General features: G+C 39.5%; 2 protein-coding genes across 2 annotated transcripts; one reads left to right on the top strand and one right to left on the bottom strand.

The window, feature by feature from the left end:
* Positions 1-12,306: 12,306 nt before the first annotated feature.
* Positions 12,307-33,883, top strand: LOC110882304 (ATP-dependent DNA helicase SRS2-like protein At4g25120). Its single transcript, XM_035978245.1, has 9 exons — positions 12,307-12,387; positions 28,927-28,942; positions 31,180-31,289; positions 31,380-31,490; positions 31,597-31,794; positions 31,908-32,008; positions 32,246-32,312; positions 32,926-32,978; positions 33,580-33,883. Exons 1-9 carry the CDS (start codon positions 12,307-12,309, stop codon positions 33,881-33,883), a joined length of 1,041 nt encoding a protein of 346 aa, XP_035834138.1.
* A 19,652-nt stretch (positions 33,884-53,535) lies between these two features.
* LOC110882259 lies at positions 53,536-53,949 on the bottom strand. Its single transcript, XM_022130328.2, has 2 exons — positions 53,816-53,949; positions 53,536-53,761 (listed from the first exon to the last, which is right to left on the bottom strand). Exons 1-2 carry the CDS (start codon positions 53,947-53,949, stop codon positions 53,536-53,538), a joined length of 360 nt encoding a protein of 119 aa, XP_021986020.2.
* Positions 53,950-72,089: the final 18,140 nt, after the last annotated feature.

Consider the following 72,089-nt stretch of genomic DNA (forward strand, 5'->3'; position numbering starts at 1 on the left):
TTGTCTGTGAATTGTCTGTACCAGGAAGTAGGAGATCAAAACTGTCTACGAAATTTTGTCTACCAAATGAGGCAATTTCCAGAAAATTAAATTTTCCGATACAGTTTTATTAAAGCAATTTAATCAAAAACAAATAAGGCAACTCGACCCCAGCCAGGGTCTCTGCCCCTTAGACCCCGCCAGGGGCTGCCGCCCCTTAGACCCTACTCCCAGGGGCGCTGCCCCCGGACCCTGCTAAAATCGTAAAACGCAATGACTCAATTCAAAAACCCAGATCGTAAAAATACAGTTCATATATTTCTTACATAGATCGAAGCCGATTTCTTTACCGATTGACTAAATTTGAATGTTAGAAACACTTATCAGCGAGCGAATCGAACGAATCGAGTGATCCGCTTCAAAATCACAGGAAAAAAATGAGATATTGTATGAAATTAAACTGAGTTTCTTCAGAAAAAGTTAAAGAACACGTGATTGGGTGTTTTAATCATTGATTGGTGAGGAAAATCGCACTATAATGCCGTGATTATTGAGATAGAAAGTGAAGAAAAGGTTGAAGATGAAGGGTTTTAAAATGGTGGGTTTTGAAGTTACAGAGAGAAGAATAGGTAAAATTTACTAAAATACCCTTACTCTTTATTTTAAATTTTGTCACATGTCACAATATTATTGCTTTCTATCATTCCTAAACAAAATAAACTTTCTATTTAATCCTCACCTATCTATTATATATAATAAATGAAAGTTATTTGGGCCACGTGTCAGTAGAGTATGGCATCACTTTTTGCCTTTTCCCGCCCAACAGTACCACTCCCCTAAAAAACCTTAAAATCTTCTCCTTCACTTCACTTCTCCTATACTCCTGTACTCCTGTTCTCTTCTCTCTTCATCGAAACCCCAGCTGTATGAAATCCCTTCTTAGTTTTATTAAAATAAGAATCACCAGATCATCCATCTTGAAACAAAACCCTATTCTCCTATGAGATTTGCGATTCAACTATCAGATCTTCAATCGACGAGTAAGAATAGTGTTTTTGTTTTTGTTTTTGTTTTTCTTTCTGAAGAACAATCATTCTTCTCTTGATCTGGTAGGTTTTCTACTTGATCTTGTAAGTGTTCGATTCACCTGAGATATGGTGTTTGTTATCGTAGTTCTGTAGGAATAAATAACTTATTTTTTGTTTTGTTGGGGATTATTCGACGATTTAGTGATATCTGTTTTTATTTGTTCATCTTTTGTTATGTCTTAATTATGATCAGCCATTTATTGTGTTTTATTTGAAGTGACAGATTTATTCCTCTTTTTGTATCTTGATGTAGAGGCGTTTGTGAGCTTTCGGGTGTGGATGTTGCTGATGTGGATATCATGATGGGAATATTCAGAAAACCATCTGGATCATCTGGTGGTTTTATAGTAGGATCTAAGGTCTGTTTCACCTGTCTCCTCTTTATCTTTTTATTGTTTATATTTTGTGATTCATTGGGATGATTGAACATGAAGGGACCTGATGAGATAAGGAATAGGTCTTCGTGTAAAAGAATTATTTCCCCGGCACAACTATACTTTGGAAATAATATATACAATCAATTTGCAAACATGTTGGTAGTTGACAGTTGTTTATTAGTATCTATTAGTCATCAAGGACCCATTTTTTGCAATAATATGCTTCAGTGTGTCTTAAACAAGATTATCTTGCTGGAAAAAAAATTAGTTATATAAATATGTTACCATATAATTTTGAGAACTTGTGTCTTGCTTCATTTAAAGAGAAATAAATTGCAAATCATTAAATATACGTACCTGCAGGAAATAAATAAGTTAATTCATTACCAGTTATGCTTATAATCTTGCTCTATTTTGTTGTGAGAAGTATAGCATACACCAGTTATTAAAAAAGTTAAGTAGGGACCCCAATCGTCCTTGCACAACAATTTGTTGAAGATATGGATATTCCATTTTAAACTCATATATAATACATGTTCCTTTTATTTTACATTATTTTTATTAAATTGCCATCTAGGGGAGAGTTGGTTTTCAAGGTAAAGCTTCCGTTAAAGGGCGGAATACAACAACTGTTTTTGAGCACAATGCTGAAAAAAAAACAAGAGCATAGAAGATGATGATGTGTGATGTGGAGAGTGAAGAAGAAGATGACATGGAAGAAGATGATATGGATAGCGAAGAAGATGACGTGTAGAGTAAAAAAGATGACATGGAGAGTTCAAATGATGTGGAGGTTGAATATGGTAATAGCATAGAAGATTTTGATGTAGAAGTTGAAAATAAGCATGATAAGGGTGTGTATGTTGGTGTTGAAGAGGATGAAAGTAATTCACAATCTGACACTAACCTTTTTGGGGAAGCTGATCTATGGAATGAAATGAGTATTGAATTAGAGTTCTTAAAAGTAATTAGTCATGTATTATATGCTTATCATCATCAAGCTTATTCATTATCATTCTCATCATCATCAAGATCTCAAACTTCATTTTTTTGTTTGTCTCCCATTTTTTGTTTGTCTCCGTCAGGAAATGCATCCTTCATCTTATCAAAAGTCAAGAGAAGATGGACCAGAGTGTGATCATTCTTATATCTTGAAAGATGATATTGGTTATGTCTGCTGAGTTTGTGGACTAATCCAAACGCCTATTGATTCCATAATTGAGTTCCACCGTCCCAAGGTTAACTTTTCTCATACCTAGCCTTCTATTTGTTCTAAAAATGTTTTATTTTATAATTGATACCGATAAAGTGATAAACTCGGGTTCTAACAAACGTGGCTAATCTCACCTTGTCTTGGTTTTTGGTTTTTGGTTTTTGGTTTTTGGTTTTTGGTTTGGGGTTCGACTCCTCAACAGTTTCCTCAATGGATCAAGGAGCAGTTATTAATAATGATCATGTTCTTTTCTCACTTTCTTCATTTTCTTTGAGCTTTGTTAAAGCGAAATCTAGACGCCAAGTAGAAAAAGTTCAAATCAAATTAAGTTTTACTTTTTCTTAGTTATAATATCTATCTATTATATATAATAAATGAAAGTTAATTGGGCCACGTGTCAATAGATGAGGGCTACCTTTTTTCCATTTTCCCGCCCAACAGTATCCTCCGCCTTTTAATGACCTGGAAAACCCTAAATCTTCAGTGTAAATTGTTCAGCCTCACAATCTCTTTAGATAACATATAATATATTATATAGATTCTGAACTACAAGTCTACTTTTATATCTGGAATCAGGCTGCAATTATCAAGAAGGTTAGGCATCTGTGTATTTTATTCATTTATTTCTTCTGATTTTGACGTCATTTAGTTGTGTCATGTATGTCACTTGAAGTTTTCAAGGAGTGTCAAGAGTCATGGCAGGCAATTGTAATAGACGAGTTTCGGGACACAAGTACTAGGCAGTATAATTTATTACGAGTTCTCGCATCACATAAACGCATAGCTGTTAGTGCAGTAATGTCTATCGCCTCCGTCAATTCAGATTGTAGCAGAAACCGAAGAAATCTAGTGCTTATATTGTAATACTTAGGGAAAAGGCAAGGTGGCATTTATGTAATTAATGAGAAATCTCATTAAGCCCCTTGGCCTATAAATAGAACCCTTAGGGTCAGCTTTAGGAACTTTTGACTTTAGCCACATTTGAGACTTGGAAAGCTAGAGGCTAGAGAGAGAAAGTGTAGAGAGAGAAATTGGCAAGGTGGTTCAATGTTCATTTGTACTTTTCATATCATCAATCGAATCACCGATTATATTACGTCTTATGTGTTTGGTCACGTTCGTGTATGGATTCCGCACTTTACACGAGTCGGTTCGCAATCGTTACGGAGTCAAAACCGGTCCTACAAGTGGTATCAGAGCAGGAGCTCGATTGCACGGATCAGTCACACAAAATCGTACAAGAATTCATCAAATTCAGATAAAAAATCGCATCAGATTTGCTCAATTTCTTCATCTTTTCATCTCTTTCACGTTCTTGACTGAAAATTGCAAAATTAAACGGGTTTTTACAGATAAAATCGCTAATTTTTTGATATGCTGTGCGAAATCAGTTGAACCTACAAATTTTCAGATCTTAATTCGAAGTAGTTTTTGGGAGAAATCTAGAATTTTTGGTTCGAGAAAAAAATTGAAATATGTTTACTGTTATTGTTGTTCTATCTGATGTTCACCGATCGGATGGCCACCTGATCGGGTGACCATCCGATCCAAACCCCACTCGATTCATTTCATTAAAGTCAACTGTTTAGTCAATCTTTCAAGTCCGTTTATTACATCACGTGAACATATGTGTTAAGTGTCAGCACATGCATGTGACATTTAATTGAAATTTCAGTTTGCATGAAAAGAAAGTGATACATTGTCAGCCATTAACCTTGAAATTGCATATAATATGTCAGATTACATTTGAAGTTTTAGTTGATATATTTCATTTTGACACAATCATCGGACGGTGACTCGATCGGATCACCATCCAATCGGCCAACATAAATTTTTGCCTTGTAATGTCAAAGTCTTGGATTATCACCCGATCGGGTGACCATCCGATCCACACCAGATCTCACCCGATCCTCTACAACTTGTGACAATCATCAGATCACCACCTGATCGAGCGGTGATCCGATCAACGAACATCATATATCAGCGGCCATTGCATGTGTAGTATTGTGTTATATGTCAGATTGATTAAAGTCTTCGGCCCATGTGATTAAAATTGAATGGTCCAATCATTCTATAGCATTCAATTTAGTTGTCGACTATTATTTTTAATCATAACATCACATGAATAAAGGACTTCATGATTTGAATTGATTTTATACTAGAAGTGGTCCAATAAAATTCTCACACTAGTCTGATATTGCATGTGAAGATTAGTCTGATTATCATTTTGCATGTGAATATACTGACAGTACATGTGAAAGTTTAAGAACTTGAAAGTCAATTTCATATTAGCGTAAATTGTCGAGTGACCACTCGATCGGGCCACAAAGCTACTCGATCGGATCACCGTCCGATCCGTTAAACATTGATTTGTTTAACTCATAAGTGTCAAGTCTCGGATTGTGACCCGATCGGATCACCACCCGATTCATTGCATTTCATTAAAAGTTTGACTTTGTTGACCTACCTGATCGGATCATCATCCGATTCATAGCATGTTTATTGTTCAAGTGGCAAACTGAACGGATTGCCATCCGAACCTAATCACTCTATTGTTGTTTTTGTGTTCTAGGTTCAAGTGTCGGATCCTCACCCGATCAGACAGCCCCTCACCCGATCGGACAACATCTCACCTGATCGGACAACATCTCACCCGATCAGACATCATCTCACCCGATCGGACAGCCTCTCACCCGATCGGATAACAACCCGATCCAAAGCACATTGTCAATCATCGGATCGTCACTCGATCGGATCACCATCCGATCCGTTGTCATACGATCATCATTATTCTGTTGACTTTTGTTGACTCACTCGATCAGATACCCGTCCGATCAAGTTGTTTGATAGTGTTTGAACTGATCTTGTGTGTTTGTGATTCAGGTGATTCGAGGAGATAACATCATGGCTGAAGAGTTCTACAATACGTTCTACGAAGCGTTCACATCAGAATCGTCGGAAACTTCAACAGTCACACCAAAATCAATAACTAAAACAATCAATGATAACATTAAACATGATAATTTCTATGGGACATATTCGAAACCACCAAAGCTTGAAAATATTGAGGATTACACATGGTGGAAAGAGAGATTCCTGAACTGGACCAAGGCATATGCTCACGAGAGCTGGTTCTGCTTAGAGTTTGGATACATTCGACCGATCAATGACAAGCATGAAGAAATACATCTCAATGATCTTTCAGATGAAGACAAACGGAAATTCTCATATGAGCAGAAGATGATAGCATTGATTCAACAATCTATCCGAGATGATATATTTACATTGTTAAATCATGATGGGTCATCAAAATCGGTTTGGGAAGCGTTAAGGGTTAAAGCTGAGGGTGGCAAACAAATTAAAAAGAATAAAATTGCTTTACTAAAAAAGGAGTTTGATTTGTTTGATTGTTTAAAGGGAGAGACAGTGAGTCAAATGATTGAACGTTTTTGCCATTTAAAAATTGAGTTAGACAGGTTTGGGATTGTGAAAACACGTGAGGAAGTAATTGACAAAATAATTGAATCGTTATCATGAGCTGATCAGTGGCAAACGTTTGTTTTTATTTTGAAAAAGGATGTTTTATATGATACGATTACTCTCGATGTGTTAATTGAAAAGATTGAAACTCATGAGCTTGAATTGCAGAAACAGAGCAAGATGAGCAGTTCTTCACATCAACAGAATGTTAGTCTTTATTACAAAGGTAGCACACCTTCGGTGAAAGTTGGTGAATCACCAAAGACAGCATTTAGTGTTGAAAAATCAAAAGAACCACAGAAAAGCTCATCAAGCTACAATCCAGGATATCATTCATCTTCCTCAAAAGCAAACCCAGAAGAATCAGAAGAAATTCTTTGCAACATTGCTTTGAAACTGAAGAATTCTCCGGCTATGAGCATCAATGCAGCAAAACAACAAATGAGTTTTCTGGCATCTGTGTTAGAGTCAAACGAAGGTCTAGTATCTGGTAAAATTGGAAACTCAGAGCTGACAAAGGAAGACTACGACCAGATTGACCCAGCAGAAATGGAACTCATTGACATACGCTGGTGTTTAGCAAGTTGCATCCGAAGAGCTTAGAGGTATATGGAGATTACTGGAAAGCAGTCAATTGGTGGTCCGTCAACAATGCTGGGATTCGATAAATCCAAAGTGACCTGCTTCAAATGTAAGCAAAAAGGTTAATTCAAAAGAGAATGCAAAAATTCTGAAGTTGACGAAACTGAGAGACCTTTCAATGATGATTATTATCGAAGAGCAATATACCACCGTAGCAAAGAAGAACTGCCAAACTTGAAACAGATTGAAAACAATACTAAAGAGAAGTCAAGAACAAGTGCGGTGATCCATGATGACGAATGGTTTGACTGGAGTGAATTTCTTCCAGTAGATGATGTTGTTAATGAACGGTTCAAAGCAAAAGACAAATGGGAAGCATTGAACAAACATAATGCTTTTGTTGCTGAAATCAAGGAGAAAACACGAGAAGAAATACTGAAAGAGAAAACCGAAAGAGAAAGATTCTTTGCTGGTTGCAGGATTGAGAAAATGCACGAAGAATATGAAGATGCAAAATACTATGGGAGATACGACAAGAAAAGAGATTTCTACATCAACCAAAATGGTGATCCTGTCATTCATCGAAAAGAAGTTGTTTTTGATGATGTTCTTGTAGTAATCCATTTGTCTGGCGAATACTGCTCAAACGTAGCAAAAGATAAAACTTTTCTGAAAAGGATGGACAAGATAATTCGTGACATGATGACCGCGAGTTTGAAAAAGAGGGATGAAGAAAGAATGAAGAAGAATGTTGAGAATTTGGTTGATGATTTGAAGAAGGTTACTGAGGAAGTCAAAGTTGAAGTTGTTAAAGAGGAAGATGTAAAGATAGCTGAGGAAGAGAAAGAAAAGAAAGACGAAGCAGTTGGTGAAGAAGCTGTTACTAAAGAACAACAGGTGAGTGAAAAAGTTCTGAAGAAGAAAGGAGAAGATGATGTAAAGATTGAAAGCTCGGTTGAAATGTATGATGATGCTGGTGGTGGTGAGGAACAAAAGAATAGTGAAGCTGATCAGATACAGACAGAAGCGAAAGCCGAAGTGCCAATCACTGAGGTAAAAATTGTTACTAAAGTCTTAAATGAAACAATTGAACAGTTTAAGAAATGCAAGGAAATGTGCAGTGCTTGTACTTAAAAAGATAAAAAGTTCAGAACAAGAAATCTAGAATTTAATAAAATCGAAGAAGTTTTCAAAAATAAATGTAAAGAAATGTTAGAAAATGAAAAAGTGCAAGAGTTTAGAAAAAGAAAATGAAATTTTAAAAGATAAGGTTTCGAAGATGACAGAAGAATGTGTTCAAAAAGAAAATGCATGTCAGGAAATGAAAAAGGAGTATGATTCAATAAAATTGGCTTATCACATTACAAAACAATCATATGAAGATGTGAAGAGTCAAATGAAACTTGTTCAATCTAGATTGAGATACTGTTCTGAAACAACTGATACGCTAAAGAGACAGTATTCAATAAAGCAACAAGTTGTTAATTCTTATATTGAGGATGTTGCTAATTTGAAGCGTCAAATAGCTGATTTAGAACAGGATAACAACAAGTTAAAAAGTTATCATGCGTCATCATATGTGCTTGAAAGAATCTTCAACATAAAACCGGGTGATGATGATTCTGAAAAAAAAAAAACAAAAAGGGTATTGGTTCTGAGTATCATCAAGTTCCTCCACCGGAAAAGTTTGCATTTTATGATGATGAGAAAGTCGAAAAAGCTTTCAACATGGTCGATCAATTGCCAGATAACATTGACGTAACCTATTCCAAATCTGATGATTCAAGTGATTCAGAGGTGGTAGGTAAGGTCGTTGAAAGTGTGTTGAAAGAAGAGTCGGTTGAAACAGGTAAATCTGAATCACAGGATGAAAATGAAGGTAGTTTTCATGAAGAATATCTGAAAAACTCAAAATCTAAGAAAAAATGAATGATGATTCAAAAGGATTGGTTTATACCATGATTGGATAGGACAAATTATTCTTAGATATTGTATTCCCGATTCAGAATGTGATTTCAGAAAAGATTGATAAAGTTTTCAAAATGGTTGAAATTGAAAAATCTGAAATTCCAAAGTATGCTGGAAAAGGTCACAAAACTTTTTATAACAAACCTGGTTTCAAGAAGAAAAACATGAAGGCTGGGTTGGGTTATAAGAAGAAACAAAGTTGGAATAAAAATGAAAAATCAAATTATCAGAAAAAGACGAATTTTGTTCACGGAACAAGTTTCGAAGGAGAAAGAACTCCAATTTAGACGACAGTCTAATGAAGAGTTCTATGCTCAGAAAAAACAACAACAGGTCAAAGATGTATAAAAAAGAACATGTTTTAAATGCGATCAAACAGGACATCTTGCTCGCAACTGTCCAAATCTAAAACCTGTTTATGTTGAAACAAAAAAGAAGTCTGATGTTATGAATCAGAAATCAACCAAGTTTGATTCAAAGCAAATTTGGAAGCCGAAAATGTCAAAGGCTGACTCACAACAAACATTAAAACAAGTGACACCCAGATTTAGAACAACACAAAATTGGAAAACAATTGTTGATGCAACAAAACCAAACTAGTTTTGGAAACCAAAAGTTGTTGTTCAAAATCAAAATGTTCAAAAAGATTCACATTTTTACAAAAGAAGTGCTTCAAAAGGTCAAAGCTGGGTAGTTAAAACACAATCTGCTTCTGAACAGAAAACTGATTCAATCAAAAAGGATGAAGTAAAGGATGAAAAGCTGTTTGTTCAAAATGATGATTTTCCGAAGTTGAATGTAGCTTGTGTTGAAATGCCTAAGGTCAAACAGACTTGGGCTAAATTGTTCAAGTAATTGAATAGTTGAATGTGCAGGTGCTCAAGAAAATTGAAGACTGTGAGAATGGAAATCAGAGTAGCCTAGCACAAGGAGAGGTTGAGGCTGCTGGTCCCTACGAATGTTGAACAGGGAGTTTGTTTGATTTCTGTATATAAATAAACCATATTTCAAAAACTCTAAAAACTAAAAAATTTAAACTCCAAAAATATGGTTTTCTTTTGTCAAAAATTTGAAAAAAAAAATATGTTTGTTTTTAAATTTGTCAAAAATTCAAAAAATTAAAAAATATGTTGAGTGAATACGCCGAAACCCTCACGGCTGAACAAACATGATTAATTTCACAAGATTGAAAAACGGTTTTAAAACTGCCAAATATCAATGTGTTGTAAATCATGGGGGTACATTATATATTTTTTTTTGCAAATCAGTGCATGAGAAGCAGAAAATGGATGGCGAGACAAAGCTATCTGTGTAAGGTTGTCAAATTTTCTTTAAATGGTTTTGAATTTTAGGGGGAGTAAGAAATTTTCAGAAAATCCAAAAACATTAGAAAATTTGAAAAAGCCAAAAACATGATAAAATTCAAAATGAGTTTTTATGTAAAGAGGAAATGATAGTACATCAGCTAGACAATCACAGTAAAGAATTAGAATGTTTTAATGTGATAAACGGTATCACTGATGATATGCCAGTAGGTTTGTACATGCTAAGTAGATTGTTTTCGAGATATAAACCTAAATATCAATACTTACTTATCTCATGGGGAACATCTCTCGGATATATGGGAAACCCCCGAAATCTTGTTTGAGAGATTGCCTGATTCTGAGATACTAGGTCTTTATACTGTTTGATATCTGGGGTGTTATACCTGGTCTTCTGATATTGCGGAAGCAATGGCCTAGACCTCGTATAATACTTTACGCGCTTTTAAAACTTACCCTCTGCACAAAAATTGAAAAATATCGAAAGATATGAATCAATTGCAGTTGAAGAAAAGATTCCATAAAGGGAACACACCTAAAGTCGAGCCTTCATCTCTTTGACTGAACGGAAGTTCATACCCAAGCTCTCAAGGTCTCGCACTAACCCAGATTACAGATATCAGATTGGTATACTCACATGTAAGACTAAATCTAGGGAATTTTGATACAGGAGTATATTCTGAGGTGGGACACGCGAATAAGTTAAGTCCTTAAAATACTAATCTCGTGTCTCGAATCAATTGAACTTTGTGTGAAAATTTAAGTGGATCAGTATACTGACAATCTAAGTGAATCGTATAGAACTTAAAGTGTTTAAAAGCTCAACGGTACTAGTGATTTGTCATAAACTGATATGATCCTCTGACGCGAACTCAAACAAAAATATTGTCTGTAAATATGTTTGTAAATATATCTTTACTGCTTTATCTTTCAGAAAAATACAAAAAGATTTTGATTCCACTTTAGTTTTGACAACCGCTGTCTGAATGTTGAGTTTCAAAATCTAAGTATGCTGAACATGTTTCTGTAAATAAAACAAGTTCATTAAGTTGAAACTTGAAATTTTTAAAATCAAAAATCAAAAAACAGTTTGTAATATCTCCAAGGTCATTAATTTGGACTTGGATGATTAACTGTGAGGGATTTAGATGCTCAAATTGTTAAAATCTGATTATAAAGAGATAGGTTTTGTTGATGGATACTTAATACTGCCAAATCTATTAAAGCATGTTGATAGGGGGAGAGAATCAAGAAATCCTAGATATACTGATATTATTATATTTTAGGGCCAGGATCTTGATTAAAAAGTTTTTTAGAGCCATGTCACGATTCCTGGACAACCGAAAATGCTTTCATAATTGAAATGTTTTAACTTATGCTGAGAAAGCCATGTTTTCAATCCTGGTTGTTCAAAACGTTTTTACTTATAAATGTTTGAGAATTGGAGATGTTGTACCAGATTACGATCCCGATAGCCGAGTCTAAGGGGGAGTCTGAAGACGAGCTCAACGCAAGGGGGAGCATACATTCAAGGAGCCAGGTAACTATCCTGGAGGAGCTTGTATCTGGAAAGCCAGGTGTCGATCCCAAAGCACGGAAGCTTGACGAAAGTGGAAGCCTGAAGAGTCTATTGAAAGGGGGAGCTGAAGCTGAAGACAGATCCACGGGGATTCTGTTCGAGCAAGAGTGAGTCTATGTTGTTGTAGATGATAAAGCTTCAAGAAGACTCAAGAGAGAGAGAGAGAGAGAAAGACAAGAAGCTACGAGATTGGCTGCGGCAATATCCAAGGGGGAGTCTGTTAGTGTAGTAATGTCTATCGCCTCCGTCAATTTAGATCGTAGCAGAAACCGAAGAAATCTAGTGCTTATACTGTAATACTTAGGGAAAAGGCAAGGTGGCATTTATGTAATTAATGAGAAATCTCATTAAGCCCCTTGGCCTATAAATAGAACCCTTAGGGTTAGCTTTAGGAACTTTTGACTTTTGCCACATTTGAGACTTGGAAAGCTAGAGGCTAGAGAGAGAAAGTCTAGAGAGAGAAATTGGCAAGTTGATTCAAGGTTCATTTGTACTTTTCATATCATCAATCGAATCACCGATTATATTACGTCTTGTGTGTTCGGTCACGTTCGTGTACGGATTCCGCACGTTACACGAGTCAGTTCGCAATCGTTACGGAGTCAAAACCGGTCCTACAATAACAATCGTTGGAGACGAGGATCAGGTATATATTTGGAATTTCCACCTTTTATTTTTTTACTTATATGAATTTGATCATTTATTTCTATAAATCATAATGCAATCTATCTTCAGTTTCAATGGTGCTGATGTAAGTGGATTCAAGTCATTCCGCAGAGATTTTCAACCTCATAAGGAGGTCTGACTTAACACTCACATAATCCTCAATACATCTTGTTAATTGTAACTATATGATGCTATATAGTTGATATCGGTGATATATCGGTTATCGGTCCCCATGTAAAATATTGGTGTCAAATATCGGTACCGATATTATCGGCAATATTGACCAATATATCATAGATTTTCCCGATATCAATATCATTCTTCTTAGTTCTACCATTCGTTTTTCTTCTTATTGCTGCTATTAGTGTTTTAAGCTTAGTTGTTAGTGTTAAATGTTGGTGTTTTAAGTCTTTACAGTTCCTACATACTACAATTGTTAATGTATTGCATGTTTTGAAAGGTTAACTTGTTAATGATAGGAGAGTATACTGAATTGTTAGTGACTTAGTGTTAAATTGCTATATATTTAAAATCAGCATGATATTAATATTACCGATATCCCACCGCGATAATCGATGTGACAACTCGAGTTTCCAAGATTCCATCTTCACAATAATTGCACGTTAATTGTTAGTTGTTTACCTACACGACTTGTTTGCCTTGTAATTGTACACGTTGGATTATATGTTGAGATGTTTATTTGATATGTTACCTATTTAATGTGATTAAAGTGTTTGGTTACATGAACTTGTAAACTATTTGAGATTCGGAACTATACCCGACGAAACAATTACGTTTCGCCATAAACCACTTCGACGAAATAGGGAGTGTTTTGCCGTCTTCATCTCGACGAAACACAGCGTTTCGCCGGCCCACTATTACGCCGAGGCCCAGTAAAGGCCCAACTCGATTATATAACAATATAGGGTAGCTCTAGAACACGTATTCGGCTGATTTGCAAACCCTAGCTTTCTTTTCCTCTCTGTTAACCGACGGCAACCATCATTGTCATCTTTGGAGACTTTCAAGCCTTTCGTTCTAATCCCTATACCTTTCGGTTAGTTATTTGCTAATATCTAATTGCTTATGAAATTAGTATGTATATCGTGATGATCCAGGAATGCATGACTCGTATGCTTGCTTATTAACAGTTCGATATAGAATAGGGTTTAATGATGATGAACAGTGATGAATGTTTGTAATCACGACGATTTGATTAGTGATTGATTAGGGTTCTTGTTGCTATTGGTCCGTGTACGATGTTGATCGATGAGATAGGTTGTTGATATGGTTGAATCCGTGAACTTGTTCTCATGTAATGGTCGTATATGCTAGATTGTTTAAGGTTATAACACATGATTCTCTTATGATTGGTATGATAAATGGTATCGATGATTGCTGTATGATTGTGTGATTGTTGTGTGATGATGATCGGCGGTTAGGGTTTCTGGGTAATCATCAGTTACACGATGTAACTGACTTAATGGACGAAATGCCGATGATGACGAAACGGGTGCGTTTCGCCGGAGGATAATCACGATGAAACAGGCACAACGAAACAGGGGAGTTTCGCCGAGGGTAATCACGACGAAACAGGGGATGTTTCGTCGAAGGGGATTCACGACGAAACAAGTGTGTTTCGTCGAGTTATTAAACTGCACAGTAAACTCAGTTAAGTCTGTTAAGGATTAACTAGGTTAGTCATGTACTGTTAAATGTAAAGTATGGTTGTATGAGCCTGTATAACCGATAAATGCTATGTGTTAGTTGTTACCTACATGTACGTGATGATCTTGACTGTTAGTCAAACTTTGTGAATGTCAACTGATTTGTACGTGCCAAATATAGGCCTTGATTGATTGATTGTGAGCACATAGTTAGCATACCGAGCAAACCAAGGTGAGTCCACACTTCTAAGGCATGGGATTCCCGATGGGTTGGGAATGGGATTGTATAACTACAACAGAACTTGTACATATACCACTACTAGACTACTTACCACCGTCCTCGGATTGGGAAGGACGCCAGCGCTAACCTACGTACTCGATACGTACCACTGTCCTCGGATTGGGATGGGCACTTACGTAAAACCTACGTAATCTCATACATACCACTGTCCTCGGATTGGGAAGGGCACTTACCTAAAACCTACGTAATCTCATACTTACCACTGTCCTCGGATTGGGAAGGACACCAATATATACAACTAGTCTAGTAATGTACAACATGGGAAGCCCCCACCTACTATGGATATGTTTGGGAAACAGGGTAAACTGGTAATTCACATGGGAAGCCCCCACTAAATATCGTAAAGGATTGGTTAACACATGATTATGAAACAAACTTACGATTTTTAGAAGCGAACTCAATAACTGAATAATCAACTGTGAACTCGCTCAACTTTGTTGTTGACTCGTTGTTACATGCCTTGCAGGTCGATAGGTACTCATGGAGCTTGTATAGGGAGGCGCGGTCGTTGTAGGACATGGATAGTGGATGCCATGTTAAAAACATTATGACATTTCAAACTTAATACTTATGTTGGGTTTTCACATTTATGCTTCCGCTAAACACTTAACTATGATTTGTTTTGAACACCTTTTGTATTGATGCGTTAAACTTTATTTGTTACTTACAATGTTCAATATGATTGGTGGCTTGATCCTGGTCAGTCACGCCTCCAAGCGGTGTTACTCCGCGTGTGGATTTTTGGGGGTGTGACAGATTGGTATCACAGCCATTGGTTATAGTGAACTTGATTTTAAAAAGGGGAAAACTTTTGGATAAAACCAGACTATAATCAGAACAGTGCTCAACGATTCACAACGACGCTTCGCTCCACGTGCAAGACTGGACACTATAGGTGATGTGACTCATGTTTATATTACCTACTTGTTAGTTACATAGAACATTGCGCATGGTATGCTTAGATAAACGTAGCAACTATTGTTTGAAACACATGTGTGCTTACTCTCTTCTGTCATCGCACTTTCGCGAACCTATCTCACTCATGTTTCCTTTGGTATGAAGATCATGAGTGGACGCATTAACCTAACTCAAGGCCAGCTGACGGCTCTAATCAATGAACAAGTTGCTGCAGCACTAGCAGCCGCTCAGGCAGGAGGTCAGAACGCTCAACCACCTGTATGCACTTTCAAGACATTCATGGACTGTCGTCCTAGTACATTCAGTGGCACTGAAGGAGCCGTAGGACTCCTCCACTGGTTCGAGAAGCTCGAATCGTCTTCGAAATGTGTGAATGCCCTAAGGCTCGTAGGGTGAAGTATGCCACTGGTACTCTCGAAGGCGTTGCGTTGACTTGGTGGAACGCGCAAGTTCAAATGTTAGGGCTGGCAGCTGCTAATGCCACCCCATGGAACGACTTCAAGGAACTGATCAAGCGAGAATACTGTACTCATGATGACATCCACAAGCTGGAAGTGGAGTTCTTTAACCTGAAGATGACAGGGTCAGAAATAGAGGCGTATACGAAGCGATCCAACGAACTGGCAGTGTTATGCCCAACTATGGTGGATCCTCCCATCAAGCGTATCGAGTTGTATCTTAAAGGTTTAGTACCAGAGATTCAAAGCCATGTGACCTCTGCCAACCTTGCTACCGTCCAGGATGTTACTCGTCTTGCTCATCGTCTCACAGACCAGGCAGTGGAACAGAACAAGCTGCCCAAGCATATAGGTGCTACTACTACTACTTCTGCTACTCCCAGTGACAACAAGCGAAAATGGTGGAGACTCCAGCAAGGATTCGACTACGGTTCAGTCCCAGGCACAACAGCGAAAGATCGATGACTACCAGAGTCCTGGTCAGCAATCTTCTGGTAGTCAAGGGCAGGGTGGGTATCGAGGAAACCACCCAAAGTGCAACAAATGCAACACACACCACAGTGGTCAGTGCAACAAGGGACGTTGTCAGAGGTGTCTCAAGATGGGTCATGAAGCCAAGGATTGCAGGAGCTCACGACCTGCAAATCAGAATCGTCAGCAGCAACAACAAGCACCGCAGAATCAGCAACAGCAACAGGGCAACAAGGGAAGCTTTCAGTGTGGCGCTGAAGGTCACTTCAAGAGACACTGCCCACAGTTAAATCAGAATCAGAATCAGAACCACAATCAGGGAAACGGAAACAACAATGGGGGTAACAATGGGGGAAACAATGGAAACAATGGCGCCCGGGGCCGTGCGTTCGTACTGGGTCAGGGTGATGCAAGGAATGATCCTAACGTAGTGATGGGTAAGTTCCTTCTCGACGACTTTTATGTTACTGTTTTATTTGATTCGGGTGCTGATACGAGTTATGTGTCTCTAAAAGTTAGTCAAATGCTCAAGCGCACACCAACACTTTTAAACACCAAGCACATGGTAGAACTAGCAAACGGTAAAAATCTTGAAGCCACGCACATAGTTAAGGGTTGTAATCTCATCTTAGCTGGTCAGACCTTCTCTATCGACCTCATTCCTATCGTTCTGGGTAGTTTCGACATTGTTATTGGTATGGATTGGTTATCCTAACAGCAAGCAGAGATCCTATGCAAGGAGAAGATTGTTCGTATTCCCCGTGCTGGTAAAGAACCTCTCGAAATTCAAGGCGACAAGAGTGGTGCTGTAGTAGGCATCATCTCCTTTCTTAAGGCCCAGAAGTGTTTGCGAAAGGGCCACACCGCTGTTTTAGCACTTGTTGCTGACGCATCATCGAAAGAGAAGAAAATCGAGGATATTCCAGTAGTACGCGACTTTCCTCAAGTGTTTCCTAAAGATTTACCTGGGCTAGCGCCTCATCGCCAGGTCGAATTCCAAATCGAGCTAGCTCCTGGAGCAGCGCCCATAGCTCGAGCACCTTATCGCTTAGCTCCATCCGAACTGGAAGAACTGTCCAAACAATTACAAGAACTTCTAGATAAGGGTTTCGTTCGTCTTAGCTCTTCGCCCTGGGGAGCTCCAGTGTTGTTTGTGAAGAAGAAAGACGGTACCTTCCGAATGTGCATAGATTATCGCGAACTCAACAAGGTGACCGTGAAGAATCGCTATCCTCTTCCACGCATTGATGACTTATTCGATCAGTTGCAAGGGTCGAGCTTCTATTCAAAGATTGATCTGAGGCCAGGCTACCATCAACTGAGAGTCTGGGACGAGGACGTCTCCAAAACAGCATTCAGAACTCGCTACGGCCACTACGAGTTTCTGGTCATGCCATTCGGGTTAACAAACGCACCTGCGGTTTTCATGGATCTTATGAACCGAGTGTGTAAACCATATCTGGATAAGTTCGTTATCGTATTTATTGATGACATTCTGATCTACTCTAAGAGTCAGGAGTGTCACACCCCCAAAATCCACATGCGGAGTACCACCGCTTGGAGGCGTGACTGACCAGGATCTTAACCATCAATCACATTGAACTCATAAGAATAGGTGAATAATACTTTCATTTATAAACAACAAGTGTTACAATATTACAATGTTTCATAGTTTACAGCGGAAGCATATTTAAATCAATGAGTGTTTATACAACCACATGTAAGTTCTTAGTTCTTGTGTTGCGTTTCCATGTGTCTCGACCCATGACCACTCCAGCTTCCTAGCTCTAAATCGTGCGTCGTATAGTTCCGTTCATGAACTTTGAGTTGCCGCGAAGCGTAGGCAATAACTTTATCCCGCTGCATCAATACACAACCAAGCCCCTGTATCGACGCGTCACAATAGACCACAAAATCATCCGTGCCCTCTGGCAATGAGAGAATAGGTGCGCTGCATAATCTATCCTTCAGGTACTGAAAAGCGGTTTCCTGGGAGTCTCCCCAGTGGTAGGTGACACCCTTCTGTGTCAGCATTGTAAGCGGCTGTGCGATCTTGGAGAAGTCTTTAATGAATCGTCTGTAATACCCCGCCAAACCCAAGAATTGGCGTATTTCCGTTGGTGTACGCGGTGCATGCCAGTTCCGTATCGAATCTACCTTGGATGGATCGACATGAATCCCATACCTGTTCACCACATGGCCTAAGAAGTGGACTTCACGAAGCCAGAAGTCACATTTAGAAAACTTGGCGTACAATTGTTCCTTTCGAAGAAGTTCCAAGATAAGACGTAAGTGCTGCTCGTGTTCCTCCTGACTCTTGGAGTAGATCAGGATGTCGTCAATGAAAACGATTACGAACTTGTCTAGATAGGGTTTGCACACCCTGTTCATAAGATCTATGAAAACTGCAGGCGCGTTCGTAAGCCCAAAAGGCATGACTAGAAAATCGTAGTGACCGTAGCGAGTTCTGAATGCTGTCTTGGAGACGTCCTCATCCCGGACTCTCAGCTGATGATAACCTGACCTTAGGTCAATCTTGGAGTAGTAACTCGACCCTTCAACTGTTCGAATAGGTCGTCAATACGAGGAAGAGGATAGCGGTTCTTCACTGTGACCTTGTTCAGTTCGCGATAGTCTATGCACATCCTGAAAATGCCATCCTTCTTTTTCACGAATAGTACTGGAGCTCCCCAAGGCGAAGAGCTTGGACGAACAAAGCCCTTATCCAAGAGTTCTTGTAGTTGCTTAGACAGTTCTTCCAGTTCGGTTGGAGCTAATCGATATGGTGAGCGAGGTGTAGGTGCTGTCCAGAACTATAGGAATGAAGTCGATAGGGAACGTCTACCCAGCGAGGATAAGATTACAACCGTGAACTATGGGTGGCCTCTAGACTTGTACCATAAACTAACACTACGACAGGTTAGGTGTTCAAGGGAGTTGGTGTACGTTGTAACATTTGACTATCTTTCAAGAACATATAGCTGGTATCCACACCCAAAACAAACAAGACAGTAACATAAAAGTCGTCGAGAAGAAACTTACCCATTATTACGTTTGGATCGTTCCTTGCGTCACCCTGATTAATCACGTACATGCGGCCTCGGCGTCATTGTTTCCATTGTTCCCCCAAAGCTATCCCCATTGTCATCCCTGTTTCCATGGTCGTGGTTCTGAGTCTGGTCCTGGGTTATATGCGGACAATGTCTCTTGTAGTGATCTTTAGCATCACACTGAAAACATCCTTTAAAACTTTGTTGTTGTTGCTGATTCTGTGAAGATTGAGGCGGCCGTTGCTGTTCTTGAGTTACCGGACGTGAGCTTCGACAATCCTTAGCTTCATGGCCAATCTTGAGACACCTCTGGCAACGACCCTTGTTGCACTGACCGCTGTGGTGTCTATTGCATCTGTTACACTTTGGATGATTTCCTCGATATCCACTCTGCCCACGACTACTAGAAAACTGCTGTCTGGGGCTCTGGTAGTCATCTATCTTTTGTTGCTGCGCCAGAGGCTGGACCAAAATTAATTCCTTGCTCAGGCTTTCATCCCACTTGCGCTTGTTATCACTAGAAGCACATGTAGTATCAGTCTTAGCACGTTTCGGTAACTTGTTTTGTTCTACAGCCTGGTCTGTGTGACGATGAGCAAGTCGAGTGACTTGCTGGATAGTGCCAAGGTTAGCTGCAGTCACATGACTCTGAATTTCTGGCACCAGACCCTTGAGATACAGCTCGATACGTTTGGTGGGAGGGTCTACCATAGTAGGACAAAATGTGGCTAATTCATTCGATCTCTTCGTATAAACTTCAATTTCAGACCCCACCATCTGTAGGTTGAGGAACTCTACCTCTAGTTTGTGGATGTCTTCACAACTGCAAAACTCTTCTTTAATTAGGTCCTTGAACTCGTTCCAGGGGGTGGCATTAGCAGCTGCCAGCCCTAACATCTGAACCTGTGCTTCCCACCAGGTTAATGCAGCACCCTCAAGTGTTCCAGTAGCAAGTGCTTAAGATATGGCGACACTACTTATACGGTACCAAGTGCACTATTTACACCGATCACAGGAGTCTCGAGCATATCTTCAAGCAGAAGGAATTGAATATGCGTCAAGGACGATGGGTCGAGCTACTTAATGATTATGAATGCGCTATCAAAGATCATCCAGGCAAAGCCAATGTTGTGGCTGACGCGCTCAGTCGAAAAGACACTCTACCTAGGCATGTACGAGCTTTGCCGCTCACTATTCAGTCTGATCTTCCTGCACAGATACGAAATGCTCAGGTTGAAGCATTGAAACCAGAAAACGTCAAGGCTGAAGCCTTACGCGGATCAAGGCAACGATTAGAACAAAAGGAAGACGGCGCCTACTATGTAACAGGACGTATTTGGGTACCACTATATGGCGGTTTACGAGAACTTGTGATGGATGAAGCACACAAGTCTCGCTACTCGGTCCATCCAGGTTCAGATAAAATGTACCACGATCTTAGAACTACATACTGGTGGCCTAGCATGAAGGCCCACATTGCAACTTATGTCGGCAAATGTTTGACTTGTGTGAGAGTCAAGAAAGAGTACCAGAAACCCTCAGGCCTACTTCAGCAACCCAGGATACCACAGTGGAAATGGGAAGAAATTTCCATGGATTTTGTTACTAGCCTACCTAGATCCCAGTGCGGGAATGACACTATATGGGTGATCGTCGATCGACTCACCAAGTCTGCACAATTCCTGGCTATTAAGGAAACGGATAAGTTCTCCACCCTCGCAGACGTTTATCTTAAAGAAGTTGTTTCGAGGCACGTGGTGCCCACCTCCATTATTTCGGATCGGGATGCACGATTCACTTCAGAACTATGGCAAGCGATGCACAAAGCTTTTGGCTCTCGTTTAGACATGAGCACAGCTTATCACCCTCAGACGGATGGGCAGTCTGAGCGCACGATCCAAACATTAGAAGACATGCTTCGGGCGTGTGTTATCGATTTCGGCAACAGCTGGGAAAAACACCTCCCTTTAGTGGAGTTTTCGTACAATAACAGTTATCACACCAGCATACAAGCCGCTCCATTCGAGGCATTGTACGGACGTAAATGCCGGTCACCTCTCTGTTGGGCAGAGGTGGGGGATAGTCAGATCACGGGTCCAGAGATTGTAGTGGACGCCACGGAAAAGATTGCACAGATACGACAACGCATGGCGGCAGCACGCGACCGTCAGAAAGCCTACGCGGACAAGCGTAGGAAGCCTTTGGAATTTCAGGTCGGGGACCGGGTTTTACTTAAAGTCTCACCCTGGAAGGGTGTGGTTCGTTTTGGCAAACGGGGCAAACTAAATCCGCGGTATGTCGGACCGTTCGAGATCATTGAGAAAATAGGCAAAGTGGCCTATAAGCTAAACCTACCAGCTGAACTCGGTGCAGTTCACAACGTATTCCATGTGTCGAATCGGAAGAAATGTCTGTCAGATGAGACCCTCATAATTCCATTGAAAGAACTCACTATCGACGAGCAGTTGCACTTCGTCGAGGAACCTGTAGAAATCACGGACCGGGATGTTAAGGTCCTCAAACACAAGAGAATCCCTCTTGTTCGAGTTCGCTGGAACTCTAAACGTGGCCCAGAGTACACCTGGGAACGCGAAGACCAGATGACAGAAAAGTACCCCCAGTTATTCGGAACCAATGCAACCACTACTGAGACTGAAGCTACTACTGCGGAATTTCGGGACGAAATTCCAAATCAACGGGGGGATGATGTGACACCCCAGGAAAACCAGTGAACAATACAGCTTACCTAGCTTCCTCAGTGAGTGCGTACCAAATTTCGGGACGAAATTTCTTTTAAGTTGGGGATAATGTGACAACTCGAATTTCCAAGATTCCTATTTCGCATTTATTGCACGTTCATTTATTGTTTAGTTGTTTATTTGCACAATTAGTTGCTATGGAATTGTATACGCTTTGATGCAATGAATTGTATTGTGTGATTGTGCATGATTGTTTGTTAAATATTGAAAGACTTGACAAATATATAAACTTGGTGGTGAAACTGTGAAATTGATGTGAGATGGTGTACTATTGTAAAATATAATACTTGAGGATGTAGAGGGCAATTAGTGAAATCCTAGTAATACTTAACCCTAAATCATTCACTAAACCCCCACACTAAAATCCAAGCACGTACTTTCACTTCTTTGGTTCTCTCTGGCAATCATCACCATCATCATTGGCAAGCTATTCATCACTTTCGATTTCACATTTCTCTAGAATAACACAAGGTAAATGATTATTGTTTATTGATTGCTTGGTTCTTATCAATTCTTGATTCTTGATTATGTGTTCATGAAAACCCTAGTTCCTCATATAATATTCTGTGATTTTGATTTGATTCTGGATAATTGTGATTATGATGATGATTAGTTGCATGCTCGATAGATTATTCTTGTGATGATTGTTGTTGTTAAGCATAGGTTGATTGATTATGATTCTGCCGTCAATATGTATGAAATTAGGGTTAGAAACCAAGAAACGTAACTGCTTTAATCACAAAGAACGTATGATTGAAATGTTTGTCTGACCTTTCTTCTTGTTATGCACTGTCCGAATTTTAAAACTAAAGAAAATAGTCTGAGTTTTGAATGATGCTTGTAGTCCGAACTTTAGATGGTGTGCATAGAATCCGAGTTTTACATGTTGATAGGTCCGAACTCTTTAACACAAGCATGTCCGATCTTTTTGTAACATGATAAGTCCGAGTTTCATATATAACCTCATGTCCAACCTTTTTGAGTAGTGTGTATCCGAGTTTTAATTGATAACATGGTCCGAGTTTCAGGATATATTGTGTCCGAGTTTTTATGATGTGCCTAAGAGTCCGATGTTTGCATATATGAATAACCTGATGTCCGAGTTTTGCTTGTGTGGTCCGACCTTTATGATGTGTTGTGTTGATGTCCGAGTTTTGACACAAGACATGGGGTCCGAGTTTCATCAGAAACCCCCATGTCCGACTTTTGAACCCCAAACCCCCCTCACATGGTCCGACTTTTAATCCCCATGTGCTAGTCCGACTTTTAAACAGGGGAAACCCCCCCCCCCCAACACTTGTCCGAGCTTTTAAGAAGGGCAAGGCCCTGTCTATTTTGTGTAAGATTAATATGAGGCCATGTATTGTATGTTAATTTATGATTGGATCTGTTAGATGTGTATGCTACTGTGTTTAGCCACAAATTCTGATTAAGCTTGATAACGATGTTAATAGGTTAAGTATGTTAACGTTGGCAATTAGGTTAAATGTCCACGATAGATTAAACAGTGAAAATCAAAGACGTGACGCATGAATTATGTGAATACGATTAACTGTATACGTGATGTATGATTCTATATAATCGCATGATACTGAATGCAACTGTATGATCCCGTATGTATGAACATTCGATGTGATATCAGACTGTACACAATAAGCACACAAAACACAGTTGCTTGATTACCAATGACTCGCAAACCCTAATTGGATACAAACACTTATGTCGTATCATGTGCAATATATCCTAGGTCGTGTGTAACGGACTTAGACATTTGATAAACCCTAGAGCATAGCATACCGAGCAAACCAAGGTGAGTTCACACTCTTACTAAGGCATGGGATTCCCGGGGAATAGGGAATGGGTTGAATGATGGAGTTGAACAATTACGCGTACATACATGGTTACTAGACTATCTACCATGGTCCTCGGGTTAAGCAGGACACTTACGTAAAACCTACGTAAACAGGAATATGCTACTGTCTTCCGGAGTCAGGAGGACACTTACGTAAAACCTACGTAAACAATAACATGCTACTGTCTTCCGGAGTCAGGAAGGACACTTACGTAAAACCTACGTAAACAATAACATGCTACTGTCTTCCGGAGTCAGGAAGGACACTTACGTAAAACCTACGTAAACAATAACACTACTGTCTTCCGGAGTCAGGAAGGACACTTACGTAAAACCTACGTAAACCTCACGCGTACCACTGTCCTCGGGTACAGAAGGACACTTACGTAAAACCTACGTAAAGCTTGTACGTACTACTATTCTCGGTTGTGAAGAACACTTATGGTTACGAATAGTCTAGTGGATATACAACATGGGAAGCCCCCACCAATAGAACGTACTATCGGCCCAGTAGAGCCACATGATACAAATGAACTTACTATTACGCATTTACTTCCTGTGAACTCGCTCAACTAGTTGTTGAGCCTCTGTTACATGCCTTGCAGGTCGTTAGGTACATGGAGCTTGCACTGGGAGGAGCTGGTCGTTGTGGGCACGGATCGTGAATGTTTTGTTAAACACTTTATGACATTTCATACTTTATTATGTTGGGTTTTATTTATACGCTTCCGCTAAACAGTGATAAAATACTTATATTTTGAACACCTTTCATATTGGTGGTTGAATGGCATTTACTTTTATATATTAATTACATGTTCAATATGATTGGTGGCTTGATCCTGGTCAGTCACGCTCCCAAGCGGTGGTATCCCGTGGGTGGATTTTGGGGGTGTGACAAGGAGGAGCACGAGCAACATTTGCGACTTATCTTGGAACTTTTTCGAATAGAGCAACTTTATGCTAAGTTTTCCAAATGCGACTTCTGGCTTCGGGAAGTCCATTTCTTAGGCCACGTGGTAAACGGGGATGGGATTCACGTTGATCCATCAAAGGTCGACTCGATCAAGAACTGGCCTGCACCGCGTACTCCAACAGAAATCCGCCAATTCTTGGGTTTGGCGGGCTACTACAGAAGGTTCATCAAAGACTTCTCGAAGATTGCGCAGCCGCTTACTCTACTGACTCAGAAGGGGGTCACCTATCGTTGGGGTGATGCTCAAGAATCAGCGTTCCAACATTTGAAGAGTAGACTTTGTAGCGCACCTATTCTCTTTTTGCCTGAGGGTACAGACGATTTTGTGGTTTATTGCGACGCGTCCATCCAGGGACTTGGTTGTGTGTTGATGCAACGTGACAAGGTCATAGCCTACACATCACGCCAACTTAAAGTTCATGAAAGAAATTACACCACACATGACTTGGAGCTGGGAGCTGTTATTTTCGCACTTAAGATATTGAGACATTACCTGTACGGTACCAAGTGCACCATCTACACCGATCATAGGAGTCTCGAGCATATCTTCAACCAAAAGGAATTGAACATGCGGCAACGTCGATGGGTCGAGCTATTGAATGATTACGAATGTGCCATCAAGTACCATCCTGGCAAAGCCAATGTTGTGGCTGACGCCCTCAGTCGAAAGGATACTACACCTAAGCGTGTGCGAGCTTTACAACTCACCATTCAATCTAGTCTTCCTTCCCAGATACGAGATGCTCGGGTAGAAGCATTGAAACCAGAAAACGTCAGGGCTGAAGCCCTACGCGGCTCAAGGAAGCGGTTAGAACAAAAGGAAGACGGCGCCTACTACGTAACAGGACGCATCTGGGTCCCACTCTATGGCAATTTATGAGAACTTGTAATGGATGAAGCACATAAGTCTCGTTACTCGGTACACCCTGGTTCGGATAAGATGTACCACGATCTCAGAACTACGTATTGGTGGCCTAGCATGAAAGCTCTCATAGCAACTTACTTTGGCAAATGTTTGACTTGTGCGAGAGTCAAGACTGAATATCTGAAACCATCGGGCCTACTCCAATAACCAGAAATTCCACAATGGAAATGGGAGCAAATTTCCATGGATTTCGTTATTGGCCTGCCTAGATCTCAACATGGGAATGATACTATTTGGGTGATCGTGGATCGACTCACAAAGTCTGCACACTTCTTGGCTATCAAGGAAACGGATAAGTTCTCCACCTTAGCAGATGTTTACCTTAAGGAAGTTGTCTCGAGGCATGGGGTGCCAACCTCTATTATTTCCGATCGTGATGCACGTTTCACTTCAGAACTGCGGCAAGCGATGCACAAATCTTTTGGCTCTCGATTAGACATGAGCACAGCTTATCACCCGCAAACGGATGGGCAGTCTGAACGCACCATCCAAACTCTAGAAGACATGCTTCGTGCATGTGTAATCGATTTCGGCAACGGCTAGGAAAAACACCTCCCTTTTGTGGAGTTTTTGTATAACAATAGTTACCACACTAGCATCCAAGCCTCTCCGTTTGAGGCACTGTATGGGCGTAAGTGCCAATCACCTCTTTGTTGGGCAAAAGTTGGCGACAGCCAACTCACTGGCCCAGAACTCGTAGTCGATGCTACAGAAAGGATTGCCCAGATACGACAACGCATGGCGGCAGCTCATTACCGTCAGAAAAGCTACGCAGATAAGCGTAGGAAACCTCTAGAATTTCAGGTCGGGGACCGGGTTCTACTAAAAGTCTCACCCTGGAAGGGTGTGGTTCGCTTTGGAAAAGGGGGCGGGGCAAACTCAATCCGCGTTACGTCGGACTGTTCGAAATCATAGAGAAAATAGGCAAAGTGGCCTACAAAGTAAACCTACCAGCAGAACTCAGTGGAGTTCACAACGTTTTTCACGTGTCAAATCTGAAGAAGTGTTTGTCAGATGAGACACTCATAGTTCCATTGAAGGAGCTCACTATCGATGATCAGTTGCGATTCGTCGAGGAACCAGTCGAAATCACAGATCGAGACGTGAAGGTTCTCAAGCGCACCAGAATACCTCTTGTCCGAGTTCGTTGGAACTCCCGTTGTGGCCCAGAGTTCACCTGGGAACGAGAAGACCAAATGAAACTCAAGTATCCCCAGTTATTCGAAAGCAATGCAACCAGTACTGAGGCTGAATCTATTACAGAATTTCGGGACGAAATTCCAAATCAACGGGGGGATGATGTGACACCCCAGGAAAAACCAGTAAACCACGCAACTTAACTAGCTTCCTCAGTAACCGCATGCTAAATTTCGGGACGAAATTTCTTTCAAGTTGGGGATAATGTGACAACTCGAGTTTCCAAGATTCCATCTTCACAATAATTGCATATTAATTGTTAGTTGTTTACTTACACGACTTATTTGCCTTGTAATTGTACACGTTGGATTATATATTGAGATGTTTATTTGATATGTTACCTATTTAATGTGATTAAAGTGTTTGGTTACATGAACTTGTAAACTGTTTGAGATTCGGAACTATACCCGACGAAACAATTACGTTTCGCCATAAACCACTTCGACGAAACAGGGAGTGTTTCGCCGTCTTCATCTCGACGAAACACAGTGTTTCACCGGCCCACTATTACGTCGAGGCCCGGTATCGATGAGACAGGTTGTTGATATGGTTGAATGCGTGAACTTGTTCTCATGTAATGGTCGTATATGCTAGATTGTTTAAGGTTATAACACACGATTCTGTTATGATTGGTATGATAAATGGTATCGATGATTGTTGTATGATCGTGTAATTGTTGTGTGATGATGATCGGCGGTTAGGGTTTCTGGGTAATAATCAGTTACACGACGTAACTGACTTAATGGACGAAAGGCCGATGATGACGAAACGGGTGCGTTTCGCCGGAGGATAATCACGACGAAACAGGAGAGTTTCGCCGAGGGTAATCACGACGAAACAGGGGATCTTTCATCGAAGGGGATTCACGACGAAACAAGTGTGTTTCGTTGAGTTATTAAACTGCATAGTAAACTCAGTTAAGTCTGTTAAGGATTAACTAGGTTAGTCATTTACAGTTAAATGTAAAGTATGGTTGCATGAGCCTGTATAACTGATAAATGCTATGTGTTAGTTGTTACCTACATGTACGTGATGATCTTGACTGTTAGTCAAACTTTGTGAATGTCAACTGATTGTGTGTACGTGCCAAATATAGGCCTTGATTGATTGATTGTGAGCACATAGTTAGCATACCGAGCAAACCAAGGTGAGTTCACACTTCTAAGGCATGGCATTCTCGATGGGTTGGGAATGGGATTGTATAACTACAACAGAACTTGTACATTTACCACTACTAGACTACTTACCACCGTCCTCGGATTGGGAAGGAAGCCAGCGCTAACCTACGTACTCGATACGTACCACTGTCCTCGGATTGGGAAGGGCACTTACGTAAAACCTACGTAATCTCATACACACCACTGTCCACGGATTGGGAAGGCCACTTACGTAAAACCTACGTAATCTCATACTTACCACTGTCCTCGGATTGGGAAGGACACCTATAGATACAACTAGTCTAGTAATATACAACATGGGAAGCCCCCACCTACTATGGATATGTTTGGGAAACAGGGTAAACTGGTAATTCACATGGGAAGCCCCCACTAAATATCATAAAGGATTTGTTAACACATGATTATGAAACAAAATTATGATTTTTAGAAGCGAACTCAATAACTGAATAATCAACTGTGAACTCGCTCAACTTTGTTGTTGACTAGTTGTTACATGCCTTGCAGGTCGATAGGTACTCATGGAGCTTGCACAGGGAGGCGCGGTCGTTGTGGGATATGGATAGTGGATGCCATGTTAAAAACATTATGACATTTCGAACTTAATACTTATGTTGGGTTTTCACATTTATGCTTCCGCTAAACACTTAACTATGATTTGTTTTGAATACCTTTTGTATTGATGGGTTGAACTTTATTTATTACTTACAATGTTCAATATGATTGGTGGCTTGATCCTGGTCAGTCACGCCTCCAAGCGGTGTTACTCCGCGTGTGGATTTTTGGGGGTTTGACAACCGATATCTCAAATATCGGTCCTTGACCGATATCCGATTTTTTACCGCTTTAACTGCATAGATATGATGTCACAAGATTGAATATTATAATAAGAAAAACCTCTTATTCTTTACATGATTTTGCTTCAGGTCAGACTAAATAAGAATTATATGTGACAACCCGTATTCCAGAACCTTTCTTTGTGTTTTGATGTAACTTATATGAACGTTACTTGATTGATTGATGTGCTTGATTTCAATGTATGTTACGACGTTGTTATATTATGTGCTACGTGATTATACGTGAATGCTATAAGTATAGTTGCATAACACTTGTCCTAATCGCACAAGCCCTTTGGGCCGCACACCTATCTCTCTCGGCTCACTATATTTGGCCGACTCGAGACCTAGGGCGGCCCATTAATGGGTTCGGCCCACTCTTTATGCGCATACATGAAGCTTTAGGGGGTTTTAGTTTTCTCATTACTTGCAAAACAAGAACACACAAACCCTACACCTCTCTCTCTCTTCCTCTCTCTTGTAACCGGCGACCTCACCTCCATCTCTCGAAGATCGTTGCGGCTCGGATTAACCCTTGTTTTATTCTCTAATCCGGTTAGTGTTTATTGTTGTTTGTATTACATGATGTGCGGTTGTTATGACTAAATGCTAGTTGACATGGGGATTGTTACAAACTTGTATAATGGTTAGGGTTCTTGTTAGAAGAAATCACTGTTGAACACATGTTGTATGAAGAACCGAGATGTGATATGATTCGGATGATTTGATGTACACATAAACTAGGGTGCATGTTAGTTTAGAATCTGCTAGTTTAACGATCCAATCGTATGTTTCGCGTGATAATAGATTGATTGTTCTTGCTTGTATCATGACTTAGGATTTCATGTTAGTCTTTCAGTTTGTTAGTCGGATGATCCGGTTGTAGGTTCATATGATGCTGATTAATTGTTCTTGATTAGATGATGATTAGGGTGGAATGAATATGTTTGATTTCTGAATTGAATGTTGATTTGATCCAAATTGAAACTGCCAAAACTGTTAGCAAATGTTACGGGATTAATAAACTGCAATTAAGGAAATTTGTTACATCCTCTGATCTCGACAAAGGTTGCGAGTCGAGACCCCACTGTCTCGACTCGAGATCATGCATCATCAGCACAAAAACAGCATAATTCGAGACCAGAGTTACGGGTCTTGTTGCGACTCGAGACCATCTAGTCTCGACTAGCACATACATGATCCGAGACCCCTTGGTTGCGACTCGAGATCTTTAGGCCAACAACTCGAGACCGCACTGTCTCGACTCAAGATCCTTAGTTTCGACTCGAGACCACATAATCACACTTCCGGTTCGGACTTTCACTGCTTTAGGCTTGTGTAATTGGGCTGCATGTTTGGGCTTTGTTTGTTACGTGATTTCTACTGTTGAACTCGTATGAACTGTTAACTGCCGTGATTATACATGTAAGCCATGATCAATACTTGTACGCAACTTGCTAGTATACGTGTAGAAAACCATACGTGCATTTCTTAAACCTAGACCTGACTGTATGGTAACCATGTTAGGACGTGGTTGACCACATACAACTCAAGTGACTTTTTGTTTATCTGCCGAGCAAACCAAGGTGAGTTCACACTCTTACCAAGGCATGGGATTTCCGGGGTTGGGAATGGGATCGATTGTTTACTTGCACTTTCATCGTTACCGTAATACGTACCACTTACCTCGTTAGGGGAAGGTCACTTATAGATACAGCTAAACTAGTAACACATGGGAAGCCCCCACTAATCTTCGCAAACATGCCTGGAATGGCCGCGATACGAATACTAATCTTTGCACACATGCCTGGAATGGCCGCGATACGAATACTAATTATCGCACACATGCCTGGAAGGGCCGCGATACAAATATAACTAATCTAGAATACATGGGAAACCCCCACTAATCTTCACAAACATGCCTGGAAGGCCGCGATACAAATAAATACGATACATGGTTTACAAAACGAACGTGTGAATTACGAAACAAATACTATAACCAAACAACCGACTGTGAACTCGCTCAACTTTGTTGTTGACTCGTTGTTACATGCCTTGCAGGTCAATAGGTACTCAGGGAGCTTGCACTGGGAGGCGCAGTCATTGTGGACATGGATCGTGGATGCCATGTTAAACATTTATGACATTTCAAACTTATTACTCATGTTGGGTTTTACATTTATGCTTCCGCTAAACATTGAAACTATATTTTTTCTTTGGAACACCTTTCATATTGGTTGGTTGAACTAAATTTACTATTGTTCAATATGATTGGTGGCTTGATCCTGGTCATGTCACGCCTCCAGGCGGTGGTACTCCGCGTGTGGATTTTGGGGGTGTGACATTATCGTTCTACCCGCTGTATTGTTGATGTTGCTTCATTTCTTATACAAAATAATTCGAAACGAAGTCAGTTAAACAAGGTTGTTACTGATAATTCTTCTGGTTCTAAGGTAACTTCCTTTTTTTTATTAAATATTTTTTATTTACAGAATATGTGATTTTCATATGTTTGATTTTCATGATTTGAATTATCTACTCAGATTATTGTTAAAGAATGTTGTAATGAGGATGCGCAATGTTCGTTTGTTGTTGACAAGATATTAGAACTCACTTCGTCGGGTTCATCTGTTAAAGGCGCTTTTGGAGAGATTGTTGTTCTTTACTGACGACAGGTGAAAGTGAAACCATCTGATATTTTCTTGATATTATTAATGAAAATTTGTCAAGCAGTTCTTCGTTTTGCATTATACTTAATAGGTGTCAGGGAAAATGTTCCAAACAGCTTTCCGTGAAAGAAAAATCCCGTTTAACGTTCACGGGGTCGCGTTTTACAGAAAAAAGGTGGTAAGGGCTATTATATCTATGCTTAAAACAACATTGGTGGTGTGTGATGATGGGTCATTTAGGCGAGTGTTCAAGGCCCTGCTAAATCTAGAGAAAGACGAAAAGAAAAGGGTATAAGTTTTATAGCGATTTGTATTTCACGTTTTTTAATTTTCATAATTCATTACTTGCAAATCTGCTAGGAGTTTAACACGAAATGCATGTCTTACTTTTCCTCTTTGCAGATAATTGACCATATTAATAAAGTTTCAAGTGTAAGAAAATGTAGCTTCATATTTGCTGCTTCTGATATCTTCAGTGCAAAGATCTCTGGTACCTTAAAAATGTTTGATGCATTACAAATATATACTTCTAGAATTATTTTTTTAGGATTTATTTTAATATCATCTATAGTTTACATAGAAAAAATTACGTGTCTTGAAGTTTTATTACCTTGAGTGCCACTGCAATGTCACATACTTTTTATGTATTTTTAGCAGCAAAGCTACAATGAATTAATGATCTCTTTATTTAGTTAACTTATTTTAACATTGTAATTATTATATTCCATCTTTCATTGTAGGAGTCAACTCACCCAAGGTCGTAAGGTGGTGAATACTTTAGAAATGATTTCAAAACTTGTCCACAGGGTAAGTACAACTATATACTTTATATAACTGTATGCACTCTGTTCCAAAATGACAGTTAAAACTACTGTTGGGTTAAAACAGTGTTTTGAAACCACTTTTGAAACGACTGTTCGGTTAAACAGTGTTTTGAAACCACTGAGGTTAAATAGTGTTTGAAACCACTGTTGGGTTAAACAATGTTTCGAAACGACTGTTAGGTTAAACAGTGGTTTCAAAACATTGTTGGGTTAAAACAATGTTTTGTGGAGAAAATAGTGGTTCTTTTTTTTCCAAACAGTAGTTTGACGTTGGTCAAACAGACTTTTGAACCACTAAGAATTATATTTTTGCAAACAGTTGTTTGACTTTGGTCAAACAGTGGTTTGACTTTGGTCAAACAGTTGGTTTGACCCATTCCTAAAATAAAAGTAAAAATTCAGAAATTAATCACCTTAAATTTATATTTGTTTTTTGGTTACGACTGAAATCCACCTATGATGATTGTTGCTTTGTCAATTAATCATACAAATAGGAATATTACATGGTTTTTTACTAAAAAAACTAGATTTGTAAATATAAAGTTGTAATTTGTTAAGTTCTTGGTAGATCTGAAGTTGGTTTGGTATTGGTTCAGGCTATAGAACAATTAATTGAAAATTCACCTTTTGAGTTGTTTGTGGCTTTCAGGTATTGGTTCGACCTAAAACAATTGAGAATATGTCCTCTCTTCGGCTGCTATGGTTATTTGACTGCAATCTCCATTTATGCATGTCCATTATCACAAGACCAATGGTTTAAGCATACCATTATACCCGACTTCTCCACTTATGCAGGTTCATTATTACAAGACTGTGGTTCAAGCATACAATTGTTGTCTTCGTTAGCATATAGTTTATTTTTAGTTTTTGTCAAACCTTTATGCATGAACAAAATTAATAATAATATAAGTAACTTTCTTCAGCCAGGGAAGCAATCCCGGGTAATAATCTAGTAGATATATATACACATATATAAGGCGGGTGCATCAGTTAGATATCTTCATCATTTGAGTTGTTCTTTGTATCGTTAAAAAAAATACTAAAACTTCCTCAAGTATCACATTTTTCTATATTTTCTTCAATTTAAAGAAAAAATCGAAGATTTCATCTCGATTTCGTAATGGAAGACTGCTAAAGGGGTTCAATGGTCCCATCTTGGGATATCCCCACATCCACTTGAGGTCCTCGATATTAGTCTTTTGAGTAAAAGAAAGGTAGATTACATTTTTCAAATCACTTATTATTATAAGATTATGGGGTATGGGGCGTGGGTTGGGTACAAACGCCCAAGTCACTACTCTGGATGGGCTTGAGTTTTGGCATGGCCCTTTGGGCGGGGGTTTCGCTAGCTACCGGTACAACGTGGGGAACGACTGGCACAATTTAAACGCGTGCCAACACAAGTGGCGCGAGTTACGACCGAAGCTCGATCGTTTTAAAGCCTACTACAACAGCGTCTCGGGCGGTGATATAAGTCACGAAGAGCGGATGGCGGTGGCCAACATCGAGTTCCGGGACAAGCTCGCCATTTTCGAAATCTACCTAACGCTTTAGGTTTTTTCTTTTTATTTTGTAATCCTTTTTTTTTGTAGAATTTTGTAATTTTTAGGAAATTTTAACAATAATGTTTGGCTTTTTTTTAATTTTGTGTGTATTTTTAATTTTAGGCTTTTTTATTTAAATAAAACTGGCAAACCCACGCGGGATAGCCACGCCCCGCCATACTAGGACTGGCAATTTTACACGATACACGAATACACGACATGAACCTACACGACCTTAACATGTATCGTGTATGAGCTTAACAGGTATCGTGTACTAAACAGGTAGACACGAAACAACCTGTTAATTTTCGTGTCGTGTTCGTGTATAGCGTTTCGTGTTTTCGTGTCTGTTCGTGTATAGCGTTAATACATGTTAACACATAACATCGAGTGGGTAAGATACCTGTTTACCTGTTAGATACCCGTTAAGATACCTGTTTACCTGTTAGATACTTGTTAATACATGTTAATACCTGTTAGATAGTTAGATACCCGTTAATACATGTTAATACCTGCTTACCTGTTAGATACCTGTCAATACATGATTATTCTAGTGTTCGTTAACAGGTATTAACAGGTAATTTTCGTGTTTTCGTGTCGTGTTCGTGTTCGTGTTCATGTTTGAAAAAAAGGACACGATAAGTTAACGTGTCGTGTTCGTGTATGGGATTTCATGTATCGTGTCTTATCGTGTCGTGTCGTGTCGTGTCTTATCGTGTACGGGTATACACGATATGCCAGCCCTACGCCATACCGACCCAATACGTCACTCACCAGCGGGAGGCTCAAAGTCCACGTGTCAACCCATGCCCCAAACCCTCGCCCCACCATATCCCACAGTCAGTCTAAGGATACTGGATAGTGGTTTGAATGAGGCAAGTACTTGAAGGTTGTTACTTTATGTCATTGTCATGTCATCATCCAAGTAGGATGCCACTTCAAAAATGGAACAAAGGAAATGAAAGATGACCCTCCCTCACTTATTTAATTTTTTTTTTTAAATTCAACTAGTATTAAACCCCCTTCCCTCGCGTTGCGATAAGGGTGTAAAACTGTGAAAAATAACATCACTGCCACACCATCGCCACTGCGTGTTAATGCGGAGAAATTAGACCGAAACGTAAAACATAGAAAATAAAAACTAAGTCAATTAAGGACATGCGCGTTACGACAGTCCTGTCAAACGGGGAAAAAATAGATGATACAAATACGTTAAACCACACACGCACGTTACGCCATATTAACTTGCAAAATAGAGAACGGAGCGTAAAACAAAACGTAAAAAACATTGAAACACACACGAACGTTGTGTCATGTTAACTCGCAAGATTTAGAATAAAATATAAATCGAAAATTTTGCGAAATATGAAAAGTACAGGGGATCAAGGTTGAAAAAAAAAATTGTAAGGTTAAATTGGAAAAGTTGAAAACTTTTGAGTTAAAAGTAAAAAAATCAATTAACTTTGGGACTAAAAGTGTAATATCATATTTTTTTAATTTTTTATTTTTAAAAACCACCCTATGCATAAAGTACAATATCTTTGTGCATCAAAATGTTGTAAATGTAAATTTATATTAGGTAAATATGTTTTTGTAACATTTAATGAATTATAAAATAAACTCATTATTAATATTAAAAAACAAACATTTCATAACTTAAAGAAACATAACTTTAAAAAAAAAAATACTAAATTGGTAAAAATTAGAAATCCTAAAGATTCCATTTTTAGCGATCTTTTTATTCATTTTACGTAAAACCGCTCGGTCTTCTTCCGGATACGAGTTGATATCGGTTGTCATTATCTCTCATTCTTTTAGTTCGTTTTTTTCTTGCTTCAACCGAATCCGTTTGTCCACTTCACGTTGCTTCGCTTGTGACTTTTGGGTAGTGACCTCTGTGTATGCTTTGAACTGGGCCATAAAATCGTCGACTTTTGAACCGCTCCCATTGTGGCTTGTTTTTTTTGCAGCCGCTGCCTTTTTGGCTTTTCCCTGCCCGTTGGACGTGCCTCTTCTCGAACTACGTACTCTTCTTCGTCAAATTCCGGCACGTCGTTATATTTATTTGGCATCGTGCGTCCGAGCCCCCTGCACTGTAACTTCCGGTCTCTGAGGTTTTTGTTCGTTTAGCGACTGCGACCTCGTTTGGAATCGGCGCCCACTTCTTATTGGTTCGCAAAACCTCACATGGTCGGACGTGTGGGAAAATGACCCAATGCGATTCTTCGCATTTATGAATCTCCTCTTTAAAAACATCTTCGTCACTTATCCTACTACGAAGATTACTAGTATATAAATTATTATATATCGCGGCAAATCGGTTACGACCGAATGCATCTTTGGCCACTTCGAAGCAATGGAATCGAGATCGCGATAAGGTCCTTGTTCCATAGTCGCAAGGAACTTTAATAATATTTCTTTCCAGAACCCATCGCCGGTATGGTTGTTACCTATATTTTTAGAATGTAACAAAAGTATATATTAAAAAATGTAAAATTTATATATTTTAATATAAAATTTATATACTTTTACATACCGACACTGGGGCTTTTTGATGTGCTAATCCACGTCTTCGCTAACGCCTCCTCCTCGATCTTTGGCGAAGGTTGTGACTTGGCTCTAGAAGGTTGATCTTTGTCACCGGCTTGACGCGCCACTTGCTTCCCTTTTTTCCGTTTCGAGGATTGGGGTTGCGTATCCGGAACACATTCTTCAACTTCATCTTCTACGGGTTGTGGTTGGGGAGACGATTCTACTGGTGCTGGCGAAGGCTGTGGTTGCGATTGAAATTGTGAGTTGAACGGGTTTCACATTAGCATTTAATGCAACGATTGCATTTGTTGCATGGATTGGATTTGGTTCATTTGAGAAAAAGCGTTGGAGGTTTGTTGGAAACCCAAGAAAGCGTTGAGAGAAAATTGCGAGGATGACCAACTCTGATCCATCATAGGATAGTAGTTGGGTACTGAGAAAACGTTTGGTTTGTGTTTGGGTTCGGGTTGTTCGGATTGTATGGATCCATGGCAAAAATTGTAAAAAAAAAAAAGTGAAGAATTTTATAAGGTTGAGAGAGAGTTTGGGTTGAAGTAGTTTAAAAAATGGGGTGAAAGATTTGTATTTAAATGTAAAATAATTATTTTTTTTTTTATAAAAGTAGCCGTTTGAAATAATTAAGGAATTGATTTGTTTTTTAATAAATAGCCGTTGAGGGTGAGGTGGAGGGCCGGTACAAACGTCTCCTCCAAGACGTTGAGGACGAAGACGTGGGTGAGGAAATGGTGTTGGGGATCGGTGCCGAGCCTGGATGGGCCTGGGCCGTCCCCCAGACCAACTAGCCTGAACTATACCTCAGTTTTTTTAATGATCCATTTACCAAGTATCTAAGCCTTTAATGAAATAGCCATATGTAAAAATATGTTTACATCTACAACTAGGTAAGAAATAGTTTCCAAATTTCCACATGTATGACTAGGAGGATCGATGTCTTCATGCACAAGGTGCTACACAGATCTTCTTGGTAAAAGCCACAAAGAGTTTGTTTGACGTAAACTTTAAACACTAATTTGAAACCTAGGAAAACCGGAATCGTCTAAAGATGAACAATTGTGACCAGTCGTGTCATCATCAATACTCTAAGTAGATGCCCTATGTGATCAAGATCGAGATACAACATCAAACTCTAATGGACATATCAAATAGAATATTTATGGGGGAAAATAATGAAGTGGTCCTAACTTAGGACCAGTATAAAATTAGACCCCAATCGATAAAATAATTCGATATGGATGAGGAAACCGTGATAATTCGATATGCGTATGAATTTTATATCTATTCCAATGTAATTGTCAAGTGGGTATAGTAACTTTATAGAATGCTGTATTTAACGAATATTATAGAGTAAAAAACATACATATTTTTTACTTATTGTTGACACTTTCATTGATTTTATCTATCAAATCATCATCATCATACTCAGTAAATCTCACCAATAGTAAAGCTAAAGTAGGGTCTGAGGAGGGTAGATGTAGACAGCCTTACCTCTACCCCGTAGGAATAGAGAGGCTGCTTCCAGTGAGACCCCTGACTCGATTATAGTTTTGTATCAAGCCTTGGACCTAAGACACATAACACTCAAACAATCAGGACAAAGATTGATTGGTGCATGTACCCCCGTATCTTTCAGCTATCAACGTCACCACATGATGCATGATTAACCATCCACCGATTTTAACGTTATTTTCACGAAATTAGTAAAATAACGTAAAATTAGTACCATTTCACTTTTGCCCCCCGAGCGCTCACACATATACATTATATGTGCACACCGTAAGCGGTGCAATTTTATCTATCAAATGAATATATCTAATGGCCATATGTGTCCAAATAAACTACGTTAATCATTTATTTGGTTGATGTGCCTCAAGTTGATTGTCTTTATTAAACTTCATTCGTTGATCTAGTTTTCAATTTTGCAATCTCTTGGTTGACTCCCAACATCCACATCCAATCCCAAAGTATCGAGTTTCTCAAGTAAATTTGTATAGTAATTAATGTAATTTAGTATATGTAAGAAAAGAGAGGAGGTGTAGAGAGCTCTTTATCAAGGTGATGAAATGGATATGAGATGGAGGATACATAACATTACTCGTAAGTAACAAAACATATATAGATCATATATGAACTACAATAAATAATGTACATAAATTATTTACAATAAAACCTCTATAATTTAATACTTGATAAATTAATAACCTCAATATAATTAATAACTTGTTTGGTTCTAATTTGGGACTAGTACAAAATTGGACCCCAATCGATAAAATAATGAGATAATAATTTTTTTGAAATCCCAATGTAAATATATTGGTTCCAGCGAAACTATAAATTAATAATTACTAAAATATTTCAAAATTCTAGAATTATCCAGTAAAAATGAATCCATAGTCACTTGTTTTTTTGTGAACTTCAAATCTATATTGAGTTCATCTTTAAATCTCCCAATTGCACTTAAAAGTTGAGACATTGTATTCTCGTATTGCAACAAAAAGTTATGAAGAGTTGTTGCGCTTGCAATGTTTCTTTCCGAGTTACCGGTTCCAAAGGTACTGAATCATCATCAATCGGATTTTGAATAGTATTCGCCATAATTTCTTCAATGCTTTGAACCTCGTAACATTCATTATTTTCACCTGGATAATCCAAGAACTCATTAACATTTATTTTGTGCCGATAATGCATTCCCGTAATCAAGTTTTCAAGCTCACGAATGTCTTCTTTAGAATTTACATCGTTTAAATCATTTGAGCATGTTGGATTAACCAACTCTTTAAATTAATAATTTATTAATTTATCCATATAATAATATCTCGCTAAATTAATAAAATATCCCAGTGTCAAAATTATTAAGTTATAAAGATTTTACTGTATATGTATATATGTATAAAAGAGGTTAATAAAGGTATTTGGAAAATGTACATAAAATATTAAATATCTTTATCATAAAATTGGGCCTTTTATACATCTTATATAGGCTAGCTAAGTTTTATAACATTTAATGTATGCACTTGTTTTCATCATCCTAAAATACATATCTTATTCTATTTCTATACATTTTAATTTCACCACCAATCCGTGTCACTCAAATTAAACATGTCATTAATTTTAGGTTGGTCCCTTACACGTTCTAGAAACAATATATACATATACACCACAATACGCTATATACAAAAGCTGAGTTTTCACCAACGAACACTTCTATCAGAGAACCGTCATTAAATGCCATCATCAAAGAGTATTGGCGGTGAAATTCTTTTGGAATAAAGGAAGTGGATAATGTTGTTTTCAATGGATTACCGATAGAAGTCTTCGACGGATCACCAACACGTTTACCAACGAATCCATGATGCGTTTTCTCCGGCAAATGTTTTGACTTCTTATCGATAGATTACAGACTAATTAATCTCTGGTCAAATAATTGTTTAGCGACGAAAATATAGGCCATCAATATTGTTTAATAGAAAAAAGTAATATTTCTTTTTTTTTATTATTCTGTCAAATTTATTCTCAATAGAATATAAATGATCAATTCCAAAATGTAAATATAAAAAATAATAACAAAGTTAGATTAAAAATTTGGAAAATGGATTTTAATCATTCAACCTTTGCTGAATTGGCTGGTATTAATTCTAACTAAAGAAATTTTCCACGGCAGTCTCAACTTTCAACATATTTTTCTTCGTCAAGCTTTTGTTAACTAAGGGCTATTTCGTTAGTTTTTTTGATGACGTGCCTATGTGAAAAAAATATTTAAGAAAAAAATTCTGCTTAAGTGGAAAAAAGTATATTGAGGTTAACCTACACACACTTATAAATAAATATATTCATATATATATATATACACACACACGCGCGCGCGCGTGCATTTATACATACATGCACACACATTTATACATATATACTCACCCCCAACCACCACCGACAACTAACCACCACCATTTAAACAGATATACGTCGCTTAATGGTTTATTTCACACCAGTTGTCGTACCGCCACCATCAGAACCCTGATCCGCGGTGCCAGAATCATCAAGAGAAGTTATTATCTTCGGTACCTTTGAATCCGAACAAAAATCATAGTCAAAATTACCAGTTTGCTCCTCACCAGACGGTGAAATCGCATCGGATACCATCATTGGCGCCCACTTAATAATCGAATTTCACTGATTTAAGGGTTTTGACGACACCATTTTCATCGGATTGAAAAGTCATAGCGTCCATTGATGATTTGGGTTTGTTTGTACCAAAAGTTGAAATAGTTGCAAACAAAATAAAAATTTCAAATTTTTCATGGAGTAAATTAGGGTTTCGAGTTTAGAACTAAAGAATGAAAGTTGAGAAAACGGTGATTGATGAGATAAAGAATAGAAGTTGAGAAAATTGATCAACGGACAACGCAATTGTTATGTGGACTTAAGTTGAGAATATTTAGGATTTGATAGATCACCAATGGATCTGATCGCCGGTTTTAGACACACACACAGAGTCACCAGTGGAGGCGGAAGTTGCAGTTTGCACACTTTGTAACATCCGCCAAAACGGATACTAGCAAAATCTACCCGTTTTGAAAATCGAATCTAAATTGTTTAGTAAACCGGATTTTTCCTCATACTAACCAAAGGTGGAATTTATTTATTTATATATTTTTGTTTTATTAAATATTGTATTTAAAAGTTAAAAAATATTTATTATAATGAAACTTAGTTTATTTTGGTTAATTATTGTAAAGTAAATACCTAACTAAGTTAATTAAGTTAATTTGAGTAAGTAATACCTTGAGGGACCTAAAAGCAACTAATGTAAAGTATAAATGAAAATAAAACGAAATCTAGGGTAGAGCCGGATTCGAGCCCGGGTTTCCACCCGGTTCACGAACAAGCACAAGCACAAACACCAACTACCACGCCACCATCGCCTCGTTGGTGTTATATCCCATCCCCGTTTATTTTTAAACATAAACTCCATTGTGGTTTTGAATAAACAGGCTTGCCGCCCAAGGACCTGCCTTTGTCGATCCACCAAATCATCCTCCCGAATCTTGTACAAAGTAACAAGATCGTGTTCCCTTTTGATGTGTTATGTATCTGGGCATAAACGAGAGCAAAACACGCATTAGGAATCAAATTCAAATAATCTAAAAGCTTGCCAAATCATTCTCTTACAAATCGAAAAAATCTTGTTACATAATCTTTGTTATATGTATCAATTTTGGTATAAAAACAAATCCTACACGACTCCCTCCACGTTCCACATCAAACAATCACACGAAATTGCTCCCTAGATGCCGGAACGAACCTACAAGTTCGCTGGAGTTCAATCTCACCAGAGTTCTCCTATCTTCTCTTTTGTGTGCAACTAGAGGACACAATCTATATCAATCTTTTTTTTTCGTAGTAGATTAAAACCCCTAACCCAATTTCTTGTGAGAACACCTGTAACTTTGAAGTTTGAGGATAAAAGAGATTAGGGTTCGGGATTTGGGTATGGTTGGGGAAGGTGACTGTTACTTGGATTAATTTATAGTAATTAAAGTTTTCTATAAAATCAAACAGAACTAAATAGTGTAGTGGTTGTGGGTTATTGAGTTATATTATCAGGAATGCGGTGAGGCGCGGGTTCGACCCCAACTCTCTCCTAAAAGTTCGCTTATATATATATATATGTGTGTGTGTTATAACATGTATCTTACAGGTTATCATGTCTTCCTCCGAGAGCAGCGGATTATTTGACGACCACGATCCTATGGAGGTTGTCTCCGATGATGAGTATGGGCCAGCCAAGGAGATCTTCACATCCGACACCGACTCAGACCCAGAGGAGGATCCCGACTTCATGTCGGACAATGACGACCTTGATGATTTTTAGCCCTTTGCTTTGCCCGACCCTGCCGAGGACGACGTCCCTCTGGTGGACGATGTCCTAGCCTTGCCCCCGCAGCTACATTACCAGCTCATCATTGGACACCCTAATGGTGAGCACATCGTTGAGGTCATACCTTTCCCAGCTTTTCCACATGCTACGATTCCCCATGAGGATTGGCCATTCATCGTCGATTTAGACGACAACGGTGTCCCTGTGTTCCATGTGGACCATCCCGACGAGGACCTCGGCAACAAGGTGGTGTTTGACGTTTCCATCCTAGAGGTAACATCCCCGTTGATATCTGTGATATACATATCTTCCGACTCTGACTCCGATTCTCGAGAGTCAGTGACTTCATCTGCTTTGCATGCGGTTGGCCTGGAGGTATACCCTGCTGATGAGCCTCTTTCGCCGCTCCGGCTATACCTACACATACACCTACTCCTCCACACACCCCTTTTCACACCCTACCACTCACATTGATAACGAGACCTCACATTCCCCTGTCCTTACCAGGCCGACAGGTTGGACACAACTACTACCGGTTGATTACCTCTAATCCCACTTTTGCCATCCAGCCGCGATCGAGTCTTCACGTCGGCCATCAACACCTCACCATGGGACGAGCTCATACTATCAGCCGTCCCAGCCATTTCCACACTCACCACCACACATCATACCTATGTCTGACCCGTACCATCCATCTCCCTACCCTGGATACACCCGAGATGTGACATAAGGTCGAAGTCTCACTCAAATTTAATCCAATTACAACTAAATAGATAGCGGTTAGTGGGTATCGAACACAGGGATTTTGGGGAAAATGTATTATCCAAGTAGCTCTTTCTAAATGACTAGGTTAAACTAAACTGCAAAAAGTAAACTTCAGAATTTTTTGATTGATCGGTTTTAATTATCTAAACTGGACTAAATTAAATTTCAAATCAAAGTTAAGTTTCTGAAAACAGATTAAGAAGGTAGCAATCATCCCAAGTTTTAGGTTTTAAGCGATACTACTGTTCATGCTCACTAGAAAGAACCACATAGACATGGCTCATGTTCAATTAAACGTTTGTGAAGAAAGGGAACTAAGTACTCGGATTCCTAGAACGCGAGGTTGTTACCCGGTGACCAATTAACAAATATACAACCCTAATCCCTCCCACGATATCTCGATTGCCATTGGCACCAAGAGCGTATGGTTTAGAACTACGATCAAATACAACTTAACACTTTACAAAAGAATATCCAAACACCATAACAAACTAAACAAACATGCAAAGTTTAATATTCTAGAATTAAAGCATAAACAGAAGTATCTCAAGCAAACCTTACACTTAGGATGATCACCAATCAAATTAGCCACTCATAGTATGGTGAATCATCATAATATCCAAAATATTGTTCATAGAAATCAAACACATAAACCGAATGTTTAAAATCTTTGATCACACTCAAGAAATGCCAAATTTCGCCCCAAAGCTGCTCCAAAACGTTCACAATGATTGGAATGATGAAAAGGCACCCATAATTGTCCATAAAAGAATGAGTTACAAAAATGGTTGGACGCCGCCATAACTTACGCTAGCAACCGTAAGTTACGGTGGCCTTAAAACTGCTACTCCCTAAATCTACGGCCTTACGGTGGAGTTTTGTGTTCTGGGGCTACCGTAAATTACGGTACCCACCGTAATTTATGGTGAGGGCTGGGACTGCATTCTTTGTTTCTTCAAGCCACTAACTTGAATCGTTTTCAGCCGCACTTACTTTTAATCTTTCATTTCCCACTCTTTTAACTCTTCAATGTAACTGAAACACTAGCTAAAGTAGTTATCTAATTCTAGATAAATACTTGATTAAATGTAGGATTTAGCTATCGTTTATACCACTTAAGGGTCATCCTACGGACCACCCGTCATATCCCCACACTTAGCCGTTGCTTGCTCCCAAGCAACTCATCCAAAACAAACTCGTAACTCCACAAGCGATCAAAACATAAATCAAGCAAACAAATGTCATCTTTTTACTAACTTTTTCCTAAAAACCCGCATAACACACCCCTCACTATAATGCTCCTCTCGGTGACAAATAATGACTAGCAACAATGAGCTAGAACACATTCAAGGCAAATGTGTGGTTGTGCAATAATATGCTTGTCATTAAATCGGCCTTTCGCCTAAAGAATTCGCTAAAACATGCGTGTGAATAAAAGGGACTTAAAGGTTGTAACACGGCTAGGCATATGGGTAGGAAATTAAGGGATATATGTGTAGTAGCGCACGATTCGACCCGCTCTTTTTATTTCATCTAAACAAACATACTAAATATATACAATATATCACATCTCTTTTTTTTCATTTCTTTTTCATTGCTTTTTCCTTCTTTTTTTATTTGATTTTTTTTTATTTTTTTCTTTTTTAGATACATAAACATAATATAACAAACATAATAATAATACATAATACTAACACTACTAGACCGGGTCGAAAACGGGTGAATTTTTTAGAGAGATAGGCATATGTTATCAAATGATCGGCATTAACCTCAAAATTGGCCACTAAAAGACCAAACACTCTCGCTACCATGCTCATATATGTAATTTATGAGGTCCATCCCCCCTAAATCCCACAATCGCACACACCTTGATGAGGCTACCTAAATGCCCTTATCCTTTTCACATTCATGTCAAGCTAAGGCCTCAAACCGCATTTAAGCACAAGTTTTAATACACCCCAACACATTGCCACTCTCATCAAAGAAAATATTTTCTAATAAATCAATCAAGTGGCTCAAACTCTCACCAAGAATAGGTTTACGGGGTTACCAGTGTGTCGTGCGGTTTTAGTACTAAGTATTCAATTTCAGACCTTTTTTTTCACTTGATTTAAATTTTTTCATGGAAAAAATCAAAATTCCCCTCCCCCCCCCCGGGTCCCCACACTTGGGATACATTGACTCCAATGTATGGATTTGAAGGGAAAGATCGCTTATCAACCACACCAATATAAAATTTTCGCCTGTTCACTCAAACCCCAAATTTCTTTTTTTATATTCAAACTACTAAACACCACCAAAACCTTCACAACTCGTCAACATCATCAACATATCAAAACACCACCCAAGCCGCCTAACCATAAACATAAAACACAAATACATACAAAAATGTACAAGGTGGGACAGAACACGACCTGATCAGTAGTAACGCGGCTGAGGAGGTCCAAAGATAGATGTCATCATGACTAAGAACTCTCCGAATCCAAATGCACCGCTACTACTACTGCCTTCACCTCCTCCTTCTCCGGCTTGTTGGCTCGATGATTGCCTCCCAACCTAAATCTTTGAACCGATCTATGACATTGAACGGCCCAAAGTCAACTTCTCTAACTTCCTTTTCACAGATGAACTGTCACACCCCGACCACGTAGAACATACAAAACGTGGCGGAAATGTCGGGGAGTGTTGTAACAGAATTAATTGTTTCAAATCCATGGCAATTGAAGTTTTGTTTTATTGATCAAACATAAAAGTTTACATTGTTTGAACAAGAACCAAATAGTACATAACATAAATTAACTAGTTTTTGTCTCGTTTTAAGTCACTAAGGCACAGGTCCGCCTAAGTATATCTTGATAAGTCCTATGCATCATCTCCTGAAAACACATGTGAAAATAGGTACGTCAGCATAAAAATGCTTGTGAGATACATTGGTTTTGTGAAAACGGAATTAATGACTTATGTTTGAGAAAATGTTTAGTCATGAACCTTGTAATTTGCTTTGTCTTGTGAATCATTTGAAGAACGATAAGATCAGATGATATGTATAAATAAGAGAACACTGTATGGTTAAATGAATAACCAAGTAAAATGAGTTTGTATAAGATAAGTCATTTGTAAAACAATGTCTTGTGAAGAATATGTTATTTGTATAAAATGCAATGTGTTTATACTGAAATGATTTAGATAATGCTACGATATGTAATTTAATGCAAGCATTTATATATAGGAAGTACCAGCGGCGTATCCACCATGTTTGTATCATATTACATACGCCACGTTACTCCAACCATTTACCCCAAACCAACCACCATGTAAATTGTTCATGTATAAATCAATTGTCAATTGTTATTGTGTAAACCATATCGAAATGTCTATGTTCAATGTAAACCACCAAATATGTATATCAATGTCCAAATGTTTATGTTTAATGTAGATCATGTAATGTGTACCCAAAATATATTTTGTATGGTAAGTGAGATGTATCAACTAAACCATATGTAAAATGCACAAAACAAGGTGTTGAAGTAAAACATGGTTTAAATCAACGTTATGTTTTGTGGAACAATGCATGCTCTACTGATATTAACATTTATGCGGTATTGTGAAAATGCATACATCCAAGCCTTGAGACTGTGGCGATAAACCCTTAAATAAATTAAAGGTTTATCTAAGTTATGTATATCGAATTCGGTCATTCATTCCAATCCAATCAAACCCAGGATTTCAGGAACGGGAGTTGTCAATTCCTATGGTACCACTACCTACTAACGAACGGCGTAGCTAATGTTAATGAATGTATTGTTCCATGTTAAACAAACCAAATGTTATACCAAAATGAAGGCATGTGATGTAAACAATTTGTACTAAGTATGCACACAATAGGCATAAATAGCATGAAAATGAAATGAAATCATGTACTATAAATGTACTAATGAACATAGCAAGTATATGAATGTGAAAACGGGAAAGCATGAAAGTAACAAGTAGGCACATGTGTTTCACCCCAAAACAGTTTGGAAAATAGTAAACGAGGGGTTCAATATACTCACCTGAGATTGCTTAGAAGTCCTTGTGTAATAATCACACAATGCTAGAGATCACGGGATATCAAACGGCACCTAATAGGTAGCATTGTGTGATTATTACATAAAATTCGAAACCGCTTTGAAAACTAATCATCTGTTCGAGGATGATTGATTACTAGGTATTGAACCCTCTATTGTAAGGTTTTGAACTCTCTATTATATGGTTTTAAACCCCTTTGAGTTTTCAAAACCTCGTCAAGGTTTTGGGTTTTAAATAATGTGAACACGTGCAAACTGGAAGGGTGAATGCCTGTATTCCGGGTTTTCTGTCTAGGCAAGCACTTCGTATACATCTCATCAGACGCGAGACCAGTTGTGCTTACCTGGGAATTCTTGGGATGAGTGTTCACTTATAGGCGAGCATATCTTCGCGATACATTATTTTTGACACATTTACTTTGATTTGTCACCATCTCATTTGTTTGCTTTAGGTAACAAACAAATGATCACAATTTTCATTCGTTACCATTCTGTATTGATTATCGAATAACCTTTCACTTGTTTCTTCCTATATCTTTCATTTTCTTCTAGAATGTCTATTCCTCTCAGCACTGGTCAAATGTCCGAGCGAACAGCCAAATTTGCCCGGCAAATAGGCGAAGTGATTCAGAAGATTGTGGATTTAGGCATTGCCATGGCTCGTCTCAACAATGAAGCCTCTCGTCTCAACAATGAAGCCTCTCGTCTTGACAACGAAGCCACTCAAGAGCCACCAAAGGAAGCAGAAGTCAAGCCAGCACCAAAATCAAGGAAGCGTAAGGCTTCAAGGAAACCCGCAGCGGTTACACCTAATCAAGCGGGACCTAGCCATGTGGCAAGGCCACCAGCTAGGAAGCCATACATAGGAACTGCCCCTTTGTGCAAACGATGCAACCGTCATCATTCAAACCTCATACCCTGCTCCAAATGTACCTACTGTGGACGGAGGGGACATTTGGTCAACACATGCCACTTTGCTATCCAAAACAAAGCTGCTATAAACCTTGCTGCTACCCAACTCCAAGTCAACCCTACTCAAGCTCGCTTTCCGCCTGGAACGTGCTACAACTGTGGCGAGACAAGCCATTTCAGGAACAAATGCCCAAAGCTTGCTAATGCAAATCCAACCCTTGGATGAGCATTCGGTTAAACAAAGGATGATGCTGTCTTATGCCCTTGTTTCTTTTGTTTTCGTGTATTGTGAAACAATATGTAACGTTCATAAATAAAAGTTGTTGTTCGCAATCCTGATATACAAGTATAATTACATGTGTTTATGGCATTTCCCTATAATACCTGTATTAAGAAACTATGTTCCTTACAAACTACTCTTGTGATTCTCTCTTTCAAATGATCGCTCATGATTCCCTCGAAAATTTTAAGTACTCGTTTCACTCTAAGAAACAAAGTATAGAAAATAAAGTGACATTATGAGTAATCATGCTTCTGCGTACCTTTGAATCCTTGGTTAGATAACTAAGGGTATTTTCAAATCTCATACCCATTACGTTTTGATTTTTCAACATACACAGTACAAGTATTTCAAAAACAATCTTCATGATCTCAAAACATTTCATATAGTCTGAAAACAATAATTAACACAGTACATTTTCTTATCAAGTGCATGGTTTCGAAAAGCATCATTCATGTCTTTCAAAAAAAAAAAAAAAAAAAAAACCTTATACATAATTTCAAAATTCATCTCGTATGATTTTAAAACATTTTTATAAATATACTTACCTAGTACACCTACTTTATAATTTCAAATGTATTATATAAGGTTTCAAAAACACTGAACACATTTTTTTAGAACCTCATGCATAGTTTTCAAAAATATTTTCCTCATACATTGACTTAGCCTTTAATTTCCGCTTCATATGTCGCCTTGACATAGCTAGCATCTCAACTTCATAAGCATTTTACTTCATGTTTTGAATTAAGCACGTCCAATGCAAGGTTTCAAAACATCTTCAACTTCTAAAATCCATATGGGATCTTTTTATCTTCACATTTAGACCTTATGGATGATTATCTTTCAAACCAGAGTCCTTGATTGGATTCCTTATGTACCTAAATTCAAACATTTCGGTTCCTTATAATCGAAATCGAATTTTTTTCTTTTAAAAATCTTTCTATCTTTATAGTTAGATTCTTGATAATGATTAAAGTACCAAATGAAATCCACGAGATGGATTCCTAGTGTGCTTTAAATACATGCGCTCTGTGGCAAAACAAATTAACAAATTAAAGATCTAGATAAACAATCCTTGTGGTTATATGACTATGTGTTTATGCATCTTCTGTTTTCTTTTATACATTTTGTGTTTTTATACTCTGGGTATTAGTTATCCAAATCCTCGTAGAATCTTTCATATCCTTGTATGAGGGATTCATAGTAGGATATTCAAAAAGGTACTACCTTAAATCCTGAATGGGCTTCTTTGTAATAGTTAAGACCCTTGGATTATATAGTACTATTCCATGATTCATAAGAGACCCTTAAGTGGTCTAGTCAAAAAGATTGATTCACAATTTGGTTAAAGAATGACATCTAGTGATATAGCTGAACAGACTACTTGATAGTCTATTTAGATCATTTATTGATTTAATTAAAAGGACTCTATGGCGGTCTAGTCACACTCATCACAGGATTGTTCATTTGGTTTTCCCCTACACATTATAAAATAGATTGAGTGAACTATGCAAGGAATTGTGTAATTATGGACGCGTACATAATTATGAAATTTGGTGCACAGAAACCCAGTAAGATTTATTATGTGTAAGAGCCGATAGTAACAACAATAACAAAATGAGAACGATGAGATTGAGGTAGGGTGGACGCACCAATGACGCTTCATATACTTGTATATAAGTATCCCTCTTACATTGCAAACATGATGTTATTAAAGTTACTAGAAGCTCAGAACCCTAAACAATGTTGTTCGATCTTTTCAAACTTCCGGTTTTAAACTTTCACAAGTTTCCCTTGAATAAAATTTCGGGACGAAATTTCCTAAAGTAGGGGAGACTGTGACACCTGGGTCACTACGACCATCAAACAAATACCAAACCAATGAGATATTGTATTTCATATTTGGCATTTGTACAAATATGTGTATCATTTGCACATATCAAGTCTTGTTCAATTTCAAACTCTACATCGCTTTCTGGGGAATTATACGCAAACTGGTGCGTAAACGTACTCAGTTTAATGCGACAAATACTCCGGAACATCAACATATACTCAACATACCTTAAATAACCTTTACATAACTTAGAAATAAGTTTTGAAGGCTTTGGTGTGGCAAAAACAAGTTAATTCGCTTACAGGGACTAAACTTGACAAACCACGAAAGTATGCCAATTTGAACTGTAACAAACATTCCGGAACATGTCCATAAGTTAAACATACCATAAATATCCTTTACATAGCTTAGAAATAGGCTTTGAGGGGTTTGGTATGCTAAAACAAACTTTTGGATCATTCAGGGACTAAAAGCGTCAAAAAGTGCATAAGTTTGCACTTTCGCGCATAACTTACGTTCTGAATACATCCGGACGTCCAAAAATTTATGTAAGCATCCTTATATTATGCCTTAGTGTTTGGCATGAGAAAAATCCATTCGTCACGCATTTTGGATCGTTTTTCGCGCTTATGCGCATTCCGTCGTAATTAACCGAACATCGCATTCGTACGGCCAAACGAACCAACATCCGACATATTTTTGAGCATGTTTCATGTCCACATGTTTAGGCATCATTTTAGGGCCTTAAAGTTGGCTTTACGGGCCTTAGAAGTGTCGAAAATGGCTTAAACATGCAACAGGGACCAAAACTGCCAATTCTGAAACTTTGTGCAGATCAGACATAGCCAGGCGGCCCGCCTGAGTTTTGTCTGATCCTGATGCGGGCCGCATGGCTCCTTCAGTAATAAAAGAGCGAAAGAATACTTGTGGGTTTTACTCAAAGGGGGGGGGGTATTTATAGGAAAAGTAGAGCCGTTAGGATCGTTTCTTGAATATCGTGCCACGATCTTAAGCGTACACTTGTCACAAAGTTGTGGTGGCTCAAAATGACCCTTAGCTCCTGAAATGGTGAAAGGGCATTGCCCTTTGGTGAAAGACAAAATTTTTTGTTACTGAAGGGGCCATGCGGCCCGCATCAGGATCAGACAAAACTCAGGCGGGCCGCCTGGCTATGTCTGATCTGCACAAAGTTTCAGAATTGGTAGTTTTGGTCCCTGTTGCATGTTTAAGCCATTTCCGACACTTCTAAGGCCCGTAAAGCCAACTTTAAGGCCCTAAAATGATGCCTAAACATTGTGGACATGAAACATGCTAAAAAATATGTCGGATGTTGGTTCGTTTGGCCGTACGAATGCGATGTTCGGTTAATTACGACAGAATGCGCATAAGCGCGAAAAACGATCCAAAATGCGTGACGAATGGATTTTTCTCATGCCAAACACTAAGGCATAATATAAGGATGCTTACATAAATTTTTGGACGTCCGGATGTATTCATAACGTAAGTTATGCGCGAAAGTGCAAACTTATGCACTTTTTGACACTTTTAGTCCCTGAATGAACCAAAAGTTTGTTTTAGCATACCAAACCCCTCAAAGCCTATTTCTAAGCTATGTAAAGGATATTTATGCTATGTTTAACTTATGGACATGTTCCGGAATGTTTGTTACAGTTCAAATTGGCATACTTTTGCGGTTTGTCAAGTTTAGTCCCTGTAAGCGAATTAACTTGTTTTTGCCATACCAAAGCCTTCAAAACTTATTTCTAAGTTATGTAAAGGTTATTTAAGGTATGTTGAGTATATGTTGATGTTCCGGAGTATTTGTCGCATTAAACTGAGTACGTTTACGCACCAGTTTGCGTATAATTCCCCAGAAAGCGATGTAGAGTTTGAAATTGAACAAGACTTGATATGTGCAAATGATACACATATTTGTACAAATCCTAAATATGAAATACAATATCTCATTGGTTTGGTATTTTTTTGATGGTCGTAGTGACCCAGGTGTCACATGAACGCTGCAGCCCTACTTTTAACTTATTCATTTGCTCGTGGAACAACGTAGGCTACCAATACTCCGGTTATTCATCTAATGGTCCAGAATCCCATTTTGGTTTGGGACCAACCACATTCTCTTCTTGTTGTTGTTCATCTTCTTCATCTATATCAGCTTGTAGGATCAATCTCCTTTTCCGTTTAGTTTGAGGATCCTCTTGTTGACTAGAGGACCCAACCGGTTGCTATCCTGTTCGACCCATATCCTGAAAAGAACATATGAACAAACAACAAACAAGAACTATCAATTTTCTCACCCTCCCAAAGATATCCCTATACTTGCTTGATACTATGGTTGTAGATGTAAATCAACACAATATTCTTCTTTTTCAAAACATTTTGGGCATTATGTCTACTACATTAGTAAGATTCAGCCCAAAAGATCGATTTTTTTATCACATAATCCAACATCTACAACCATAACTCATTATAAATCAACAAGTTCTTATCATCAAACTCATACAAGCAAGTGTGTACAGAAACATGTAACAAAACAACTTACAAATCCACAATACACTATCAAAAAAGATGAGAAAATGAATACATTGATCTTGTAAAAGGTGAGATTACAAAGAACTCCAACTTAAACCCAATAACCCACAAAACCCCCAAAATTTTCTTACTTAAAGGCTTAAAATTGACTGCTAATACGTGGTTTTCTTCCAATTCCAAGCCCAAAATCAGAATGCTTGCGAAATTTTAGTCAAGATGGACCCAAAAATCACAAGATTCGTTGAAGAATTGAAGGTTTAATGGAGGTTTGAAGTTTGGGAAGCTTAGGGTTCTTTGAGAGAATGAGATGTAAGAGACGTGTGTGGTTGGGGATAAATGATGGATATGTATGGCCGGGGTTTATTGCGAATTTATTAATTTTTTTAATAAAAATTTGCCTGCTGCGTCTTTTCATGTAGCGAGAGGCTACCGTAAGCTACGCCGCCCAGCGTAAGCTACGATGGCTTCTGGCAATTTCTTTCCACTGTAAGGCAGTAACGAGCGTAAGACTTTAATCCCCCAGACTCCACCGTAAATTACGGTCTACACCGTAAAATACGGTGGCCTCTGGGCATGTGTGCCTAGCCGACTTTTCAAGTTTTGTTGTTTTTTTAGATTTTGTAAGTTTTATGTTTTTACATTTTTTCGAAAACATGAAAATTACCCTACCCCCCATGAAAAACCCGTATTGTCCTCAACACCGTGTTAAAGAAAATTCGCAAGAATTTCCCCACACTTGTTTCAAACACATTTCATGACGAGGACGGTAATTTAAAAACAACTAACTAAACTAAACTAAATTAACTATATACAACTACCAAAACTGGGCCTCTCAAGTTTCTACTTCATCCAACGGGCATAGAATGTAGCCCACTTTGTCAAGCTCGGGATTGTTAATGTCGTTTCCCTCCAAGTATGGCTTGATCCAGTGCCCATTCACCACTTGTTTCGTTTGAGTGTGAACATCTTCAATCTCTATATCACCAAATCGACCTACTCTTGTAATCACATTGGGCCCCATCCATTTACTTCTCAACTTGCCCGCAAAAAGCTTCAACCTTGAGTTGTACAACCACACATTTTGACCCACTACAAAAGTTCATTTTGGTAACTTTGCATCGTGAACCTTTTTAAGTTTGTCTTTATATGTGGATGCACATTTGTAGGCTTCATCTCTAATCTCTTCAATCTTGCTTAATTGTGGCTTCCGTATCTTGCTCGCTTCATTATAATCTGCGTTTACCATTTTGATTGCCCATAATGCTCGGTGAGCTAGCTCCATCAGTAGGTGGCCCCACTTCCCATATACCAACCGATACGGGGTTGTACCAATTGGAGTTTTATAGGCCGTTTGGTATGCCCATAACGAGTCATCTAACTTGCTCTACCAATCTTTTCGATCCACCTGCAGCGTTTTCATCAAAATTTCTTTAATTTGTCGGTTGGACACTTCAACTTGTCCACTAGTTTGCGGGTGATATGGAGTAGCGATTCGGTGTTTCACATTGTAGCGTTTCAACAACTTCCCAAAGTTAAAGCTTTTAAAGTGTGAACCACCATCCCTAAAGATGACCCGTGGAATCCCAAAACGAGCAAAGATGTTAGATTGCACAAATTTACATACCACCGAATGATCGTTAGTTCTTGTACCTATGGCTTCAATCCACTTGGAGAAATAATCCACCGCAACCAATATGTACAAAAACCCATTCGATCTCGGAAAAGGACCTATAAAGTCTATGCCCCATAAATCAAAAACCTCAACTACCAAAATGGGTTGTAAGGGCATTTCATCCCTTTTCGAAATACTACCCACTTTTTGGCAATTTCAGCAATTCCAGGCATACTCACATGCATCTTTAAAAATTGTAGGCCAATAAAACCCACATGTAAGCACTCGATATCCCGTCTTGTGGCCACTAAAATGACCCCCACAAGCGGATGCGTGTGCATGAGTTAACACTTCCAACACTTCGGTCTCGGGAATGCACCTCTGAATCACTTGATCGGTTCCAATCTTAAAAAGATCCGGTTCATCCCAAGTGACTCGGTTTCGCACCCATGGCTAAATAATTGACATAGTGAGCATACCACGGTGCGGTTGACACGGCTAATAGTTATTCATCGGGAAACCGTTCGTTGATTTCACTTGTATCGTCGATGCCTTCCAATGGAATTCGGGATAAATGATCCGCCACTGCATTTTCACATCCCTTTTTATCCCGAATTTCCAAATCAAATTCTTGCAACAATAGCACCCAATGAATCAAACGAGGCTTTGCATCCCTCTTTTCCATCAAGTATCGAACCGCACTATGGTCAAAATAAACAATCACCTTGCTCCCCCAAATATAAGACCAGAACTTATCCAAGGCATACACCACCGCAAGCAATTCCTTTTCAGTTGTGGTGTAATTCAGTTGTGCCTCGGTTGCATAATAGATCACCACCGACTTTTTATCAACCCTTTGACCCAAAACCACTCCAATAGTTGTATCGCTAGCATCACACATGATATCGAACGACTTGGACCAATCTGGTGGTTGCAAGATAGGAGCTTTCACCAACTGTTCCTTCAAAACATTAAAAGCTTGCAAACATTCATTAGTAAAATTAAAAGGAACATCTTTTAGTAATAAATTACATAAAGGCTTGGTAATTACACTAAAACCTTTAATAAACCGTCGGTGAAAACCCACATGTCCCAAAAATGATCTTACCCCTTTAACATTATTCGGTGGAGGGAAAGATGAAATTACCCGTATTTTTGCCTTGTCTACCTCCATCCCCGGTCAGAAATTACATGACCCAACACAATACCTTCTTGTACCATAAAGTGGCTTTTCTCCCAATTTAGCACTAAATTTGTCTCAACACATCTTTTTAAAACTTTTTCTAACTTGTCGAGACAAGACTCAAAATTTGGGCCAAAAATGGAAAAGTCATCCATGAATACTTTAAGTGATTCCCCGACCATGTCTGAAAAAAATACTCATCATACATCGTTGAAAAGTGGCCGGGGCATTACATAATCCGAATGGCATTCGCCGAAATGCAAAAGTGCCATACGAACATGTGAAGGTGGTTTTGTGTTGGTCATCCGGGTGGATTGCAATTTAGTTATATCCCGAATACCCATCTAAAAAGCATTAATATTTTTGACCGGAAAGTTTTTCAATGATTTGGTCAATAAAGGGTAACGGGAAATGGTCTTTGGAGGTAGCGGCATTCAACTTACGGTAATCAATACACACTCGCCACCCGGTGACCGGTCAGGTGGCAATTTGTTCACCTTGTTCATCTTTAATTACCTGAATGTCGGCTTTTTTCGGCACTACCTGTGTAAGACTTACCCAAGCACTATCCGAGACAGGATAGATAATCCCCGCATCCAACCATTTTATTACTTCCGTTTTCACGACTTCTCTCAAGTTGGGATTTAACCTCCTTTGTGTCTCGCGGGTTGGTTTTGCATCCTCGGTAGTGATAATCTTCTGCATGACTATGGATGGACTAATACCTTTCAAAGAGGTTATCATCCATCCTGTAGCTGCCTTGTGAGCCTTCAACACTTTCAACAACCCCTGCTCTTGGCCGAGTTTAAGTTAGAAGCAATGATCACCAGTAAAGTGCCATTGTCCCCCAAAAATGCGTATTTTAAGTGACTCGAGAATTCTTTCAACTTCACTTGTGGTGGACACTCCAATGAGGGCTTTGTATCTGAATTTATCTCCACCGGTAAGCTTTCAATTTGGTGGGTCCATGGTGGTCTCCCCTATTTGACCGCTAGAGCCTCTTGCTTTTATTCCTCCATCCTCAAAGCACATGCGTATACCTGTTCAGAAAAATCACAAACACACGTTTCCAATGTATCTTCCTCACACTCGTGCGGGTCACAACTGTCAACTAAATCTGCCATAAAACACTCATCACTGCCCAAAGAGTTAGAAACATTAGTAAAGCATTCAACCACATTTTTCTATTATCGAATGTCATGTCGACCATACTATATCGACAATCAATTATGGCATGAGCGGTGTTCAAAAATGGCCGACCCTAAATAACATTTTGTTGTTGAATTGGGTTCGCGGATGAGTAATCTAGGACTAGAAAATCAACTGGATAATAAAATTCATCAACTTTCACTATAACATCCGGCACTATCCCTCGGGGAAGCTTATGAGACAAATCGGCTAAAACAATTGTTGTCTCAACTCGCTTCCACAGACCAAAATCATATTGGTCGTATAAGCCCCCCGGTAAAATTTGACGTGGGGTCGAAGTCTCACTCAAATTTAATCCAATTACAACTAAATAGGTAGCGGTAAGTGGGTATCGAACACAGGGAGTTTGTGGAAAATGTATTCTCTAAGTAGCTCTTTCTAAATGACTAGGTTAAACTAAATTGCAAAAAGTAAACTTCAGAATTTTTTGATTGATCGGTTTTAATTATCTAAATTTGACTAAACTAAATTTGAAATCAAAGTTAAGTTTTTGAAAACAGATTAAGAAGGTGGCGATCATCCCAAGTTTTAGGTTTTAAGCGATACTAATGTTCATGCTCACTAGAAAGAACCACATATACATTGCTCATGTTTAATTAAACATCTGTGAAGAAAGGGAACTAAGTATTCGGATTGCTAGAACGCGAGGTTGTTACCTGATGACCAATTAACAAATATCCAACCCTGATCCCTCCCACGATATCTCGATTGCCAATGGCACCAAGAACGTATGGTTTAGAACTACGATCAAATACAAATTAACACTTTACAAAAGAATATCCAAACACCATAACAAACTAAACAAACATGCAAAGTTTATTATTCTAGAAATCAAAGCATAAACAGAAGTATCTCAAGTAAACCTTACACTTAGGATGATAACCAATCAAATTAGCCACTCATAGTATGGTGAATCATCATAACATCCAAAATATTGTTCATAAAAATCAAACACATAAACTGAATGTTTAGAATTGTTGATCACACTTAAGAAATGCCAAATTTCGCCCCAAAGCTGCTCCAAAACGTTCACATTGATTGGAATGATGAAAAGGCACCCATAATTGTCCATAAAAGAAGGAGTTACAAAAATGGCTTAACGCCACCGTAAGTTACGGTTGCCTTAAAACTGCTACGCTTAGAATCTACTGCCTTACGGTGGATTTTTGTTTTCTAGGGCTACCGTAAGTTACGGTACCCACCGTAATTTACGGTGGGGGCTGGGACTGCATTCTTTGTTTCTTCAAGCCACTAACTTGAATCGTTTTCAGCCGCACTTCCTTTTAATCTTTCATTTCCCTCTCTTTTAACTCTTCAATGTACCTGAAACACAAGCTAAAGTAGTAATCTAATTCTAGACGAATACTTTATTAAATGTAGGATTTAGCTATCATTTATACCACTCAAGGGTCATCCTACGGACCACCCGTCAAGATGATCTTCTCCTTTCCCTCCAGCTCCAGGTTGAGATTCTTTGCAAAAGGGTCCATGACCTCGAGAAGGAAGCGGATGCTAGACCTCTGCCCCCACCAGCTTATCCATCACTAGTTACACCACCGCCACCATCTTTACCACCACCAGCATCACAACCACCTCACATGCCGGCCAATGGCCTAGCTGCTCGAGTCCTGACACTTGAGCAGCAAGTGGGCTTCTTACTCCGAAGATTCTAAGAGCTCGAGGATGAGGCAGCCCATCTTCGTAGTTTAGCCTTCCCTACACCACTGTCATACCCTAACCGATAGCGGAATCATCTGGGCGCGGCACTAAGCAAAACAGATTATCCAGGAGAAATCCATAACAAATAAATTACTAGATAACTAACATTATGTCCCATACCATAACTTATTAAATAAAGCAGTTATTACAGACATAGTTATCTCAAAAACAAATCATAGTTCCGATAACTCAAAATAATATTTGTTTGTTTCTAGACTCCTGTAGACTTGATTCCACATAGGAAGCATACCACAACATCCTAAACACCTGTCACATACGTTAAAATAGAGGTCAATACACAAAGTGTAAAGGTGAGCATACAAGTTTAGTATAATAGATAACGAAAGTCAGTTTACGCATAACCAGCATATTACATGTTGAAAAGTGAAGCTAGCAGGTTATCGACAATGAAATATGCATAGACATGACTGCGAGTTGTAGAATGCGCAACACATATCACCACTGTGACACGTGAAGTAAAACCCTTAAAAACCCCTGTCCACGACAGTTGCTGAGTCCAAACTATAGTACTATCTTTGCTAAGGTGTCATGCAACAATCACTGTGTAAACATAACATACAAGCATTCATCGAGTAACACATGTAACATGCAATAACAGTCAGCGTATAAAAGTGTTTGCGTTGTCTGTCGATTGTGATTTGAAATAGGTAACGTATGTAACACCCAAAAGTGTGTAAAGCAAAAAGGGTTCGAGTATACTCACAGGTCATGTTAAGTAAATAACACAGTCTTGGATTGGATTGAAGGGAGCGCTAGAAAGTTAGCCTGATTACAGAACGATAGCATAAGCGATGAACAGTGTGCGAAACAGTGTTGAGTGTACTGGGTGACGAAGGGTCATCCGATCGGATGACAGTCCGGACGGATGGTCATCTGGACAGATGGCCATTCATTCGGATTGTCATTCGTTTAGGATGGATGTGTTTGTGTATGATGTGACTTTGAAGTTTTCGTTGTAGCATTTTAAAAACAAAGAAGTATCTCTAATTTTCAGGTCGTCCGGTCGAACAGTCATCTAGACGGATGGTCGTTCGATCGGATGGTAATACGTTCCAGGTGAGATGTTTCCTTAAAGATTCAAGTCTTCTGATAAAATAGTCATTCGATCGGATGGTCATCCGATTGGATGACTATTCGTTGGAGACTATTATCTTTTGGAGTTTTTGAAATTTGTTTAAGTGTTGAAAACCACAAGTCGCCCGATTGGATTGTCGTTCGATCAGATGGCTATCCGATCGGACGGCAATCCGTTTGGTAACCTGTTCGCTTTGAAATCTGTAAAGTTCACTAAGTTTAGAAAGTTTGCGGTTTGACCGAGACGGTATGACAACGTGTCAAACAACGGGAACCCCACCAAGCCCAAGTCATCCGATCGGATGGGAATCACCCCGTCCGATCAGTTAACTATTCTTCATGGTTGTTCATGTTCAACCCGTTAAGTCGGTCATCTCGTTGATAGAAATCAGTTCTCCAACCGGCACTTCACTAGAGAATGAGTAGAAGGCTTGAATGAGCTCAGATTCTATCGGTTTTGAGTAGAAAAGTTAAGAACATTGAAGAAAAGTGGAAATCGGTTGGAAAATGTTAGATTATGATGAAATCAGTGTTTAAACATGTTGAAATCTCTTAGATCTGAGTTGTTCCTGGGGGATGAGATCATACTTCGAAGTTCATGAGAACCCGAAATGACGTCATCAACGAACAACCCAAATTAGATGGTTTCATGGTGAAAAGTTGAGATTTGATGGTGAAAATGATGGAGAAGTGTGTGTAGATGATAGAAGTACAAGATTTGAGTTGAAAAATTACAAAAATCGCGAGGAATCGAGAGAAATAGGGCCAAAAGCGTGCTGGTCGAACGAAAGAGCTGTCACATCATGAATAGTGATGTGACAGGTGCTATTTATAGGTGAGAGGAGAAAAGAGGCGTTGTAGAGGTGCGATCAGAGGGCAATCCGATCGGATAGCCATCCGATCGAATGGTCATCCGTGTGTTAGTTTTCGACGTTTCATTTCGTGTGTTGAGCGTTGCGATGCGTTTAAGCGAGTGCCGAATAAGCGATGCGATAGATTTAGATAATAGTTACACAAATAACATAACTAACATACTACAACCTAAGTAACTTGCGTTTCCAGTTTGCGATGAGATTGCGTTGCGATTGCTTTTGTGATTAATCACCTCAAACATATAATAAACACGCACAAGTAGCACATAATAGCACACACACGTAAAACAATATCCAGAACATGCGATTCAGGTTGCGATGCGATTACGATGAGATAGCCATAAATAGATTAGCGATTAAACTGCGATTATTAGCATTTACTCCACATAAGACAACTAAAGTAACATAAATTAATGTATCGATTTAACAAGTCAAGGATTACAATCAATATAATTAAGCAAGGAGTGATAGATCGCATTTAGCAATCTTTTCTTCCTTTGACTTTGACTTGTACTTTGACTTTAAAACGCGGGTTGTTACAGCCTCCCCTACTTTAGGGAATTTCGTCCCGAAATTAGGCCGCATGCGTAACAAATAACTGTGGATACTTTGCCTTCATGTCACTTTCGAGTTCCCAGGTGAACTCTGCGCCGCGTTTGCCTTCCCAGCGAACTTTCACTATGGGAATGCGTGAGCGTCTGAGCTTCTTGGTTTCTCGATCCATGATCTCGACACGCTTTTCCATGAAGTGTAATGTTTCGTCCACTTGTAGATCCTCAAGTGGCACGTGTAAATTCTGCTCAGCAAGACACTTTTTGAGGTTCGAAACATGGAAAGTCGGGTGGACATTACTAAGTGCCTCCGGTAGTTCAAGTCTGTAGGCTAGCTTGCCAATCCTTTCCAGGATTTTAAAGGGTCCAACATATCGAGGCGCGAGTTTCCCTTTCTTGCCATATCTGATCACCCCCTTCCAAGGTGATAGCTTTAGGAGTACGTGATCGTCAACGTCAAATTTAAGGGGCTTGCGGCGTCTATCGGCGTAACTTTTCTGACGACTCCGAGATTTCAGCAGATTATCTCGAATTTGGAGGATCTTGTCAGTCGTTTCTTGCAGCAGCTCAGGACCGGTTATTTGCGCATCTCCGATCTCGTGCCATACAATCGGCGATCGACATTTTCTTCCGTATAGTGCCTCAAATGGTGCCATTTGAATTCTAGAACGATAATTTTTATTGTACGAGAATTCGACCAAAGGTAAGTACGCGTCCCAATTACCACCGAAATCTATGACACACGAGCGATGCATGTCTTCAACGGTACGGATCGTTCGTTCAGTCTGCCCGTCGGTTTGGGGATGAAAAGTGGTACTTCGATTGAGAGTAGTACCGAGAGCAAATGTAAACGTTTCCCAAAGACGCTAGGTAAACCGACCATCGCGGTCAGAGATGATATCACGAGGCGTCCCGTTTCGACAGATGATTTCGTCGGTGTAGATCCGTGCTAATCGTTCTACCTTAAAGTCTTCTCGTATCGGTAGAAAATGAGCAGATTTAGTAAGGCGGTCGATGATAACCCAGACGCTATCGTCACCTGAGGGCGTTCGCGGAAGTTTCGTTATAAAGTCCATGGCTATACTCTCCCATTTCCACATTGGGATCTCGGGTTGCACCAGTAAGCCAGAGGGTCTTTGTTGCTCGGCTTTGACTTTCGAACAAGTCAGTCACTTCGAAACATAGATTGCGATATCCTTCTTCATTCCCGGCCACCAATACCGTATACGGAGGTCATGGTACATCTTGTCGGCACTAGGATGAATGGAGTATCGAGACTTGTGTGCTTAAGTCAACAATATATGTCGAAGGTTATTGCGGCTTAGAATCCAGATGCGATCTACATAGTGATAGATACCGTTCAATTTGGTGACAAAGTGTGATTCAGCACCACACTTCTTCATTTCCTCTCACAAGGTATTCTCAACGAAGCTGGTGAGCTGAGCGTCACGCATCAAGGCTTTGAGGTCATGCTGGGCGTGAGTATTACGAACGCTATGCAAATAGCTTTCTCAACTTAGAGCATCAGCCACGACATTTGCTTTGCCAGGGTGGTAAGTGGTAACGAATCTCACATTCATAATCGTTAAGAAGTTCAACCCATCGACGTTGGTGCATATTCAGTTCCTTTTGGTTCAAGATATGTTGCAGGCTCATATGCTCTGTGAAGACCGTACACTTGGTACCATAAAAGTAGTGTCGCCAAATCTTCTACGCAAAAACAACTACACCTAGCTCAAGCTGACGAGAGGCGTACACGATAACCTTGTCCCGTTGCATGAGAACACAACCGAGACCAAGGTTCGAGGCATCACAATAGACTACGAAGTCATCGTTTCTGTCGGGTAATGCGAGAACAGGAGCATTGCAGAGTATATGCTTCAGAGTTTGAAAGGCTTGCTCTTGTTCGATTCCCCAAACAAAAGTCTTGTCTTTATGCGTCAGAGAAGTAAGCGGAAAGGCGATTTTAGAAAAGTCAGCGATGAATCGACGGTAATAGCCCACCAATCTGAGGAATGAGCGAACATCGAATAGTGATTTTGCTGTAACCCAACTCTTAACAGCTTCGATCTTCGCGGGGTTGATGTGTATACCTTGACTATTGATGATGTGACCGAGGAATTGAACCTCCTCTAGCCAAAATTCACACTTGGAGACTTGGCATAGAGTCGATTCCCTTGGAGCAATTCGAGAACCAAACGTAGATGTTGTGCGTGTTCGGCTTTCGATTTCGAATAGATAAGGATATCGTCGATGAACACGATGATGAAGCGGTCAAGAAATTGTTTGCACACACGATTCATCAAATCCATGAAAACCGCGGGTGCGTTGGTTAAATCAAAGGGCATTACGACGAATTCATAATGGCCGTATCGGGTTCGGAAAGCGGTTTAGGTATATCTTCCTCCTGGATTCATAACTGGTGATAGCCTGAGCGTAAATCAATCTTCGAGAAACATGTAGCACCTTGTAACTGGTCAAACAAATCATCGATTCGAGGCAGGGGATAGCGATTCTTGATAGTCAGCTTATTCAACTCCCTATAGTCGATGCACATCTGGAACGAACCGTCCTTCTTTTTGACGAAAAGAACTGGTGCGCCCCAAGGAGAGGTGCTAGGGTGAATGAAGCCGTTGTCAAGCAATTCCTGGAGTTGACTCGAGAGTTCGCGCATTTCAGACAGAGCGAGGCGATAAGGAGATTTAGCAACAGGATTGGCTCCAGGAATGAGGTCAATATGGAAATCAATATCACGACTCGGGGGTAAACCAGGTAAATCATCAGGAAAGACTTTAGGAAAATCACGAACCACAGGCACCTTATCCATTGCCTTCTTTTCCTTTTCCTCCGCTACTACGATGTGTACCAAGAAAGCTTTGTATTCCTTGCGGAGATACTTGCTCGCTTGGATACACGACATGAGTTTGAGATTCTTCGATGCTACTTCGCCATAGACACAGAGTTGATCACCATTAGCGAGCGAGCGAGAAACGAATCATTTTATCAAAGCAAACGACTTCAGCACGATTTTAATGAAGAAAATCCATGCCTAGAATGATATCAAAACTACCAAGCTGCATCGGGATAAGATCGATAGGGAAGACGTGATTGTTGAGTTCAAGCGTACAATCACGGAGAACATAACGAACAATGACGGTTCTTCCAGTGGCAACTTCTACGTCGAACATCGAAGGGAGATTAGCACGCTTACGATTTAGGATCTTTTCGAATTCTAAAGACACAAAACAGTTATCGGCTCTACTATCGAATAAACACGAAGCATATATACCATGGACAAGAAACATACCATTAACCACGTTGTTATCTGCTTGAGCCTGGCAGGCATTGATGTTGAAAGCACGTCGGCGGGCTGCTTGCTGCTGCTTGCTACTGCTGTTGATGTTGTTGCGGCTGCTGTTGTGGCTCTTGCTTCACTGCTCTATTGTGGCAGACATTTGCAAAATGGTTGGGATCACCACAAGCAAAGCATGCTCTTGCGTGAGCAGCGGGGGCAGGAGCTGCTTGTTGGCCCTGGGGAGCAGGAAGGAGAGCTGGTGGTGCAGGAGCTTGAACCGGGGCTTGAACTTGACGAGGACCAGTACGACAGTTGGCAGTAAAGTGAATGTACAGGTTGCAGTGAATACAAAATCTACATGCAATCCCAACAGGATGATGATAGTTACAGGTAGGTCACAGTGGGTGTGGACCAGTGTATGCACGCTTGGCCGGGGGTGCATTGGTTACCGGTGCCGCTACCTGGTGGTTCTGAGGTTGCGGTTGAGCAGGGACAACTTGGAGTGGAGCGGCGGTTACTGCGCAGTTCTTGTTGCTGTTGTTATTTTGCTTGCGTTTGCGGCGAGAAGACTTAGAAGCTTGCGGAGCGGCGGTTTCAGCGGTGGGAGCTGCGGTAGCTTGGTGAAGACTCTTGGTGGTATTCTTGAAATAACCAGCTAACACTCGCTTGTCATTAATCTCAGCAGCGAGTAGGTATGTCTCTTCATGGTTGTTGTCTTTGCGGCTTGCATGAAGTCAGCAACACAATCTGGTAAAGCACGGATATATTTCTTGATCGTCATATCAGGTGTTGCCACCTGGCTTGGACAAATGATACTTAGTTGTTTGAAGCGGGCAGTTAGACCGGCGTTATCGCCACCATCGTGCTTGATGTTCCAGAACTCGTTCTCCAGCTTCTGGAGCTCATGGGGTGGGCAGAATTCCTTCATCATGAGTTCTTTCAACTTATCCCAAGCAAGCCCATAGGCTGCGTCATTCCCATGTCTGTTTCTTTCGATGATCCACCAATACAGAGCCCTGGATTGGAAAACGCCAGTTGCATTGACAGTACGTAGGTGGTCGAGACATCTGCTCTGGCATAGCGTGACTTCGATTGAGTCGAACCATTGAAACATAGCGCTTGGTCCGTCTTCGCCTGTGAAGTCTTTTGGGCCACAGGCCTTAAAATGCTTGAAGCTGAAAGAACTCTTTGGAGAGTCGGTCCTTGATTCCTCAGATGACTCGCTGGCATTCTCATTAAGCTCACTGACAATTTATAGAATGACCGTAGCCATCTGCTTAGCGACTAGAGAAGCGGTTCGCTTGTTAGCATGATTTCGTTGAGCAGCGCGGGAGTGATGCGATCCAAATGACAACATTGTCTGCAACAAACATTGCCATAGGACTCAAACACTATATAATCGAATCTCACCTCACACGCACTACTACTAAATAAAGCTCAGGAACACATCAATCACTTATGCACGTAATCACAAAGGCATATAAGCACATAGTTCTCTCAAACATGTAAGCATAGAAGCATATAATCATGTAGTTCACGTAAGCACGTATTTTGCACATATTCACCTTCCTATATTGCACGTATTCACCTACCTATAGCCAATGTGTCCCCTTAGCATTCATAGTTGCGAAAAGCGATTGCAAGTAGCGAGTAACACAACGAGTAGCATAGCATTAGCGAGTAACATTGCATGCGATTTGTTAACGTTTTGAGGTAGGTGTGCAGTGTGAGTTGTGTATGTTGATCAAAGCGAAAAGCGTATAAATCACCAAAATCAAAACACATATTCATGTAAAGCCACACAAAACACATAAAATTTCCACATAAAAGCGATAAATCACAGAGTCAGTGACGACGAATCCAGAATTAAAACACATAAAATCGAGAAGAGATTGTCTCGGCTGATAGACGTCGACTACCCAAAGTGATTCGACTATTCTCAAGGACTTCGAGTACACGTTTTGGCCTAATAGACTGTGCTCTATTACCGACATACGGTGATTGGCACGCAGCCTTTCGGTTATTCACGCAACTTGGGTCATTGGAATCCATCGAGACTTTGGTGTGAGTTTTGTAAAACCAAAATAGAGGACGAAACAAGTCATCAAGATTCGGGTTTCAGCCCTAACTTGATGGCTACATTCCTGTTTGTGTGATAGAATCACGGGATAGAGAGGGAGATTTTGCGTCGAAGTACGGATTTCACTCCTGGTTCAACGCATATTCTCGTGTTTATAGTAAAAATGCGTGTCGAACAAGCGATCCAATCGAGAGTTTGCGCTTTTCACACCTATTCTCAATCTAATCACTCATTCATTTTAGAAAAACAAATAGCGTGCGATGTGGTAGTTAGTGATAGTGCTCGACCTTAGGAAAGGTCGATGGGGTGTAGTATGTTCACGAGTCGATCGAATAACAGAAATAAGCTCGTGCAGAACCCCTACTGGGCTCGCACAAGGCGGTCTATTGGCACTTAGACTATAGACTAGGTCGTTTCTAAGACATAGACCCAGACTAGGTCGAGTCTTGCCTAACTCACTATAGTTATGGCTCTAATACCAATCTGTCACACCCCAACCGATGGCGGAATCATCGGGGCGCGACACTGAGCGAAACAGATTGTCCAGGAGAAATCCATAACAACTAAATTACCAGATAATTAACATTATGTCCCATACCATAACTTATCAAATAAAGCAGTTATTACATACATAGTTATCTCAAAGACAAATCACAGTTTCGACAACTCAAAATAATAATTGTTTGTTTCTAGACTCCCCTAGACTTGATTCCACATAGCAAGCATACCACAGCATCCTAAACACCTATCACATACGTTAAAATAGAGGTCAATACACATAGTGTAAAGGTGAGCATACAAGTTTAATAGTATAATAGACAGCGAAAGTCAGTTTACGCATAACCAGCATGTAACATGTTGAAAAGTGAAGCTAGCAGGTTATCGATAATGAAATATGCACAGACATGACTGCGAGTTGTAGAATGCGCAACACATATCACCACTGTGACACGTGAAGTAAAACCCTTCACAACTCCTGTCCACGACAGGTGCTGAGTGCAAACTATAGTACTATCGTTGCTAAGGTGTCAGGCAACAATCACTATGTAAACATATCATACAAGCATTCATTGAGTAACACGTATAACATGCAATAACGGTCAGCGTATAAAAGTTTTTGCGTTGTGTGTTGATTGTGATTTGAAATAGGTAACGTATGTAACACCCAAAAGTGCGTAAAGCAAAAAGGGTTCGAGTATACTCACAGGTCGTGTTAAGTAAATAACACAGTCTTCGATTGGATTGAAGGGAGCGCTGGAAAGTTAGCCTGATTAGAGAACGATAGCATAAGTGATGAACTGTTAGGATCTGAGTTTGGATTGATTGTGATTTGTGTTTGAATTTAGATGAACAAATGAAAGAGTAGTGCAGCGGAATTTAATGGAACCAAACTTTTCACAATCAAACAGAAGAAATGCTATCAATCATACATTTTCTAACACTGAATCAAATGATTAAATTTATTTTTAAACTCTGATTACAATGTGTGTATGATATGCAAACTCCCCCTCAGCCTGAGCTCAGTGTTTGTTCGTGCAGAAAGAAGATGGTGAATGAGCTAAACAGAACAGTACAGAGTACTGTTCTATTTATAGGCACTTGCAAACCACTGAGCATCAAAGCTGACGTCACCATGAAAGTGATATCTAACCTCCTAACAAACTCTAACCTCTGATCTATACAAATACTGCTATGCTAACTACTGATATTACATTTCAATGCATAAACTAAACATAAACTGCTGTTGCATCCTTCCACTGCTGTGAACCCAGCAGTACTTGTCATGATCAGCAGAGCTTGAATCAAGGCAGTAGATTGAGCAGCAGAGCTTTAGTTCTTCTATCAGACTTTGTCTTGGTCAGCAGTTGTAGGTCAGCAGATTGCATGATCAGCAGATAGGAGGTCAGCAGATGTTGAAACCACTTTCAAGGGGAGAGACTTGCAACCAGACATCTGCTTATTTTGAATCTACTACTGTGATCCAGTTTTGGCTTTCATTATCTGTTCCTTTGGTAGGGTTCAATCCCAACAATCTCCCCCTGGAACAGATAATGCCAAAACTCTCCATTATTGTAGATTTTTATTGCCTCGACAACGGTTCCCTTATTTGCCCTTTGAATTGTAGTTCAAAGGTTAAGGCATCGGTATCATCATCATCCCTGCTAAGTGGAAGATCAAGGAGATCCTGCAAATCTTCAAGTCTCAGGCTAAGAGCTTGTTCCCTTGTAAATTTCTTCACTTCGCCATCTGCCCTGACCATAGTCAATACGTGGTTCTGTTTATCAGTTTTCCACTCTTGTATTTTTAGGCGAGATGGGTTTCTTGGGAGATTTTTATTTGTTGAGGAGTTTGGTGAGGCTGGCCTATTCATAACTGGCTGAGCAGTATGTGCAGATTTTTCCAGTTCAGATTCTTCTTTCAACATTAACAACAGGCCCTTTTTCACAATGACATTTCCAGTAAGAATCTCTTGAACTGTTTCAGAACCTAACTGGCTTTGTCTCCTTCTTTTGTAGATGTCAGTACCAGCAGGAGCAGTGGTTCTTTTGGGATGTGGCTTTGATGATCCTTTTGAAACCTCTGCTTTGGAGTAATCAGGCTTTTGTGGAGCTGTTGGATCTTTCTTCCTTAGCTCTTCCAACCTTTTGTAGGTGGCCCTGACCCTCGCTTCTCCCCACTTAGACACAGAGTTCTTTGACCCATAATCAGCAATTATCAGCTCCTCTTTCATTCTCTTCAGCTCTAAAGCTTTATCAGCTTCAACCTTTTTGAATTTTTCTGGGGGAGTCTGTACGACCTTATTCTTGATCATTTCATGAATCCTGGCTACTTCCTCTTCAAGCTCAGGAATGGTGCAGTTTCTGAACATGTATTTCTCCCCCTTGTATGTCTTGTAGGTCATTATATTTTCAATGTAGTCTTTTCTCAAGGACTCATCTGCCCTTTCAGAAACTTACTGACATACATTTTTTGCAAATTGTTCCAAAGCTTTGACCTGTGTAAGTAGAAACTGATAGTTTTGTTGATACTCTCTATCAGATTTCCCTTGTTTGTTTTTTATTGAGATATCCTCTGCTTGCTTGGCCTTGATTTTCAAGTATTCTACAATATTAGTTGGCCTGGGATATCCTTCAATCGATGGCAAGCTCCTTTTAGCAGGGTCATCCTCATAGTAGAAAGACTTAATTTCATCTCTGACTGTCACAAGTTCAAGAGGAAATTGAACACCTGCAGGAGGTAAGGGTTTGTACAGTTGAGCTGAAGAGAGAGGAATGGGTTTTGAAACTGTGACAAGTGCTTGGGATTTTGAAACTTTTGGTGGTGGTGATGGAGAATCATCATCTGATATGACAACCCTTCTCCTTTTTATTTCAGAGAGGGCAGATGATGTTTTGGGTGGATCAGTGGGAATGATTTGGGTGGCAGTGGTTTGTGGCTGACTAACAGCTGTTGAAACAACTGGTGTTTCAACCACTGTTGTCACTACAGCAGATGTTTTAACATCTGCTGTCTTCTGCTTTAGGGCAGGAACAGATGGTGGTGGTAAGGCAGTGGTGGTGGTGTGTGTTGAGGTGGTGTGTGTTTGAGTGGGAGCAGTTGTTGTGACAACTGTTTGGGTGGAGGTTTGATGTTGGTAGCTTTTGGACAGTGGTTTTGGAGTGTGCTTTTGAAGGCAGGATGGTGTAGATTTGGGTTTCCTTACTTTTCTAGTAAGATTTCTTTTTGGAATCGGATTTTGATCATCCTTTTCACCAGAATAACCCTGCGCATTCAGCTTCATGAAAGCTCTTTTCTCCTCATTCCACCTTGCTAGATCCTTTGCCGCTCTATCCTTCTTTACACTTATGACAGCATCATCAAGTGCATTTTTGGTAACATCAACCTTTTTACTACCATCTGGCAAAGGAATATCTCTGAGCATTGCATCCTTTTCTGTGTTAAGGTATAGCCCATTATCAATCCCCTTCTTTACCCACTCCTTCATTTTCTCCCCCTTTTTGGCATTATCTGCAGGGAGGTCATCAATATAAAGTACAGTCGGAGGAGCAGTGCCAGTGGTTTTCAGCAAATGGGCCTTAAGAGCCTTGATGTCATCGTTTGTATCCCTGAACCTAGACTCCATTGCCTTTTTGAGCTCTTGAACATGTTTGGCATGTTGGTGCTCGGCCAATTGAAATTGTTGATGTAGAAAAGGTTGAAAGAGGTTCTAGAGCTCATTTTAACATCTGCTGGTGGTGGAGCAGGTGTTTGAGATGGAACAGCAGTGGATGGTACCTTTTGAATTGTTAACAACTGTTGCAACATTTCTTTAATTTCTGCAACAGATGTATCCAATTTTTCAACACGTTCCGTCAATTCTTGGTACTTTAAACCATCACCCAATTTAATAGGATCATCTGATTTCCCACTAGCAGTGGTTTTATCAGAAGTTGAAGTAGGGAGTGTACTCCAAACGTAACATCCGTCAAAATGGATTCCCGAAATCCGACCCGTTTTAAGATTCGAATCCTAACTTTAAAACAACGGAATTTTTTTTCGTGAGATAAATAATCGTTGAAAGATTTTTATCCTAATTTAATTCAGTCGGTTATTTATCTATTTATTCTTTTAACCAACTAAACTAATATATTTTTAAACTAGTTAGTTTTTAGTTAAAGTTAAAGTTAGATACCAAGTTAGTCCATTAAATATAAGTGAGGGGTCAGTTTGTAACATTATAAAAAGTATTTGATTTTTTTTTAAAGAAACAGATTCCATCAAAATTGACATTTGCATGCGTTTAACTTTTTAACAAAAAAAATTTCTTTTTTTCCACTTTCCAAATGCTAAATAAAATAGTAAAGTTAATAATTTAATAGAATAAAATATTTCTACAACATTTTTCTAACATGCACATGTCTTATGTTTCAAGTTTACCGCCCAAACACAGCAAACAACTCGCTGTCATTGTTTCCTTTGTCATTTCCTTGTTCTTTTCGTGATTTCCTTTTTGAACCACCATATTACCTTTTGAACTTGCACTGAATTTGCAATGATTGGTAGTGATTCCAAGTTTCCATCTTCAAATAAACAATGAACCTAGTCCATTTCTTTAACCAACTAGAAAACGTGTACAACATATTTCCTTCCTTCTTCGCTGATAATCCGGGATATACATTATGATTTCCGCGTTTCCTTTTTTCTTTGTCAATCAAAGTTCATTTCCGAGTTTATGAGATTTGCGAAGACCACTATAAAACCGAGACCTTTCATGACCATTTACACATCTCGACACACCTTTCACCATTATCGACACCCTCTTTTCATTCTGTTTCGACATTAACAGCAATACCCCAAAACACTTTTCCTTTACTGAAGGGGTATGGTCCCAAAAAGTCGCGCAAACCTCAGATCAGGTTGCGCGTGAGACCATACTCCTTAACACAACAAGGTGTTAACAACAACCTTGCGCGGCCTACATCGCTCTACGATTATCCCGCGCGAGGAAATGCACACAACAAACCCAGATATCAGCACTTAACATAAAACAATGGAAGAAATGAGCCACTCGGTAAGGAAGCGCGCGGCTACCTACAGTGGTACACAAGGTACAAGTGGCAGTAAAAGGAGCCAATGAGCGTCTAGCAGGCTCTGGTCAATCGTGCGCCACGATCGCCTGACGAGAAGTACACAAGGACGCCTACATGGCACCAATCAGAGGACGGAGACAACTGTCCCACGATCTCCACTCGTCTGCTGATGACAGAAGGACAACAAGGCCGACAACAAT

Source organism: Helianthus annuus, chromosome 10, assembly GCF_002127325.2.
Source record: "Helianthus annuus cultivar XRQ/B chromosome 10, HanXRQr2.0-SUNRISE, whole genome shotgun sequence".
Classification (NCBI taxonomy): Eukaryota; Viridiplantae; Streptophyta; class Magnoliopsida; order Asterales; family Asteraceae; genus Helianthus; species Helianthus annuus.

Excerpts from the sequence above, each read along its gene's own strand:
- LOC110882304 (XM_035978245.1), top strand. The coding sequence starts at position 12,307 with ATGCAATCTATCTTCAGTTTCAATGGTGCTGATGTAAGTGGATTCAAG. Across the intron at positions 31,290-31,379 it reads ATAATTCTTCTGGTTCTAAG|ATTATTGTTAAAGAATGTTG; the intron begins GTAACTTCCTTT and ends TTATCTACTCAG. Across the intron at positions 32,979-33,579 it reads GAGTTGTTTGTGGCTTTCAG|ATTATGGGGTATGGGGCGTG; the intron begins GTATTGGTTCGA and ends TATTATTATAAG.
- LOC110882259 (XM_022130328.2), bottom strand. The coding sequence starts at position 53,949 with ATGGTAAACGCAGATTATAATGAAGCGAGCAAGATACGGAAGCCACAA. Across the intron at positions 53,762-53,815 it reads AAAAAGGTTCACGATGCAAA|GTTGAAGCTTTTTGCGGGCA; the intron begins GTTACCAAAATG and ends GTACAACTCAAG.